Genomic DNA, 72,089 nt, shown 5'->3' with positions numbered 1-72,089 from the left:
GTTTAGTGTGTTCTTTCGTTTATTTTTGGACTTTAATCACGTCTGCTTGTTTCTTCGTTCCAATTTTCTGGATTAAAACGTCAGTTGGCAGACTGCTTAACGTCTCTGCTTGTCTCTCTAACACGTCCCTGTTTGCCCAAGCTGCGCAGCCTTTGAATTGAAGTCAGAAACGGAGGAGCGTTTGTAGCGTGTGCTTCTCCTGTCAAGCTAGTATAATTTCTGTCGTATAAACGAAGTCTACAAGTTTGATAGAGCTTGACTAAGCGGGTGAATTCTCAAATCGAACAGCAGGCCAGCCCTGTGTTTTGGACAAGACTTGCAAGTATAATTTGCTAGCGGCAAGTTACGGACAGTTCAAGGAGAGGTTTCATATGTCAACCCCAGAGAGGGCCTTTTATCACATTCGTGCCCAAGGTATGACTAATAATCAGCAACACCATTTGTTGATGCAGAGCCGCACGCCAAGCAGTTATTGTCCCTTTGGCGTTAGGCAATAAATGCCAACTGCAATTACTCACGGTTCCTAGGCACCCCTCGTACGGCTCTTTAGCATCCATGTGACTTGCACTGAAAACACAAAATTCATTCCATAACACGCATGAATTTCAAGTTTTTAGTAGGCGGCAGCTTACGCTATACTAGTGTGATGCAGAAAAAAATGCGTGATATTTGCGGCCATAGCTGACATCGCGGAGTTAGCATTTATGGTTCATCATCATCACCATAAGCCTGAACCAGCCTACTGCCGGGCAAAGGCCTCTCCCGTGTCTCTCCAACTAACTCTGTCACTTGCGCAGCTTATGCTTGAGAGACCTGATAATATTGTACCTTCTTACTCTATTCCCGTTTTATTGTGCTAATCCTTACGTTTCCAGAAAAATCAGGTGACTGCTAATGGCTGCGAAAACAATCACCAATGCAGCAATGCCTTGTCATGAAGTGTGACAATAAGGGAAAATCAAGACATGTTTACAAAAGCATGTTGTGATGACTGCTTCGCGTTATGCCTTTCTTCAAGTCATGCCACTACTATACAAAAATGAAACGAAGCAACCATTTGAAACATATGCTGCAGTATAGATGAGCGGTTGTCTCAAGGTCAGGAACTTTTTCTGAAGATAAGTGGTTGCAAGCAAGGGTGAATTCCTCGTCAGCATCATCGCTCTCTAATTACGAAACGTGATTCAGATATTGTGCTCTGCAGAGGTTTTGATTCTACTATACTGAAATTGCCTAGTGGTTTCACCGACCTTTTACGAGGCTACCTTTTCGTGGAAGTACTCAAGGGGGTGAGAAGCTCGGTAGTGTTGGCATGTAGGAGTTTCTCTCTTGCCCCTTGGTACTTGTGACAACTAATAGAATTTGCTTTCTCGCACTATCGCTATTTAACGACGTAAAGAGGACGGCCGAAAGATCTATTATGACAGATACGGAGGACTCCTCCTGTAAATGGTTTGCGTGTAATCACGCTTTTTTAATTTAACGATTAGCTAACTCTTGTTTTATGACGGCGGCAACCTTGTTTGATCCATGCTTTCATTTCTAGGGGTGGAGGGGGAAAGGAATAACAAGAGGCGAGAAAGAGATCACTGTCTTGTACTTGAAAACGGCTGGCGTGAAAAGCGAGCGGTAGGCGGTCGACACGCGCAGTGGCGGGAATTTAAGATGGATGACATCAGCGATGAACACTCTTCTACAATGAACCGATGAATGACAATAAACAGAATCATACTTTACAACGTTTGTCATTGCAGGTAAGCCCGATCAAGCGATTGTCAGCGAGCTGTGTTGCGGGCGCAGGAAACAAGCAAGAAAAGTTTCCTAGTGAGTGCATCTTCGGTTTTAACCGATAAAAGCGAGCCCTTTTTTGTTATTGTCCGTAGTCGCGAATTTATTTAATCACGGTCAACATTAAACGTGATTATATATTTCTAGTCGTGTGTACGTATGAAAAGCGGGAACAACAATTCGCCTTTTCCGCGCGCTGATTTGTAAGCAGTGGTTTGAAGGCATGTTATGAAAGTAAGGTGGATATGAGACTATTGCTTTCGTTCGACTTTTTTCTAATCATATCACCCGGCAGTCTTACCGACTAATTCGAATAACAGCGAGGGTTTTGGGCTATAGCGAAAACCAAAAATGGCTACGGTTAGCCTCTGGTTAAACCAGGTGTGACGCGAACGCTACAGCTGGCCGAGTGGAACTCGCTCAGTCGATTTGCAAAGTCAATCCTTCGCCGCTTCGTTCCGCTGGGCGGTGCTTCATCTTCGTCCCTGGACGTGGATTCAGTCTCCCCTCTCCCCCTCTTCACTGCCCCCACTCGGTTTCGCCGGCGCGCCGCGCCGCCGGCATCTTCGCATCACGTGACCAAGGGCGTGACCAACCACGCACCATGTGACCAACTACGTGACCAGCCACGGCGCCGCCACGGTGGCCACGGGCCACGAGATGGCCTCGCTGAAGGCTAGCGTAATGTAGCTATCGCTCGAAAACAACCACACTGTAGTTGGATTCGAATGAAATCACTTCACCACCACCCCTCTTTTCCGGAGATAACGAAGCACCATATATTACTATGCACGAATGCCGTAATGCGAGTTGACATTGTCCCACAATTACTATACGAATGTCACGCAGATATCATGCATTCTTACAAACGCAAGCATTTGACACAGATATATAATTTAGCATCATACAAATTGATTGAAATTTGTATGAAAAAGCATGCATGAGGTTATTGCATAATGCAGCTTTTTTCAGTAAGGTTGTCAGCGCCGGAACGCTTTTGGTTGAAGCGCAGAGGATTCAAGTTGTTTCCGTCCTGGGGAGCAACCTTCAGTGCTGCTTGAATTAGATTTGCTTGTGAACAACCAGGCGAAAGTTAATTTCTTCACCAGGAACTTTTGAGCATTAAGTGAATAGATCTGACAGAGAGCCGCTGCCATCTCCTACGTTAGAAAAACATACTCCTCCGGTTATTATTTTTTCCCTACCTCCTGGCAATTTCTTTATAACCAGAATCTCTCTCTGAGACCTGTAAATCTGTTGTCTTTGCTTTAGAATTTATCACTTCACCCTTCACCTCACTTATGTCAACTTGTTCGAGAAGTTCTTCATAACAATTTCTCTTGCAAGCTGTATACATTGTTCGTAATTTATTAATCGTTACTGAAGTGGTCACAAGACGAGATCCCAGTACGAAATTGACTCCATGGTCTCACAAGTTTTAAGAAAACCAGGGTCGCAGTTCTGATTGTTACAATGCTGAATTACATCCCCCCCCCCGCCCTTAAATAGGCGATGCGTATCCGAGGATTATTTGACACGTCTGGTCAAATTCAAATTAAAACATCTCATGCTATTTCTTAACACACACTCTACTCGCCGCGATACAGTTCATCGACCTTTAAAAAATTTTTCTCTCTTCAGAACGTAGTCGCTGTCACACGCAGGGTAATCGATATAGTAGGTGGGGATAGCACCGGTTGTAGTTGCAGGCGTTATATTTTGTTTAGGCTATGCGACACTAACCGGGAACCAGCCGACATGTTCAATGTAAGGCTAACAAATATCGCCTGCCCCTGAGCTCCACCATCAACATCGCATTGCATGTGTTGTAAACAAATTCTTCCTTCGAGCAAGATTTTGGTGTTTGTGAAAGAACTGTTTGAAGAGATATAAAATATCACTCAAGGGGGAGAGGGACTGAAAAAAAAATGCAGCTTAATTCATGCAATTTTCACACTATGGCAGTCTGTACAATGAAGGCACACGTCTCGAGCTAGTTGGTTGTTCACGAAGCAAAACAGCGCAAACTTCACAAAGGACACAGTAAGGGCCAGTGTAAAGTGTCTCTTCCTCACTTTCTGTGTCCTTTGTGAAGTTTTCGTTGTTTTGCTCAGTGAAGGCATCCACGTGCGTTAAGGTCTGGCCGTTTCTTGTTAGTTCCACCTCTGGGCACTAACATTGCAGAATAACCACTGTGTTACCTTTCCAACCCTCGGATTCTAGCCAGAAACAATCGCTTTTTAGCTGTCTCAGACAAAAATGGTCACAATGTGCTGGTTAACAAACGGGTCCGATGTTAAAACAACGTTTGTGCTGGCCATAAACAATAGTTTGGTTCCAACTGCCTTTTAATCAGTTCAGCGATTATATCGATCATAAGGAACGGATAAGCTGACACGAAGTTACATTACCAGGTTTGTACTTACTGTGCAAGGCTTAACATATGCAGCAGAAAGTACACAAAACGAAGCATTTTTCATCTTGCCAACATGTGATAGGTCTGGATGTTCTCAGACCTGTAGAAATATATAGTCAGCGGCTGCTGGCAGCACGTGTATATCACACATACGGAGCTGCTGGCGCAATGAAAGCTCGGCAGAAATCACAAAGGTGATCGCTGTCCGTCACCGAACATAGGCATGTGCAACAAATCCAGAGCGCCTGAGTTTTGCAATTGTTGACTTGCAGCCATTTATTCTCAGGTGAAACTAGCATGCGATCTCGAAACATTTGCAGCTGCAAGCTTACAATGAATGTTATTGAAAAATGTGTAATCATTCGATACGATAACTGCCTGCTGCGGTCAATAAGCTCGAGTTGCAGCAATGGCTTAGCGGTAGAACATCCGTTTCGCATGCAACAGACGCCTCAGATCCCAGTGACGCTGCAATTCACCACAGCCTTGGTGTGTGGCGTGAACCCGGCGCACAGATTCGACAACGCACCCTGCTACCAGGAGAGGATTTGCACACCCTGGTGTAGTACTTGTCCACCTCCTCCTATATCAATACTCCAGTTGACCCCCGCCTACACCCTCCAGCGGCTTCGGAGCAGCAGACCAAGGCGGTTGTCAGATTTATGATGCAACGGAGTGTGCTAAGATTCTTTCAATCCACACAAGTGACCTTCGGAAACTAGACCACAACGTTTGAAACTGTAACTTCACCGATCCGGCCTGCCTTGCATTGCTGTTCGAAGAACTGAGTTTTCAAATTTCATGATAGAGAGAGAGAGAGAGATAAAGAGTAACAGGGAAGGCAAGGATGTTAACCAGGAGGGTGTTCTGGTTAGCTACCCTGCACAGGGGAAGAGAGACGAGGAGAATGAAAACAGAAAGAGAGAAGGGGCGAGTGGCACAGTCACAACTGGTCTCTCAAGCCGGTCGCTCTCAGGAAGCAAAACAGTGCCATGTAGGCCTTAAGGGCAGTCGATTGCTGTGGCCACGCTCCCACGATCTTCTCCTCTGTTAAAGGGCGCGGCGATCCAGGGCACTACGCAGCGTGGGTCTTTCGGTCGCCAACGCAGGGCACTCACACAGGAGGTGTACCATTGTCTCTTCGCAGCCACATCTTTCGCAACAAGGGCTGTCGGCCATCCCCAATCCGGAACGTGTACTGCTATGTAAATGCAACACCGAGTCATAGACGGCAAAGCAATCTTACTTCCCGATGTGGTATATTATGGGGAAAGCCAAGGCGCAGTCCAGGGTCCAATGCCCTGAGGCAACGGTTGAGAAACTGGCCTGTGTTCCACGCAGAAAGTGTGAGCTCCACGCCAACCTGCGTCAACTATTGCTTTAGAAATATAAACTCCGAAGTCCGGCATTGTGGGCAGGTCAGGCAGCCATTTAAAAATGACGTCATGACCGTTCGATATGGCGCAGTGGCATTCCTCGCGAATCTCGTCAACCAGTTGTTCGTGCTACCCTCGACATAGAGCAGCTTGCAGGCATTGAAGTGCTACGTTGGAATAACTGAAACCTGACCATTAATCAGGAGGTTCCTGACTGATTTCGAAGGGCAGCTAGTTCCGCACCATTTGAGGCAGCGTGGTAGGTCTTCACCTTCATCAATATGTGCCTCGCCGGAACGACCACAGACCGCGCGGAACTGGTTTAATTGATTGAGCCATCTGTGTATGCATGGATGCGATGACTGTTGTTATAATGCAGATGTTCCAACATGAACTGTTTGATAGCAGCCAGTGATACGCCAGCTTTTTTCGTAATTCCGGGAATACAAAGGTGCACCCGAAGTTTATGTAGACTCTATATGGGCGAGCACGGTCTTGAGGGAGGGGTGAATTCCGATGGAAGATAGGCATGATGAGCATCAACGACCTTGATGAATGAAGTACGGGGCCTTAGCCGAATTACCCGAAGAGTTGCGAGATGATGACAGGGGACCTGAGTGAGATGCCGAATATGTGATCTCATGGTGTCAAGAGCAAAGTATGCAGTAAATGGACGTTCCCGGCCGAATGACAACAGCTGCAGCTGTACCGACACATTTAGGCAGTCCAAGGCATACACGGCGAGCTTGCGCTTGCGCAATTTTTCAGGAGGATTACTGCGGTTATGAGGACTGATACAGCATTTACATTCTTCGTCAGAAAAGACAAATACTATGCTATCGCGGTTTGCCGCACAGATAGGAACTAGGCGTAGGATTTTTTTTTCAGTAAATTATCGCTGGCAGCATAAACAAAATCTTCACAATAAACAGCAGGCGGCAGTGATCGTAACTTAGACCAACGAGACACAGATACAACATTTCTGAAGTCCGTTCTTCTGTCTTGAAAAATGTGCACGTTCTTAATGCTTATACAATGGGTGTTAAAAACCGCTTCCAAAGCGCGAATTGTAATTACTATCATTTTTATATCCACAGTTCCGGTTTTAGAGGACGCTGGTGCTAGACTGCTATGCGACTTCCAGCTTGACCGGCTGCGGCATACATGGTGATATTAGCTCTAAATAAATTGACGTGAAAATTTCCGCTGCCTACCGCTGCAGCGCGTGTTTCGTCTTTCCTACCAAAGTTGTGGAGTAAGAGTTCTCCCCCATGTTCTGAGTCGGCCGATGACTTTTGGCCCGTGCTGCTGCTCTATTAGCGGAGCCGGTAAATTCAAGTTTCATCCGCAGCATATATCAGCAAGGCTCAGAGGACACGTCCACGACTACCAGCCGGCACTACTACTCTGACGCGGACAATTGCAGAGTCATTGTTCGTTGCTAACAGCACTTGCGCTGCCCGTATAATTGACAAAAGTTCTCAGCCACTGACCCTATTCTCTACGATCGTTTAGGTTTCCTGTACAAACAGGCCACAGGCTCCAAACTGCCTGCTACTTCAGTTTTTCTGCCTGCGCCGACCAACATCCGCCACTGTCGACTCTACAACCCCCCGCGCGCCTCCTCCTGCTCCAGTGGCTGTCAAATTAGATACGTGCTGCTCGCTTTTTATCTCGTGCTTGTTTAGCAAATGCCTCTTGTTTTCACTACACACAAGGTTAAAGGCGTCAGTACGTGATTCTGGATTTATGGCGCAAGCGCCAGCTTTCCCCCGGGAAAGCACCGATGACGACGAATGCATAGCTTTGAGCTACAGTTGTTTCCTTGTTGTTTTCCTGTAGTAAAATGTAGTCAAACTTATTTAACGCATTGTCCACAGCCGCCTTACAAATCATGTTATGGCAATGAAAAACTTCAGTGCTGCTAAGATGTGGTTTCGTTGGGGGCGCTCGATCTGGACAGCTCATTTAGTCTTGAAAAGCGGAATTCGGGTTGCAAAGAAGAAGAAAGGGGTCACGGCTTTAGTCACCCTGCATATCGCTAAAGCATATTACAGCGTAGGGACAGCAAGAGAAGAGAGAGATAAAGAGGAAGTGGAAGGCAGGGATGTTATCCAGAAGGGTGTTCTAGTTGGCTACCCTGCACTGGGGAAGAGGAATGAGTCAGTCGCTCTCAGGTACAGGAACACTGCGTTTTCTGTTGGTACTGAACTGTCCATTCATGTGGAGGTCCTTGGCTGATCAGCTGCAGCTGAGTTGAGCCGCAAGAAGCGGATGTAGCACGCCCAGTAGCGTAGAGTATTTAATAATCTTGAATTTTGCAGCGGTAGCTGTTAGGAGTCCATCCCTGCCTTGCCCGCCGCAGTCGTGCCGTTGGCGTGACAGGTGGGTGCGTTAATGGCATCCACCCGGTGCATGGATGTAATTAACGCACCCACCAGTAATTCACGCACTCACCTTATATCACTGCTAACCTGGGTCGCATAAGCCTATGTGTGGCTCTGTTTGGAACAGCCGCCTGCCAGTGCAGGGGTGCATCACGTGATTACTGCACCAGCTATCGTTGAATCTCGCGTTACAGGAATTCCTACATAGGAATTCCTACATACGGCTTACAGGAATTCCTAATATAGACGCTTCATCTGTTCCGATGGATTCATTACTTCTGATACCCTCTCCCAGACAAGAGGTGCACTTCAGCGGTCAGTCCTCTTACCTTTACTTTTTAACATACTCATGCGAGGCACACCTATTCAGAGTGATAACAAAGTGTATGCGTATGCGGATGACATAGCCTTTTTTTGCGTCTGCTATAGATATTGTGATGACCCCCATAATGCGCAGGTCCACACGGGACGGAGAGGCAAAGAGACACCGTATGGCTCAGTTTAAACAAACAGGTATATTCAATAATTACACATGATTAAGATTATACATCAGAGGCTGGGGCGTCCGAGCTTACGTGCCGACGACTTCATGGGGGCGATGGAGTGGCTCCGGAGTTGGGCTCGAGCGGTTGCTGGCAGAAGCTGCACGCCGTCGGGCTTCGGCGCTGAAGGCCCTCTTGGCGAACGATGTCGCCCTGAGCGTGCTTGTAGATGATGACAGCAGAGCATATATTTACAGCATACATATACAGAGAGTTAAATTGGAAAAAGCATCAAGTTACATGCTAAGCATGGAGCCTCAGCTCAGACTGGACTGGACTGCATCCGTTTACATGTGCTTTTAAGCACTTGATTAACAAATGACTAAGGGCGGTCATTTCCAGTGGCCTGCCCAAAGCATCAATTCTCCAATCAAAAATCACATGCGAGATGGGGACAACTCCTTGGGTTGGGCTTAGCCTCGAACCCAGAGTCTGTTAACAATACAAACTAAATAAACAACAAAAACGCCACCACTCTCTCTCAAGTGAGAGTATACACAGGCTCTCTCTCTTCGGAGCTAATCCTTGCCTCAGGCATGCATACCGCCTCCCACCATCGGTCCGCGTCGCTCGTCAGCAACAGAGGAGGGGGCGAAAGGGCCCACGATGCTGCCGCGCTACCGACGGCGGGACACAGCTAATAAGCATGAATGGGTTCGTCTGTTGCTCCGGGAAACCAGACTAAGGGTCGCCCCTGTCTTCCCACATTCTTGGCGAGTCTTGCCTGTCCGCCATGACAGGTGTCCGTCACGGCCATCCTGGGAATGCGCTTTTGTTCACTAGCGCCTGTCTTTCCACATTCTTGGCGAGTACTGCCTGTCCGCCATGACAGGTGTCCGTCACGGCCCTTCTGGGAATGTGCTTTTGTTCACGAGGCACGGCGGGAAGCTGTGGGTGCCTTCCCGGCGATAGCCCACGTCGTAAGGGGAAGGAGGGGGCTAGGGCTTTCACTTGGGCGCACAAACATACCACCGCATCGTGGTCTCGCCCCCCCTCACGTGTTGAGTCCGAGGGAAAGAATGTTGTCTTCGCGGTAGGGCATAGCGTCTGCTGTGGTACGGCGCGCTCTGGCCCGCTGACAGCTCCCTTGTCCTGGAATGTGCCCGGGAGGGCCGCACCTGGAACGGCCATGCAAATTGGGGAGGATAAAGCCTGTTTCCCCGCGGCGGCAGCGGCGGGTCCGGTTGGGTCCGGTTGGGCTTAAACCCCTTCGTTCCGGTTGTCACTCTCAACGAGCATGGCTGGGTAATTGATGATGCCTGTCATCCGGGTCTCCGTCCACGCCGCGCCGTCGAACGTGGAACCTCGTAGCACACAAGGAATGTCACAATATTCATTCACAGTACCTGATATTGCAAGCGTACCTGAATGGCGTCGTAGTTTGTCTTTGTAGCTTACATTTACTTATTAACATGAACAAATCTTCAGTTCTCGTTTTCCCGCCTGCGTGCCATCTTTTTATCTGATTAGTATATCGTGGTGCCCAAATCCGACAAGTTGAGTCCTTTACACACGAAGTGTAAGATACGGCCCCCATTTAAACTGGTCACCTCATATCAAAAGAAATATCCTAAAAGGTGAGTGAGCTCTCAGTAGCCCGACGCGAATCGGCAACAAGAAATTCGATTTGCGCAGAGGCGCTCTTTATTTCTCTATATGAGCTACGTAAGACCAATTCAGGAGTTCGGTTGCGCTCTGTTTTCTGGTTGTCCAAGATACAAAATTCAACTTCTGGTGCTTTTGGAGAGAAATGTGTTCGGCTTTACCTGGGTTTGCCAAAATATATTGCAAATGCACTGCTCTTTTTGGAAGCCCGCTTATGCAACTTGATCTCTTTCTTCCAACTTCTCACAGTGCGCACCTTCTTACTGGCACTTAAACCTATGACTGGAGAGGTTGTTCCAATTTTCTGACACACCCAACTTTGTTCATAGATAAACACTGACCGCAGTACAAGCTCCCCATTTCGTGTTTTGAAGTGTCCATGTTGTCTAAAATTGCAGCCTCGATTATGTCCGTGCAGTGCGCTAACCATGTGCAGGCAGCTCCTGCGGTTAGGTTTGACCATACGCTGCCGCAAAATGCTAAGAAAGTGACTGCCAATGTGCTAAATGGTCCCCTGGAAGATTATCTCTTCAAGTATCAGAGCCACGCAGCTATTTTCAGATATGCCTGTCAAAATGGGGAAAAAACAGCAGTAGGTAGTTATCTAGACTGGAGTTACTCTCTTCGGGTCCCAGATTATACGCCAGTCATTGCTGCTAAATTTCTAGCTGTTACATCAAAAAGTTCCCCGCTATATTCCTAATAGCAATCATAATCTCGGAGTGTCCCTCAGTTTTGGCAACGCTTGAATGCTGGAGGACTAGTCTCTTCTACCAATTTTTAATGTGCTTTGTGCCCCTAAAGGGCAAGAAGTGCGTTTTAAGTGAATTACAGGGCATTGTGACACTAGTTCAATCACCATGGCCGATTTCCTAGAGAATTCAGCAATCAATGTGCCTGTCGCCAAGGTCCTTCCAAACCTTATTTTGCTGACTATGACCCGTTTTAAACGTTTGCAACTACATCACAACCTAGGCCATGAGCTCATAATTGTTACAGCGGACTACGAACATATAAAATTTTCATGGTGGGTACGTTTATGTGCTTCAAAGCAGAGTGAGGTTTTCATGACGCTCTTGCGCTGCACGATTTCTCCTCTAAATCTTCATTTATGCCGTTCTGGATTCACGCCGCCATATCTTTGTGCTTCATGCGGAGATGTTGAATCCTTTATCCATTACATTCTCTCCTGCCGGCAGTTTGCTCGCCAGAAAATAAAGTATTTGCGAACTCTTCTCGCTCGATTACGGCTGCCATTTACTATTCTCGCCCTCCTGTCATTCGGTCCAACCGCCAAAGGGCATGCCCTTAAGCTTGTGTGTGAGCTTCTTCGCTGTTATATTACTGAAAGCGGGAGATTTTTGAGTTAACACTTCTTTTACGTCACTTTTCTTTCAAACTTTAATCATTTATTTGTTTATTTATTTTCGAACCTTACCTCTTTGTTTCCTCGATTTTCGTTCCTATCTTCTCCGAATCTTTCAAAATTCATTGTTCGCTTTCCCAGATTCCTCAGTCTTTATTTATGAACCATGTGGGCTAACTTTGGGGCAATTTTTCACTACCTTGCATCTGTACCAAACTCTGCGAATGAAACGCTAGGTATGCTTTCTCCGATGAACCTAATCTTAAATTCTAAAGAGCTCTATCCACAAGAAATTGTTACGGCTAATGCAGTTCTTATGATGGCTTAACGTTTTGTGCACATGAGGCGACAACTGCTGCTGCCCTTCATGGTCGCGCTGTTCGATTCGCAGTTTAATACGCGCAACTACACATCTGGCTCATTGCAGGTGCTTTCTGCTATGTAAGCGACCGTCGAATTCAGGTCACTGCTGCCAAACCTACATTCGATAACCACTTTCATTAAAAAAAATGCGAATTCGCTCTGTTCAGTCTCTCTCATAAGACTCAAACACGAGCCTGCAGATTCGCTAGGCCTACTCGTCGCAAAGGAGCGCTGTTATCGACAAAATTACTTTATCTGAAAAGTGCATAGCGGTGATGAGTTTCGTTGCGCTGTCATGTGCAGTGCAATAGAGCACTATGTTTTCGTTTATTTTCCGTACGGATAAGGCAGAGAGAAGCCCAGCTACTCAGGTTGTCTCATCGGCATGAGGCATTCGCTCGCCATCCGATATGCCCATATCTGATCCGGGAACTTCCTGCCAACCTGCCTTGGCTATGGCTAGAAATCTTATCACACTACCGGGATACCCGGTCGTCGGTTGCGCTGGCGTTGTCGTCGGTCTAGTGTGACAATAGAAATCTAACTTCAGCGGCACAGACAGCTGTTTTGCCGACGGGTTCTGCCGAACAGCCCAACGATAGTCGATGCCTCCTGCGCCAACAAGCATTCTTTAAGATATGTCGCACACTTTCAAAATTTTAAACTCGACTCGATGCACCCACCTCGCTCAACACCACGTGGCTGTCCGCTGTCTGAAATTTATCTTCAGCGCAAACAAGGATAAAATGTGCCTAGATAGTTAAAAGAGACAGAATAGAAATCAATTAACGACTGGGAGTGAAAACCGCGGCTGCGCGAATAGATGATCTTCACAGGTCACTGCCCGAGACCACTAGTCTATCGTGTTTTTTTCCAACAGGGTATTTACTATACAAGGTTATGTATGTACAGAAGAGGCTATATGCAGACGATTTACAAAGCATTCAGCTATTGACTGCACTGCACCAGCTTGACAGAAGAAAGCACGACTAAACGAACAGCAGCGATAGACGCCACATCAACACGGAAACCAGTCCGGTAGAAAGTTTCTTTCATCATAAATGCGGCTATTGCCACCTCGCGTTTATGTTGTCCTTGCCTGAGTGACAAGGCACATACCCAGGACGGACCAGGGTTCAGCGAGGAAAGCGTGTTAAACTGCACCACACTCGCGCCCTATGCATTGCAGAGCGTCGGCTTCATCAACTTTCGTCTTCTCCGTCCGGCAGCACTGCCCGCCCATCGTCGTGTTCTGCCTAGACAAATCAGTACTTTCGCACTGCCTCGAACGAAGTAAATATTCTGTGTAGCTTACAACATTCCAAAATTTGACCCGACCCACCCCCGAAATCTAACCTTGGGCGATTTGAACCAAAATCGATGTCTAATCATAAGTGAGCGTGCCCGACATAAGGGCGACCTCTAAATCTGGCCAGGGCCATTGCCAAAATGCTATCCCTCGACCTTAAGGTACAATTTTTAAACACTGTCTTTTTTTTAACTTTAACCTTGAAATTTTTTTTCATATCGATTTTGTGGAGGAAAGTTTAAAAGGTCCTTCAATTCTGTCAGATTATCAAGAAATAATAAACTAAATCCTCTTTCCGAAAATACAGCCCCAAATATGCGTATAAGGCCGAAAGTGATCTCTCTCGATGGGAGAATATGAATCGGAAATAGCTTTTTAGTCATGCGAGTGTATGATCTGTCTGCCCAATCAACTAGAATTTTTGTTTTGTCATGAGTGCGAACCATCTTAAAGCCAAAAAAGAACTTTTCTTTGTTTTATAGGGTTTCAAGCCCAAAAGCTGCTCAGGCTGTGAGGCACATTGTATCATGAGGAAAATTGGGTCATTTTAGGCGCACATGTTTCAGTTGAAGGACCATATCAAAGCTTATAATCATTTCTCATATATCGTTTTCAGTTGCACGTCATAATGTGTGAAGAAAAAATAAGGAGAAGGCTGAGTAAGTTTAACTGAAAAATTTTCGTTTATAAAAGAATACGAGCATTCCCGCAACGTGCAACATCCAAAAATAATTTCTGAGAAAAGCAAAAATAAATTTCCCACTAATTCTACAGCCCTGCACGCAAAACTATGTGTGGCTAAAACCCACCAGGTTCACAACTGTGCCCCTCCTTACCTTTCACAAGTTCGTCTTATGCTCATTCTGTAGTTGGCCTTTATTTAGAGAATTTGCCAGCAGACTAATGTTCTCCCTTCTTCACACGTTGATGGTCTCTGATGGCTGATGGCACAAGCTACTGTGGTGCGGTGGCCAGTTTCCATTTCGGACTGTCTCAAGATACCTTGCCTGCCTCTGCTTCCATCAATGAAGGGAAGTGCAGCATGACAGAGACCGAGAAAGAGAACACGCAAGCTCATATGGGCATCTTTCAGAATTTGTTTCCAAATCAACCCTTTAAAACACTCGTTGGCATTTCGATTTTTTTCCTTCCAGGCACTTGGTTAAAAGGTTTACTTAACAGAGGTAACCATACACAGGCTTCAATTTATTCAGGATGTCATATGGAAGGTGTCTTAAGTGTTTGTACCGTGCTGTACACATGGCTTTTGCTAATTTCAACAAACACCAACCTTTTGGTCCAAGAGGACACAGGCCGTGTCAGGAGCGTCATCGGTTGTGATGCAGTGAAACACCCTTGCTAGTGTGGCTCCCCTCATTGCTTGCAAGTTTCTCACGTTTATTCGGATGGCGATAACATTGTAGTTCCGCAGTTAATTGATCCCGTCGTCCGTCAACTTGGCCTTCTCTCCTTGTCCAGAAACTGTGTTCCTCAATCTTTCAGGCCGCATCTAACGCGCTTGTGTACACGCCCATTAAGCTCGACGTATTCTCGCGGTTCTGCACGTGCGTGGCCTCCACAGCTGCAAGACTCCTGGCGTCATCGTCTTCAAAATGTCAATGTATTTCAAGGCGAGCATTGTTTCCGAGCGCCGCACTTACCTCACAGTCCCACGGCCTCCATACTGCTCGCACTGCCTGTACCATTGGCACGGCGCTGAGTATAATCTATCTTCCATTCTTGGAACTCAGTGCACGTGTTGCTAAACTTAGCTTCACATGCGCTGTGTTTTCGGGACTTTCACTCTACATCAATCATTCTTACAGTGTCAATAGAAAAAAAGAAGACACAGCCGCTCAAAGAGCAATGCCAGCATCTGTGCCATGTACTGCCACCCGATCCGCCACATTTGTTATTGCAGCAAACCTCGAAGACTTCAGCGGCGGTATTCATCACTTATTGTGGTGCAACATTTTCAGAAGCTTTAGAAAGCTTCAAAGATAACCTGCCTTAGGCATAATGTTAAAGAGGTGTCGTGTTCATAACTCTGCAGAACGTCACAGCACCTCTATGCGTTTCGCCTAGCTGGTGCATAGCGTTGACAAGGGAAACAGTGTTTTAACCTGTAGATCCTGCGTTTTCTGACAATAAAAATGACTCTTTTCAGGCATATTCATTACATGCGACGCTAAATGTAGAAGATAATCCTTGGTGGGAGCCCTCTTCAAGTTTAAGCGAAGTGTTCTTGTGTGCCTAGCACGCCACTACAGCAAAGTCAGCTGAAAATAAACATGCTGCTGCCTTGAATGCCAAGTCACAAAAATTCACTGCATTCGCCGAAACAACCACGCCCACATCATCTTCCGCCGGCTCATTCACTGCGTGAAAATTGCCCCACTACTCAAGTTTTATCCTTTTGTTCACTCTGAACATGGCCAAACTGCTAGCGGGCACTTATCTATGCGTTTCCAGTAATAAAGGCATTGAAAGCAATGAAGAATAACGTTCACAACACTTATACTTACAAGCAAATGGTACAGTTTTAGCGCGCCCCTCTTTTGGAAACATCCAGCAAATCTCTTGAAAATTTGTCAGAGATCATTGTCCCCCATACTTTTAAAGTGTTAAAAGCACAGGTAACGAACGACCCTTAACGTATTGCTTTAATTTAAAGCCTAAAATGTACCTCTCGAGTTCAAGCAGTACTAACACGTTCATAATCACAAAATAGAGTTCATAATTTTGAATTTTCATTTTGAATTTATTTATAGTTAACTACAAAATTCAATATACAGAAAGAGGCCCCAGAGTCAACGACGGTATCGGGAGCTTTTATTACTCGTAAATAAGCATATACTTTGACAACAAGCAAAAACGCATTATGTTTCTATATAAGGTAACCGGAAAAAAATGTAAAAATATTGCAGTGTTCTTAATAAACAGAGAAAGTTGGGTGCTTAGGACTGATAATAAATCTAAGGCTTAAAACATTATACAAACACAAATAGCAGACACAAGAAGACCACATACTCTAAAGGAACTCGAGAGCTAAACAAACTGAAGTGACCAGAACATTGTCTCGGAAATGTTAGTTTTTTGTTTCAGAACGCCTGACGGGGTTTAAAAAAAGAGCTATGGTTTGAATAAAAACGAAAGACATGTCTTTTTCTTCGTCAGAATCCTGATTGTCAGAAAATGGTCCAGGCAACAAGAACAGGATTTGAACTTTGCAAAAAAGAAGTTCATTCCCACAGCTTGCGACATTAAGGTCACCCATTCCTGAAAGACGCATTCTGAAAGGGCAAAACAATTGCGGCGCTTCACTTTGACATCACTCGATGCAGAGAGAAACGTCGAAGTTGCTTCTTGGCCATTACTCAAAATCATAAAACGTCATAGGTCACTCAAAGCCTCCGACGTCCTAGAAGGCAGCTCATTCCGCCGAAGAAACAACTCGGTAGTTTTGTATTCTTCGAAATTTTCTGGCCATACGCCTTCAAAACAACGTGCAAGTTGAAGTTTACATGGCCTTATGCAACTGCATCAAATCATATTCAAGCGCTTGTTCAACCATTCTATGAGCCAGTGGGATCGCCAATGAGTAAGCTAAAAATGAAACTGTGCTGACGGGCTAGTTTAGTGCGAGTGTGTGAACAAGGGACTACGTTATACGTTCAATAAAATAGCTGTAGGGAGCTATTAATACAACTCACTGACCGAAGTTCCTGCAAATGTTACAAAAGCTGTGCAGACTTCGCGCACACGGGACATTGCGAGATAAGTTGAAAACACAAGTGACCTTACCCGCGCTCTATGTGCAAGTCTGCGTCCGCACTTGGAAATGTTGTAATCCAGTATTTAGGAGAGCTGTTTTTCAGCGGTGCTTGCTTTGGAGTCTGTTATACTACATTTGTCAGCGCACAACCTCCTCCCCTAATTTGGATCTCGGGAAATGTATCACATCGAGAAAATCCTACAGGACCCCAGTGGTCACGCAGTGGAAGAGTGCTGGCCTTGATCTACATAAAAGAAGAGTCTCCCGCACATATTTTGGCATTACACAAACCTGGTCTCCCAACGAGTCGCACTACGCCGAGTTATGTACCCAGCAAGAAACACACGTTTCCAACGTTTCCTAATTGAAGCGCTGCTGTTTATATCCAGCGAGATGTACCATACATCGCGTTTCCTGTACACTAACTGTGTTCGAAATTTATTGACGTTTCAGGAGTCGAAGTTTGCTTGGCAAACGAAGTTCCTTCGTGACACCGGGCTGCGTGCACCCACGAGTCAACGTTCAGAATCAGAATCAGAATCAGTCTTTATTTGTTAATATTGTACATGCGTACATTATATCATACAGAATGAGGTCCCGAAGCCAAAGACTGTAATGGGACCTCCTAATAAAGTACATCATGTAAAACATTTAACAGCTCCGACAGATCAGATGAATATGAGAAATTGAATATATACATATGGGGTACTACATATAGGAGATACTTGTGGGAGAAATAAACACTATTAAAAAGCTATTACAAAAGACCACCGAAACATACTGAATTATAACGAAGGTTAAGAGGCAGTGCAATATACATGTAAGAAGAAAAGGAATCAAATTCATCAAAATGAGGGCTCTTAGCTAAGAATTGCTCGTTTAAAGTGTGCTTTAAAGTTGGAGATTGAATGAGCATTCTTTCATTTTAATGGTATAGTGTTCCAGACAGCAACTGCCTGTTTCCCGTAATTGGTGCGTACTAACGTCCTTTTCAAAGAGCCAGCGTGCTGGCTTCCCGACGTCCTGCCTCATATGTGGAGACTTCAACGCTCACCATCCCATGGCGTACACCAGGATACAGACGTTCATGTTAGGGGGCTTGTGAATTTGCTGTACCGCTTAATGCTGTCTGTTGCCAAAGAGAGAATGCCAATTGTCTTCCGATTGCTTTTTTCGTACTGTACCATAAAAATCACCATACGCTCTAAAGAACTATCGCCTTTGTGGTCAACGTCTCCTGAGAGAATGGGCAGTGATCAGTTCTCTTTTTATGGACTTTGCTGGCGTTAGGACACTGCGGGTTAGAGAAGGCCGAGTTAATAACAACGGTGGCTGCAGGCGAGAGCAAAAATCGCACTCTGCGATATCTTAGCCAACGCGAAAAGGAGTCACGACGTTTCCACTATGTCGCTAAACCAACCTGGATCCTTACCCAGTTCTACATCTAAGCCAGAAAAACCTCTACGTTGCGAAGCGGAGTAAGGGCAATCCAGCTTGAAAAACGACGTTTAAAAACCTAGAAGAAATCACTGGGTCTCTATTTGCACTAAACTAAGTGCATTCACGCCAATTTCATAAATTTGATCAACTTTGAACAGCTTCTTAGGAATGCATCGCAAGCCAACACTTTAAGTTCTGGCGTTACATTTAAACCGGTCTCACCTGTATTGCCGGATCAATTACCGATGCTCACACGGGAGGCAGATCACATTCCTCTGTCGCCCCTTGCGTGGACTTGACCCCGACTGCCATGGAGACTCCATTCACAATGATAGATTGCGAACAGCCCTTGTTGGATGGTGGAAACGATGCGCTTTGCGTGTTGATGGCGTGTCGACTCAAATGGTCCGCAATCATTCGGACGGAAGATTACGTGATGTGCTAAATTTCTTCAATATAGTCTGGAATACGACAAACAATCCATCAGCCTAGTGTATAGTGTGGGTGCAGTGCCTCATCTTGTGTGCCTCAACATTAATACAAATACTAATTCACAACCTGATGTCCTGGTGGGCGGAAACCAGACGTTTCTTGCCGCCTTGTATAATTGGATTCCGTTTCCGTCCGTTGCGTCTCACACCGCCCATGCAAAAGGGCACTGGGGAATTAAAGGGGCTGTGAAAGGGGGTCTCAACAAACGTGCAATGTGCCTAGGATGCTAAAACGACGCCGCTTCACAAATATCCTCCAGCAAGTATTTTTTATGCGCATTTTTTGGCAGCTAAGTTATCTGTAGTCAAATTTTGAATTTCCGCGTCTTTCCGCTTTTCCCTCTCCTCTCATCACTTTTTGCACGCTGAAATCTAGCCGCTTCTCCGCCGGACCCTCGCACTCTCCCTCTATGCCGGCTTTCGACACGTGCGAACCAATGCTAGCTGTCCGCTGCTGACGAAACAAGCGCTACATGACGTAACGAACGCGGATGATGATGCACTAAGGGCCGATGCTGACGTAACGAGCGCGGATTCTGGCTAAAGCACAGCACTGCAGGTCGCTGCTAGGCGTGGAAGCGGGAGCTTTTAAAATTGTATTATGAATTATCGGCTGGCTTTTTAGGCCTTGTACACGGCATAATCGCTCGTTGGCCTGTGCTCTACATAATGAGAGCATTTTCTCATCATCGTCATCAGCCTGACTACACGCACTGCAGCGCAAGGGCCTCTCCCATGTCTCTCCAATTAACCTTGACCTTTGCCAGCTGCGCCCGCCCTATGCCTGCGAACTTCCTAATCTCCTCCGCCCACCCAACCTTCTGCCGCCCCCTACTACGCTTGCCTTCTTTTGGTATCCACTCCGCTACCCTTAACGACCAGCGGTTATCTTGCCTTCTCAGTACACGCCCTGCCCAAGCTCATTTTTTCCTCTTGATTTCGACTAGGAATTCATTAACCCCGGTGTTTTCCCTCACCCACTCTGCCCGCTTCCGGGCTCTTAACGTTACACCTATCATTTTCGTTTCCATGGCTCGCTGTGTTGTCCTTAAATTAAGCTGAGCCCTTTTCGTTGGCATCCGCGTGTCTTCTCCGTAGGTGAGTACCGGTAAGATACAGCTGCTGTACAGTTTTCTCTACAGGGATATCGGTAACCTGCTATTCATGATCTGAGAGAACCTGTATGCGCTCCACCTTATACTTCTCCTAGTTATTTCCCTCTGATGATCCGGATCAGCTGTCTCTACCTGCCCTAATTCCAGCACCCAATTGCCAATTGTGAACTGCTGTTTCCTTACTAGACTGTTGGACATTACTTTGGTTTTCTGCATGTTATTTTTAGACCCACCGTACTGCTCTTTATGTCTAACTCATTGATAATGTTTTGCCGTTTATCTCCTCAGAGACTCAGGAAGGCAATGTCATCAGCGAGTCGCAGATTATTTAGGTATTCTTCATTAACTCTTATCAGGAAATGGACCCATTTCAGGCCTCGGAATACCTCCTGTAAACAGGCGGTGAATAGCATTGACGAGATCGTGTCCCCTTGCCCGACACCTTTCCTTATTGGAATTTTATTGCTGACTTTATGGAGGACTATAGTAGCTGTGCAGTTGCTATATATATCTTCCAGTATTTTGACATAAGGTTCATCTACGCCCTGATTACGCAATGCCTGTATGACTGTGAGGTTTCCGCTGGGTGAAATGCTTTCTCATATTCAACGAAGGCTCTATTTTGGGGTTGGTTATTTTCTGCGCATTTCCCTATCATCTGATTGATAGTGTGAATATGATTCGCTGTGGAATATCCTTTACGAAACCCTGCCTGATCATTTGGTTGATTAAAGTCTAAGTTTGCCCTGATTTTATTAGCGATTACCTGAGTACATACCTTGTAGGCAACAGATAGTAAGCTGATCTGTCTGTAATTTTTCAACTCTTTGGCGTCTCCCTTCTTGAGAATTAAGATTATATTTGCGTTCTTCCAAGCTTCTGGTACGGTCGAGGTCATAAGGCATTGCGTATACAGGGTGGCTCGTTTTTCTAGCAGAAACGCCTCTCCGTCTTTCAAAAGATCTGCTGTTGCCTGATCCTCACCAGCTGGTTTTCCCCTTTTCACTGCTTCTAAGGCTTTCTTTATTTCCTCTTTCGTTACTGGTGGGGTGACGCATTGCTTTGCGGTAAGGTCTCCATCATTAACGTTCTGATTGAATTGGCAACTCTATAGATTTGTGTAGAACTCTTTGGCAACGTTAACTATCTTATTCATATTGCTAATGACATTGCCCTCCTTGTATCTTGAGACATACATCTGGTTTTTACCTATCCCTAGTTTCCTCTTCACCTGTTTTAGGCTACCTCTGTTTTTTAGATCGTGCTCGTATCTCTCCATATCAAGCTTCCTTGCGTCGGCTACATTGCGCTTATGAACTTCTATAGCTCTGCTAGTTCTGTTCTGTCTGTAGGGTTAGACGCCCTCAAGCTTTGACGTTTCTTAATCAGATCTTTAGTCTCCTGAGATTGCTTGCTGGTATCCTGTCGAACCGTCCTGCCGCCTACTTCTACTGCGCACTTCGTAATGATAGCTGTCAGATTATCGTTCATTGCATCAACAATAGGATTGTCTTCCTCAGTTAAAGCTGAACATCTGTTCTGCAGGGATACCCGGAATTCCTCTGTTTTCCCTCTTACCGCTCGCTCGTTAATGGACTTCCTTTTTACTCACTTTTTCCGTTCCCTCTTCAAATCTCAGCTAATTCGAGACCTTACCATTCTGTGGTCGCTACATCGCACCTTTCAGAGGACCTCCACATCCACGATACCAGGATGGGCGCATAGTATGAAGTCAATTCCATTTTTAGCCTCGCTATTAGGATTCTTCCAGGTCCACTTCCTGCTCTCTCGTTTCCGGAAGAAGGTATCCATGTTGCGTAAATTATATCTATCTGCGAACTCTAATAACAGCTCTCCCCGGCTATTCCTAGAACCTATCCCATAGTCGCCTAACACCTGGTCGCCAGCCTGCTTCTTGCCCACTTTCGCATTGAAGTCGCCCATCACTGTGTTTTTATTTCGTTCATTGCCGATTCCATGTATTCGTAGAAGCTTTCAACAATCTGTTCGTTATGACTAGATGTAGGCTTGCAGGCCTGCACCATCTTCAGCTTGTACCTCTTATTAAGCCTAAATACGATAGCTGCCACCGTTTCGTTAATTCTATAGAGCTCCTCTGCGTTGCCAGCTATATCCTGATTAATGAGTAATCCCACACCTAGTTCTCGTCTATCCGCTAATCCGGGATAGCACAGTATGTGCCTGTCTATTAGTACTGCATACGCTTCACCTGTCCTCCTAACTTCACTAAGCCCTATGACATCTCATTCAATGTCCGCTACTTTCTCGAACAGCACTGCTGGGCTAGCCTCGCTAGATAATGTTCTAGCCTTAAACGTTGCCAGGTTCAGATTCCTATGCGGCCTGTCCGGAGCCAGAGATTCTTAGCACCCTCCGCTGCGTCACAGGTCTGACCGCCGCCTTCGTCAGTTGCTTCGCAGCCACTGGGGACAGAGGGCCGAGGGTTAACTGGCTTGTTCATAGAAGGTTGTGGCCAAGTACTGCACAAGAGTGGCCAAGTCCTGGAGCAGTACCAATCAACAGAACCAAATTCTGTTCTGGTGAGGGAGGGCGTTGTCAGTTCTGGTCACCGAGATCAGGCCGCACCCCAGGCCTGCTTATGCAATTCCATCGACACGCGGAATTTTTTTTTTACAAGCCCGGTGGAGAATTGCGCGGCACCGGTATTTGAACCCCGGTCTTCTAGAACGCGAGGCGGACGCTGTACCTCTACTCCATAGCTGCCAATCTGGATTTTTTAGGAAACCTCAAACACACTTTTCAGGGAGCCTTTAGGAATATCGGCTCTGTCGCACTCGTAGTCTTTCGCCACGGTATTCCCGCGTCTGCGAGCCTTGTCTTAATCGCGGCTCGGCGAAGTTAAGCTACATTTGGCTGTAGAGCGGCGCGCTTTCTTTGCCTTTCGCTTCCTCGGTTTTCATGCTTTTCTCTGTTCATCTTCGTCTCGCTTCACTCCGTTTCTTTCAGCGCTACTAGCATGCAGAGCTCATAAGGGGCGTACTACCTGAATGACAGTTTGTGATTTTGCAAGAACTAAATGCAGTTTATTCCACATATCCGGTACCAGAAAATCATACTTCAACAGGTTTTTGGGTGGGTTGTTTTTAGGTAGGTATATAGGGATGTAGTGGGGTTAGAGTACGATATGGCAGGGTGGGTTAAGGTAATATAGGGTAAGGTAAGTTTGGGTTGTTATGTAGGCTTGTTGGTAGGTCAAAGATGCGTAGATAGGTAGGTGAAAGATAGATACGTAGGTAGGCAGGCAGTAAAAGGTAGTTTAGGTCAGGCTAGAGTTGGGCGAAGAGGGGTACGTTTAGGTTAGGTAAGCTAAGGTTAGCTTGGTATGTAGGTTGATTGGTAAATTGGTTTGTAGGTGAAAAGTACGTAGGTAGGCAAGCGAAAAATAGGTAGGTAGGGAGGCAGGTAAATATGTTGGTAAATGCAACCTTTGTCCGAAAAATTTCGGGACTGATATATTTTCTTCTCTAGAAATGATTCCCCAAACAAATGTTGGCGCATATGTGTAGCGACATCTTTTCGGGCTAACCTGAGCTATTTATTTTAATGGCTCTATTTATGTTAATGGCACTGCATGTAGAAAAATGCGTTGTCGCTAGCCGGCTACGCATTCTACTGTGAGTGTATGTGGAGAAATATACGTCCACCTTGAACGGCGTGTGAACATAAAATTATGTTTGAAGCTTGGCAAGACAGCCACTGAGACGCATGAGCTCCTTCGTGACGTTTACGGCAACGAGACATTATCGCGCGCGCGAGTTTTCGAGTGGTACAAGAGGTTCGTTTCGGCGAAAACGTCGGCGGAAGATGACACAAGGCAGAGGCGCCCTTCAATCTCACGGAATGAAAAAAAACGAGGCTCGAATAAAGTAGCTCGTACAGCAAGACCGTACCATTACTGTCCGCATGCTATCAGATGCTCTCCACATTAGTAAGACATGCCACCAAATTTTGCGTGAGAACTTGAGGAAACGAAAGGTGAATGCCAGACTTGTGCCGCACTCCCTCACCCAGGACCAGAAAGACGCGGGGGCATCAGTTAGCGCTGATTTGCTCTCTGAGGCAAAGAAGAATGGTGCATTTGAGCCAGCATCAATGGTGAAGACGAAACAGGGTGCTTTCATTACGATCCTCAAACAAAGAGGCAGAGCTCCGAATGGTGGTCTGCAAGCTCTCCAGCGTCTAGAAAGGTGTGGCGATACAAGGCCAAAACAAAGACAATGCTGATAGTTTTTTTTCGATGCCAGAGGTGTCATACACCACGAGTTCGTCCGACAAGGGCAGTCGGTGAATCAGGAGTCTTTAATCTGCGCGCTCCAACATATGCGTGATGCACTGCGACGCCGTCGCCCTGACTTATGGGCATGTGGAAAATGGAGCCTTCTCTACCATAACGCAAGGCCGCACACTGCTAACAGCGTAACAAAATTTCTCGCCAAGCACAGCGCTAGTGTACTTCTCCATCCGCTATACTCGCCTAACCTATCCCCAAGAATTTTTTTCCTATTTCCTCGTGTGAAGAGAGGCCTAAAAGGTCGCTGGACGGGGCGCGTGGAAACCATTCAAGACGCCACGACAAAGGCGCTGACAGCCCTGCCAAAAGAAGCGTTCTCTTAACTGTTTTCAAGACCTCAAGAAGCGTTGGAAGCTGTGTATAGACTGCAAGAGACACTATTTCGAAGGAGTGGTACACAAATTATTTCAATGTTAAACGCATTTTTTAATAGACTCAGTCTCGGAAATTTACGGACGAAGGTTGTAAATGGGTAGGGTAGGTAGGCAGCATTGAAAGGAAATCAAAGCATTATAAAATACACCTCAGTGGTAGAACCTAAATTGGGTTCAATTATAAATTGTTTTTCAATGAATTGAAAAACAGAAATTTTATGCGGAGATAATTGAAAACCTTCACGTCTCTAATCCCTTGTAAGCTTAGACTATATTGCGAAAAATTTCAGGGCCCGCAGTTATCGAACTCCTCTCGCCTTTGTACCGTTCCAAAAAGGTCAAGATCGTTTAGGATATCTCGCGCGCAGCAAAAACTTCAAAATTTTGTCTGACAAATGGCCTGCTGTTTTTACCAGCTTAATGTGAAGCTGCTGAAGCGATAAGTTTGATACCATACGGTACAAAAGTTTGCTTTCCTAGAAATGTCACTGAGGTTTGTTGCCGATGAGCGAAGTCATATTTGGAGCGTGTATTTGATTTGAGAAAGTATTACTCTGGATTTATTTTTAAAAGTTACCAAGAGTTTAGCAGTCATCCTGCAGAAAAATATAGCAGTGCCATGAATAACTGCACATACTGCGAAAGAGAGTTTACTTTGCCCATGGACGTGATGTAAGGGACATGTGTTTGAAAGGTTTGTCAGCCCACTGCCGTGTTTGTCATTGCATACCGCTCCTCTAAAAATGTGTGTTCTCAAAAGTGCACAAAAACCGGTTAACAAGCGAAATCATTGAAGCTGAATGGATTTTCCTGTTGGAAGATAACTGTGCAAGTGGCCCTTCTCTCGCACTGTTGCCAAAGGAGCTCTCATGTCTGGCTGACACGCTTTGCTAGCGCATGCTTTGATGGCGCATATATGATAAGTCGGCATAAAAACCACCCTTCTTTATGCGAAATAAATCTTTGTCGGAAGTGAGCGCCGAGTGTGTTCGTCTTTCTCGGTCCTTGTCGTTTTTTCGCTACATTTTCTACTCTTGAAATAAACCAACAAGCCCAAGCGTCTACCCTTCATATTAAAAATTTAGGGCCCTTATTAAAAATACGCCCCTTTTTTTCTTATAAGGTGGTGGCGAAGTGGCAATGCCTTTTGCCTGCTTAGCCCAATTTCCTTGGATTTATATAGGCCACGCCGGAGAATTTCAATGGAGGGCTAGGAGAAATACACCCCTGTGTTGTGCGATGTTTATATGTGTAAAACAAACTTAAGGAGACAAAAATTCTTTCACAAACCTGCCCATGATTTTTCTCGCAAACAGTGAAATCCATACGGCGACGGAAGCGAGTTTGGCCCTAGGTGCATTTGCGGTTATTACCTCCATGAAGACAAATACTCCGGACACTGCGGCGTATTTCGAAGAATATAAGGGTAGCATAGACCCTAATGTGGCGGCTCAGGCAGGAATCGGAATCGCTCGGCAGTTGTTGGGCGAGTTTTCTATATTAAGCTGCTGAATTTCAAGAAACCGTCATTGAAGCTGTGAGGTTAAAGCTCTTGAAGTTAAACTGCCTAAGTTTAATATTCTTAAGTTTAAACTTCCAAGATTTCGCTGAAATATCGGCGTATCCTTCAATATAAAGCACGGTTGTGTTCCGAATGAATTGGCTTCAGTGCCATTTGAAATGCGGTATAGCGCTGATGGCGCGTCACCATTTCCTCGAACGCACATATTACTTCCGACTTCAATTTTCTTATACATGTACGCATTTTATCATGAAGAACCCAGTCATTAGAGCGACCATCAGTTAGTGCTATTTAATGATCATTAAAGCGGCCGGATGTGTAGCCCGCTTAATTTATTCCCGCTTAGTTCCTTAGTTTAATCCCGCTTAGCCCGCTTAGTTTTATTCAACTCGAGATGAAGTCACACGGTCAAGGATTTGCAGCGACGTTCAGACCTTCTCTGGAAGCTGTTTACATTTATGGCATCTCGTTCCCATTCACACATTTGCATGCCCTCCTCCGCGTGAACAGTATAATGTGCATCTCTCCGGCTCGGACGTCTTAAAGAGAAACACATTGTTTAGCAGCTTAAGCGCCCTTGGGGTACTTACTGGGCTCCCACATTTTCACATTTCCAGAACTATGAAACACTGGGGCGCTCTGATGAGCATTCATGGTTTGTTACTTTCCGTCGCCAACCAGCAGTTTCTCGAGGTCCATCAGGATAATATTGGCAATTTTGGTTTAAATAGGCATAATTATTGAAGATAGTAAAGAAAATTTCTGGTCAGACGTCATCTTTTTTCCAACGCACAGTTTACTAATGCGAGGCACGAAGGGGGCACGCTAGTTGGCCTGTGGACGGCATCCCTAAGCCGCTACTGCTTCTGGTGCAGGTCGCGCCCTGTTTTTTCGCTTTGGCTTTGTCGACATCGACACCGACCGGACGCCACTCTTGCCGCATCATCTCGCCGACGGAACTGCTACTGATCCATTCTTGAATCACCTGCAACGTGGAGTGACGTCACCAGCACCAACTGCAATAAAGAAACAACGAGACACGGGCCCCTTCAGTGGGCACAGCACATCACCAGTGGACACCGTGCCAAAGCCGCTACTGCTGCTTTGGCATGTTGGTTGTCAATATGAATTACCATGCTTCCATAGCGGCAATAGTTTTCTGTTAGTCCTCCCGTGCTCTCGTAGATGTTACCAGATATTTTTTTTACGGTTGGTCAGTGTTACTGCTCATAATGTCGGGTGATTTTTAAGAAAATTATGAACCCACGACCACCGAAGAGTGGTGCATGATCGTATACGTAATCAGGCCACGACTGATAGTGGTTTGAGTGACATTAAGACTGAGATCTGCGTACTCAATGCAAAGACAGACAAGCTAGCTTCACTCGATGTAATCCAAGAAATGAAATCTGGAGGCTAAAAATTTTGGGGGCACTGTGCGGTTACAAGACAAAAAAAAAAAACACTGGCAGAATACAAAAACCGACAAAGATAGTTCGGCAAACCATTTATTGATTAGGTATTTCAGGACAAGCTCGGAGTTAAGAGGAAGACGTCGCAAAGAATACTTCGCTTGGCCAGGGCTAAACTATGAAAACTACACAGCTCATCAAGCGATTCTATGAATACAAAGAAAAAGAGCGCGTGATGAAAAGCTGCTCCTAACTGAAGAGATCATCTTTCTCAGTCAGTAATTATTATACACCAAATACCGTAGAAGTAGAAAAGAGACTATTGGAAAGTACTGCTGCGGAAAGAGCCAATGGTGTGAAGGTTTCACTCAATTATGAAAAAATGAAAATAAAACAAAAACTTTCCATTAGGAGCCAAAGGCAAAGTGAGTGCTGGGAGATACCGCAGAGCGGGTTTAAAACTGCCCAGCATGGCCTCTCTGCAGCTAGTAGTACACCTGAAGACGCTTCTAACGAGCAGGCATAGCTAAGTATTCTTTTGCAGAATGCCTGCTGTGTTTTAAATAAAGTCATAGAGCTCAAACTGCTATTACTGTCTCATAGTCTGCATAAATACTATTACGGAAACGTGGTTGAATAGTTCAATTCCAAACGACTGTATTCCCCCCTCCCGCTGGGTATAAAAATGTTCAAATATATACAGGATAGGGACTCAAAGGGTGGGGCCGCAGCTTTGGTTGTCAAACCATCAGTTAGGGCCGAAAGAATGGACTTTGGCTTGTCAGAAGCAGTATGGTGCAAGATAACATCAGCTGGCGACGTGTTCATAGTAGGAGGTATTTACCGCAGTCCTGCTGCTGCCTTAGTTCCTATACGAATTGAACGTTTTTTTTGGTGTGCTAATTTGAATGATAGCATGAGACTCATAATGACTGGAGACTTCACTCCACCCCACAGAAATTTGAAAGTTTCTCGTCCGGCCACGCGGAAGCCTCGAGTGCTGAAAAGTTGCTAGAATTTACTTTCATAATTTAAGGCAGATTGTGGAAGAAAATACACTAGAAACTTCGTATTCACAGTCATTATTAGACCTTTTGTTACTATCTCACAAAACAGTTGATAGAACGGCCCCAGTGGAGCTGGGAATATTGGACCAGAAAATCGTATCCTTTGATATACCAATTGGCACACACAATCACCGCAACCATCTATTCTTAAATTGATAAAATACTACTCTAAGGCAGACGATACAGCAATAGTTGCGGTTTTAAAGCCATCATTCAGTGAGTTTGAGCTTCCGTCAGCTGACAAAGCTGTACAGGAGTTACGGCAGCGTTTTCAAGAATGTCGTGAAACATTGCGTAGATTCATGTATTCCTACTCCTATTAAAATACAAGAAAAAAAGTAAATGTATATAGCCCATCGGTAACTCGGGAAATTATCCACAAAAATCATCATGAAAAGATTACGCAAAAAGATGGTTTGGTTTGGTTTATATGGGTTCAACGTCCCAAAGCGACTCAGGCTATGAGAGACGCCGTAGTGAAGGGCTCCGGAAATTTCGACCACCTGGGGTTCTTTAACATGCACTGACATCGCACAGTACACGAGCCTCTAGAATTTCGCCTCCACCGAAATTCGACCGCCGCGGCCGGGATCGAACCCGCGTCTTTCGGGCCAGCAGCCGAGCGCCATAACCACTCAGCCACCGCGGCGGCTTTATTACGCAAAAAGAAACAAAACGCAGCAGAAATGTCCAAATTGCGTTTAAAACTGAAAATAGCTTTTAAAAATCCAACCAAAAGTTTTTACCGACACGCTTTATGGGTTTCCGAAGACTTTGCCACAGAAATTCTCCAGGTACTTTAGCAATAAAAAAGGAGAAATATACCGGATAAACACCAGGCATGAAATGATCAAGAAAAAGAGTTATTGCGGACTGTTTCAGTGTGTTATTCCAATCACTATTTACGAAGAAAACAACAGATCATGGAAACAGTGAACTCGCTGCTTTGGGCGCTTGTGCCATGGGCTTTCTAGAAATCGCTTAAGCGGGCATTAACCAGAAATTGCTTGACGCGAAACAAACAAGCGGACAAGAAGGGATCCCAAATTAAATTTGGCGGCGACATGCTGGAAGGGCCTCATTTTATCTAACAATAAACTTTGAAAAGTCGTTGCAAACCTGTTCACTACGTAAAGATAAGCGCAGCGCTATTTTGTTTCCTGTTCCTAAATCCGGCAATCAAGCTCAAGGCAGCAGCTATCAGCCAACGTCGCTCACTTTTGTGATTTTTAAGGTTTTAGAGCATGCAATAGCAAAATATATTCTTTTCCTTGAGGCGAATAACTACTTCTGTTCGTCTCAACATTGACTTCGCAATGGTTTTTCCACTGTTTCACAACAATTTGAAACGGTTCATGATTTGTACTTAGCTTTAGATACCCCGCAACAAATAGACGAAAGGTTCTGCATAGATCTATCTGCATAGATTTCGCTAAGTCATTCGATAAGGCCCCGCAGAGGAAATTGCTTTTGAGACTTCGGACACAGGTATTGATTCGGGTATTGTTATCTGGCTTGCAGCCTATTTGACTGCTTTTGTCCAATCCGTACGACTTGAGAACTGCATGTCGAATTCACAAGAAGTTTTGTCAGGGTTCCACAAGGGACAGTGCTGGGATCGTTGTTGCTTTTTATTTATATAAACGCTAATCCTTGTGTTGTTCAATTGCCTGTAGAAACAAATTTTTCGGCGACGATTGTTTAATTTACTCCATAGTGGCTGATACACGGGATCAAAGTAAAATAAACCGATGCATGCAAGTTTTACGCAACTGGTGCATTGGGTCGGGGATGGTAATTACTGAAAATCGACGTTTGCTCACGTCACAAAGAACTGCGCTTTCCTTTTACTCTAAAAATGGTCAAAACTTTTTTTTTACAAAAATCAATGTTCATTCATGATTGACTGTGCCCGACACGATGGCAACCTCCAGATTTTGTCCGAGTCATTTCCAGAAATTTGGCCAGGGTTACCCCCGAAATTTAAAGTTGGCCGATTCTTTCGAAACTCGATCTCTGCCATAATTGACGTGTCTGACACAATGGTGACTTCCATATCTCACCCGGTAGTTCTCAAAATTTTTTTCCGGGTCAGCGCCGAAAAAGTAGTTCACAGCATTGAGGTTTGCGCCATTTCATTGCTATAGTGCAGCTTGTGGCGTCACCATAACATCATCGCGCTTTCGCACGTCACACATCAGTTTGGTTAGGGTTAAACCCGAGCTAATGTTTTGCTTTTCGCCTCCATCGAAACATGGTCTCCACGGTCAGTTTCGAACCAGAGTACAACGCCTCAGTAGCCGAGCGCGCGAACCACTGAGCCAGTGTGGCGGTTCGCCATAGTATCGCGTTATGGGCGGTTCACATGCAAGCGACTGAGCGAACTGAGCTACCAGCGACTCGGCGCAGCGATGCTTTTCGCAAAGTTCCGTTTCACATGCGTCGCTCCAGAGCGTTTACTGCCGCTGCGAATCGCAGTGTTGCTGGCAAAGCATACGAGCTCGCGGTTGGTTCCGGCGGTTTGCAACCATCAACATGGACAATGTCATGCATTATTCTTCCAAGATTGCTCAAATTTTGTTAAGCAATAAAGAACTCTTGTTTGTTAAATATCAACTGCTTCTTATTTTTTTATTTATTTATTTAAATACCCTAAAGACCCAAGTGGGCATTGCATAGGGGGGGAGGGCATGAAAACAACACAATACAGATTATTGGCACACAGTAGTTAACAAATACAAAGAATAACTATATATACAAATTGCAAGTACACATCACTGCAGTTGCTGAAAGATACATAGGTTGAGCGTATAAGACTTAATGCTTCAACAATACTGAAAATATCACGGTGAATTTTGTAGGCCAAGGTGCGATGAAAGTTTTGTTTGAAAATGTGATGTGATAACTCAGTTTCAGAAACTATGTCAGCCGGTAACGAGTTCCACTCTGCCATAGATAATAGTAAGGGTGATGTTTGATATTTCAGTGTTCGTGCGAAGATGGGTTGCACTTTGTGGGAATGATCAGACCGAGATGAAACATGATGGGCAGGGGCGATGCGATCAGCTGTGAACGGGGAGCCATCGTAGTACAAGGAATGAAAAAACGATAAACGAGAGAACTTGCGTCGAGTGATAAGGTCGGGAATACTGATAGTTTGCTTCAATAAAGACACACTTTCATACGGTGAGTATGAAGAAAGGATGAACCTCACAGCTTTATTTTGCACAGACTCAAGACGGTTAATTAATGAAACACTACTTGGACTTCATATTAAAGATGCATATTCTAAAGCTGACCTTATGAGTGTAGTATACGCGCGAAGCTTTGTCTCGGGGTTGGCAAGATATAGACGACGTTTGATGAGTCCCAGTTTCTTAAATGCTTTGTTTGTGATGTGATTTATGTGGGTGTTCCAGCTTAAATCAGCACTGACATAAACACCTAGGTACTTAAAACAATCCGTTCTTTCAACTGTATTCTCATTAATTGTGTAGACATTAGAAGGTATATTAGTGCGCGTGGAAAAGGTCATCAACATTGTTTTTTTATATTAATTTCCATCTGCCATAGCTGGCACCATTCATTTAGGCGCACTAAGTCGGTCTGTAGAATAACTGGATCAAGGGGGGTGACTATCCTTCTATAGATTACGCAGTCGTCAGCGAACAGTCGCACGTTAGATGATATGTTAGATGCTATGTCATTAATGTAAATTAAAAATAGTAATGGCCCTAAAACGGATCCCTGTGGGACTCCCGATATGACTCGTGAACTGCTCGATGAATACTCTTTAATTTTGACGCTTTGGGAGCGATTACTTAGGAATTCTCCGATCCATTGGGTGATATCGCGGTGCAGTTGTAGGTTGTTAATTTTCTTCATTAGTCTTATGTGGGGAACGCGATCGAAAGCTTTTGAAAAATCTATAAATATGGCATCAGTATATATTAATTCGTGTACCGATTCATGAAGATCTGTTAAGAGCTCAAATAGCTGTGTTTGACAGGACTTTTTTTGCCTAAAGCCATGCTGGTTAGCAATAAGCAAGTTATTGGCGTTTAGGTGGGCCATTATGTTTGAGTAGAGGATATGTTCAAGCAACTTGCAACAAATCGATGTTAGTGATATGGGGCGATAATTTTCCGGTGACGTGCTATCACCGGATTTAAAAACTGGGCTGACGTTTGTGGTTTTCCAGTCATCGGGAATGCATCCTGTATCTAAAGACTGCTGAAATATTAAAGTTAGTAAGGCAGCCGACACGTGCGCGGTAAGTTTAAGAAGTTTGGTATTGATACCGTCTGGACCAGGGCTACAATTAAGTGGAAGTCGCTCAATAGCTCGGGCAACACCAGCTGCGCTAATAATGATTGGTTCTGATGGATGGCTGCCCTTAGGGTTTATCACTTGCCAGAATTTTGCAGGGTTGGTTCTTAACAAGTCGGGTAAAGTGTGGTTAAAAAATTTGTTTTTAGCCTTCTTTATGGCGATTTTGGTCGTAGCAGATACGTCTTTGTACTGTTGCCAGGCGCTGTCAGAGTTGACTTCCTTAGCTCTACGGTACACTTTTTTCTTTTTGTTTAGACACTTCTTAACATCTCTTGTGAACCAGGGGGAGTCAGTTCTTGTTTTGATGTGTAATTTTGGGATGCCAATCATATTTTTTTTTAATTCATGCGTGCGTGTCAGAAGCCTGTGTAGTAAAGAAACATTGCCTCTCTCGCATGAATACTCCTCTTGTCACGTGACTTTTCCGCCGTGCAGTCATTGGGCAGAGGGCGGAGCTATCACGCTGTCGCTGCGAAAATTTCCAACCTGTTCGAACCCCTTCGCTCTGGCCGACGAGTCGCCGCGACGGGTCGAAACACGTTATAACGTCGCGGCGACAGGATCGCTGCCGTTTGCGCTTGCATGTCAAACACGCTTTACGCGTTCACTCGCCCTCATAACATGTTCTTCTCACGGTGCAGTTGAAGTGCCCGCACCTGTAGAGAGAGCCAAATATGCGCCTTCCTTGGTCGAAAGGTAAGAGAATGTTTAGACCGTGAACAAGATGCTCGAGCCTGTGGGCAGGCCCGTGCACTTTCCTTTCGTTCCTTAATTCAATCATACCAACAACAAGACTGTATATAGTTCCTAGTTTCCAGTCTTGTCTTATTCGCAGACGGCACTCCGCTGGATTTAAGGAAAGACGCATAACTGCCTGATTGGCGTCAGCGTGGCAATACTGATGCATAATTAACTTCCAGCCCCAAAGCCGGTACAGCCGTTACTGCGGACAACCTGAGACACATCTCACTGAGCTCGTGTGTGGGAAAGGTGATGGAGAAGATGGTAGGGACCACCTCTCTCCATACATGAAGGCTAAGAGCCCGTTTGCAGGACGTCCTCCTCCCGCTTCACAGGGACATAATACGACCCACATTCATGAAACAAAATGGCAAGGCCACCCTCGCCTTCGAACTTAAGGGGGGTTTTGACAATGTTAAACATGGTAGCTAACTTTACCACCCACTGCGGGGCAAAAGTCTTCGCCTATGCAAGAGACTTTCTCTCTGCGTGTCAGGCACTCCTCCGGATCGAGGACGAGGAATATGGCCCATACACTATGGGTACGCGGGGTACACTACAGGTGGCGGTGTTATCGCCGCTCCTTTTCAACATCGCTATGATGCACCTCCCTAGCCAACTGGCTCAGGCGGAGGGCATAAAATACGCGCTCTACACAGACGCAATATTACAATCTGGACCACCGAGGGGAGCCTTTGGGAGATGGAGGACCGCCTTCAGCAGGCCGCCTTCATAGTCGATGCGTATGCTGCCGACTTGATCTCCAATGTGCTCCAGCAAAATCAGAGCTTTTATATACCAGGGCAAATCACAAGGATAAAGCGTCTCTACACACGTCACGGAAGTGGCAGAATTCCGGATCCTGGGTCTGTTCACCAATAACAGGCTTAGGCCGGACTCTACCATAGCGAATCTCAAGTGCGTAGGCGAACAGGTAGGGTGCATGGTCCATCACGTTTCCAACAAGCGGGGTGGTCTTTGGGACAGGGACGCGCAGAGGCTCGCTAATGCCTTCTTGACCAGTCGGATTCTTTACGCCGCGCCGTACCTTCGCACAACCAAACACGAAGACAAGCGCATTGACACCATTATCATGAAGACGACAAAGCGAGCACTGGACCTCCTGGTGGCTACCTCCAACGCCAAACTGAAGGCATTAGGGATGCTAAACTCTGATTAGGAGTTGCGGGAAACGCAACTCGACAGCCAATATACGCTGCTCTCGCAGACGGCTCCTGGGCGCCGCCTCCTAGACCGCTTACATATCAAACACATATGCATACGAGAGAGGACGCATAACATCCCGGAGCTGTGGCGCCATACGCTCTGGGTCGCTCCGCTCCCACGTAACATGGACATTACTTTACACAAAGGCAGTCGACAAGCGCGGGCTCGCACGCTTGAGAGGCATGCAGTACGGATCTCAACAGGGCGTCCACGACGTGGACATCACAGGGCCGTCGCTCGCGGGATTCTGCACGGCTTCCGCAGTCCACAGCGGAATGAATCTCGATGGGCTACCCTTTGGGGCCCCAAATTCAACGCGAGCACAAGTTGCCATAGCTCTCGCTGTCATGGATCCAAAATCGAGAACGGTTATCACAGACTCTCGCCAGCCCTGTGAACACTATCTTGCAGGGTAAATATCACCGGTGGCCTCCCAAATTCTAAGACGGCCTGCCGCCGATCCAACTCAGACATAGTCTGGGCTCCTGGCCACCTGGGTCTACGAGGCAAATGTTCGCTTTTGCGGCCGCCCGAGCGCTTACACACCGGGTTCCTGAACCTAGATCTCCTGCCTCAGAAGCTCATCAACCGTTTCTGCGGTACCGAGAAATTTAATCCATTACTGCGCAGCCACCGCCTCTACCCGGCCACTGCCAAGAGGCTGAGTTAGGCGGAGGAGCGAACTCAGCGGCGCGTGCAGACAGGAACTCTTTTTTGTCCTGCCGTTGCCTGCACTGTGGAGAGATTGCGATAATGTTCACATGGTGTGGAGATGTACTAAGGATAATGAACCTCCTCTTTCCGCTACTCCTATCCGAGAGGCATGGAAGACTGGCCTCGTCAACTGTTCCACAGTGGTCCCAAAGGACTCTGGTAAAGCGGGCGCGAGACGGGGCCTCGCCGTGCGGTGTCCCAGACTAAGGATACAGACATGTACCGGGGGTTTTCTGACTTCCAAACCCTCTTTCTAAGCATTAAGAAGTTTTTCAGCAGCACCACCTCAACGGCGCCATGTGAAACACCAACGCTGGCTGAAAGCTTTGTTTCCTGCTAGCGTTCGTGTTTCATTGAAAGCTGTAAGAGTTGAAGAACCAAACAAATGTGGTTCAACGGCGGAGTCGATGAAAAAATTCAGAGGGACCCAAAGTTGCTTACGCGCAGTGAAGGCGAAAGCATTAGTGTCGTCGTGATAGTTAGAGATGGACACAGGCTGCGCACAGTGAAATAAAAAAAAGGCCCGTCCGAACGGTGATTCCACAGACGCTGAATCCACAAAGGTCCGGGTTACGCCAAAGACTATGGTCGCTTGATGACGTCACCATAATTCTCTGCAGATGTAACGCACGTTTTCTTATTGCGAAAGGCGGTGGTGCTACCGTCAAAATGTGAATTATGACAATGGCAACACGTAGAAGATAAAACGAACAACTTTCGCCACTCCACTCAGTTATATCGAACGAGGAGGCGCCATGAGCTCACCTGCGCACTCGAAAAGCTCGCGCACCGATACCGGAGAGCGTCTCTCAACACCCACGACATGTCGGCTCGAAAAGACACACAAAAAAAGCCAAATAAAGGCAAAAGTCTAGATAACGACCCGTCATGTGCATGCCGAACTGCTAAAAAATCGTTCATTTATTGCGTGTGTGCGGTACATTGCGTGCGTGTGACGGCTGGAAAAGAGCCTACAGCAGGAGGATTAGCGCGGTGGTCGCAAGACAGGCGCAGCGTCCAAAGCGATACGCTCGGTCGAAGATGAGCCAATGGCAGGGATATGAGCAGTTTCAATAGCTTGCTTGCGCTTCCGTTCACTTGGCTTACGTCGCCTGTCAAGTAGGCCGGCTCTCCACCTTTTGTGCTGCTACCGTGTGCAGGTAGCGCTTAGGCAGCAGGCAGCGCAGAGCTGCGCTACCTTCGTCGCTGCGTGAGCCTAGAAATTGAAAATTTAGGTCTGAAAGTAAAAATTGGTATGGGGGAAGGAAATGACAGTAACTGTCTCACATATCTCAGTGGACACCCGAACCGCGCCGTAAGAGAAGGTTTCCGGAATAACTTCGATCACCTGGGGATCTTTAACGTGCACTGACATCGCACAGCCCACGGGCGAATTTTGCGTTTAGCCTCCATCAAAACGCGGCGCCGTGGTCATGTTCAAACCGGGTGACCTGGATCAGTAGCCGAGAGCCTTAACCACTGAGCCGCCATAGCAGGTGTTTAAATATCGCCATACCTTATCTAATGGCACGAAAAGTAAAGCCTAGAACGTCTCCTTCTTCTGCACATACCAGAGCCTGCGAATCTTCTTTGGTGGCTACCAAACGCACTGCGACTTGCCAGTGTCGGCACCCCGATCTATCTTAAAAGGTCACCGAAATGCGGTCCTGAAAGTGGCTATAACATACATGCATTATGTATGTAAATGCCCCTGTGTACACGTGCCACATAAAAGTCCTCAGAAATGAGCAGATAATTTACAATGAATTTTTGTTTAATTCCCGCTCTCGCACCTCGTATCAACCCGCGGTGCAAGAATTCGCGCGAAGCTCCGCACACGACATCATGCAATGCACGTGACGTCAGAGGTAATGCGCTCCCATTGGCTTGACAAAAACCGCATACGAAGAAAGCGGGGTGCACGGCAGGCAGGGTGACCCGGCGTGTCTTTCCACGCTTTCCTGTACTGTGTGGCAGAATAAGTAAACAACCGAACCTAATTGGCTGGTGACGCTTTCATGGGCTATAGTCGTATACAACTCAGGAACAGTGCGGCTTTTCCCCTTCAAAGGATCCCCTTCCAGCCAATGGCGTCGGCCGATTCTCATAACCCTGCATTGTCACACTAGCAGGGTCACGAGAATTGGCCGACGCCAGATGTTTGAAGAGTAGTTCTTTGCAGGTAAAAAGCTGCTTTTTCTTGAGTTCTATCCAACTTAGTGTGCGTGATGCCGGTCTCTCTAATCGAATTTTTCTCGTTCTGTCCGGTGTATGAGATGAGAGAGAAAACATGGAGGCCATTCTTGATCGGCGATGCTTCTGATGCTAGATCAAAAATGTCTGCGCCAAGATAATGCAGTCTCTATCAGTATTTGGCACTTTTTAAATTCTCCTTGGCTAACGTTTCAGTGCCCCTTAAAGCCCATTTCCACTTGCGAGTCACAATGGGCGTGCGAGAGGCTGTTGCTTGCGCGGCTTGACTGTACCGATGTTCATGCTTGCCAGGGCGATCCGCGCGCCGCATTCCCAAAATGGTCTCATTCGGAACCAGAGTTGTCGGTATTGACTTTTACCAGCCACAAAAAGCCGGAAGTGAAACGTGCTTCCGCTCACTTCCGAGGCGCCGCTGGTTGGTTAGCGGTTAGCGACTCACGGTCGCAAAGCTAGAAAATCGAGCAGCGTGCGATTAACCTGCGACTGTCGCTTTTCGACCAAGACGGTCGCGCAACCTCTACGACTCGCAAGCGTGAAAGGACCTTTACTCCGTGACGGGTAATAAAGTGCGTAGCCGATGATATGCAGTCCAAAGAAAGTGCGTGCCAAAGAAAGGTGATGTGACTAGAAGCGCATCTCACATGCGTGTAAGTTCCACGTGCCGCAGTTAGACAGCTCTGATAGCATCGAAAGCCATGCGTTTTATTGTTCACAGAGAAGGTGATCTCCACTGTGCCCGTCCAGCATTTGGCGTAAATTGGCAGATAACCCAAAAATACCAATAAGGGCTGTCGCCCGTACTCATTTTAAAGCTGACTACGACCTTTCGAGAACAGCCTCCTATATCACCACCAACTCTCTCGAACAACGTACAACACTTACGAGCGACTACAACCACTCCCGATAAATGGGGTCTCCTCTAGCATGGCAGACAAATTTACAAAGTCGAGTACTGCGGCCTTTCAACAAACAGGAAAAAAATCACAAAACATGGTTGCAATCTAGGAAACTTAGGTGCAATTAAAACAATTCTAACGAAATCAGCCAGAACTTTAAGCATAAGCGTTCTTTTTAAGTCATTGTAAATACAGTTTATAATTAATTTTATCCAGCGTAAAATTCAAACAGTACTACGATGGGAATTGCACATTTTCAAGCACAGTGCATCAGTTGTCACTGACCACATCCTGGGCAGAGCCTCGCCATTGTTGGGGCTTGCTTTCGACATCCCAGCCGTGTGCAACTTCATAAAAACACCGTAGCCTCACATGATATGCTTTAAGTGCCCTGCGCAACTTCAATTAACGTGCGCTAAAGGTGGCGGCAGTGGCTGTAAGTAGCGCTCGAACAGGCCAAAGCTGCATCCGCGTGCATAACACAGAGCATACAAGCCCCAACATGTGGGTAATCGTTCGCCAGAAGCTTATTCACAAAGTGCAATGGCCAGAGTCTTGGAGCCGTGCTGCGTGCCGGTACCGGGATCATCTATAAGAGTTAAGCTATTCAAAGTTCTGGTGCATTACATCCTGCAGTTTAAAGCGATTCGTGTTGGGGATCAAGGTAGCTGAAACATTGTATGAACTTCGAAGAAATAAAAAAACAATAACATCATATTGTCATAGTCCATGCTCCGCAACGGCTCGTTCGCGTTTCAACATGAGTATTTAACAGAAAACGCAAGGAAACAAACCAGCATGAAAGAAGATCAGTGCCCGGTAGAAGCGTATTCTGCAGTGTGTCTCGGGCTAAAGGCCAGTCGGTATCGGGGAACGCGACCGCCGCAGTGAGTTCCGTCTTGATGAAGGCTTGCCTGGGGATCGTGTCTTCGACCGTGACTTGCGCACTGGTGATTGTGGCATCGCCATCGAAGATTGCTGCCCAACTTGTCTCACGTCCTGGCTTGTCCCATCAGCCTCAGGGTTCACTCCCGCTGGAGGGCGCCGTCGCTTCCAGTCGGCCTCGTTAGGAAGCAGCTTGACAACGACTGCGAAGAGTGCCATCGCAACGGCTGCGACGGTCAGCTGCAGTTCAACGCGACGCCCGACAACAACAAGCGGACTCAACTGACCCAGAATGACTCCCAGGCGACTCCACGCAAGTCCACCACCTATTGCCATGCAATGCACCGCAACAGGATAGCAAAACATTGCTGGAGCGAAGAACATCATTACAGCGACATTTCCTGCCGCATGTGTCACTAACGTCAGAGAGTCACGCAGGTGTGCCACGTCTACCGTGAAGATGTTGGCCATAAGCGCAGATGACAAGCTGAATGCAATCGCCGAAACGACCAGGACAAACCTGAAGCCGACGTAAGGTACGCAAAATGCGGCAACGACGCCAGCGACGACTGAGAGAACCATGGACATGACGCTTGCGATGTCACTCAAGGGAACATCGTTGGAGACGACAGTGGTGACGGAGTAGGCCAGTACCGTCCATCCGCAAGCCAACAGCACAGTGCGAGTCCGGAACTGCTTGGAGCACAAGACGAGGACTCCTGTTTGTTGCTGAGCGCAGTCACCACTGGTCGCTAAGAGAAGACACACGAAAGATTCGTGGCAACTATCAGTGCATGCTCTGTTTAATTTTGCCGCGCGTAAGGCGGCGCGCTGCGCTTTCTTAACGTCGCCGTGTGCCAAAAGCCAGGCCATTGGTTCATCGACGGTGTAGTATAACAGCATCAGAAGGCTTGTTGGCACCATGAGCCCGAACTGCACCGTTGACCAACCACCCCCGGCGAGTGTGACAGCCGTGAAGGTAGAGGAAACTAGCAGCACTGAAAACATCCAGGCCCCTACATTGTACGCCGGGATTTTCTCGACCGGCGACACTTCGTACACAAGCGACAGCAGCGGAGGCATCAGAGCGCTAGTCGATATCGATACGATGGCGCGCACGGCCACGAAGGTTGGGAAGTTAATTGGCAGGTTGACGGCACCACCGGCTGCTAGAACCACTGGCACGGCGATGAAGATGACGGGCTTTCTACCAACGCGGTCCGCCAGCGCACCAAGCAGAGGTAGCGATACCATGGCGGAGGCCGAGTAGATCATCTTGGCGAGATCGATGAGCCATCGTCTCTCACACACGAGGTTCCATTCGCTGACGATGTTGTGGCCGTAAGTCCCGTGGTCGTACTCCCACGAAGTGCAAGGCACCACGCGAGCCATGCTCCCGCCATCCGGCGGATCACGCACAGTGCAGTGGCTGTGTTGTCCGTTCCCGTCCAGCGGTATGGCGATGTGCTTCCATTTGGCCACGCTAACGTTCGTGAAGTTCGGTGGTCGGCGGCACCAGTGGTCCATGGCGACCGCGGTCAGCCTGAAACTCTCGTTGTGGAGCAGAAAGGCTCCGCCTGCGATGGTGAGGCTGAACAGGGCGAGAAGCTGGAAGGCGCCAACACCGTAGGGCGGCTCCACGCGGTCTGAACCCCTTCGTGAACCCTCGGTCTTCGTCAGTCCAAGAGAAGACGTCGGAGGGCTAGCAAGAGCAGCTTCATTCTGATCGGCCATTCTTCTTCCTCATCATCTTACATCGTACGGCTGGAAGGGTGCGTGCTCAAACGCTATTAAAATAGATCTCGTATACGTTGGTGCGTACCACATGACGAATAAACTGCACAGCAATCAGCAAAGAACTGAGCCCCTGAGAGTGTCGTAAAAAAAAACGAGTGCGACATGCAAAGCATAAGGAACAACCAGTTGAATTGGCGTCCTCGAGGAATATTGGGACAAAATATATTGTTTCTTGTGATTTATTGTGCATTAATCTTTGGTGTTGCATGCAGGACAGAAATTGTTTCTTTTTGTGGGTCTTTTTCAACAATGTCAATATACAGGGCACTGCGCGTAATTTGAGCAAAGGCTTTTAAAAAAGCAGCGCGCCGAAGCTCGGTTACATCCTACAGCATATTGTTTGCTGTCAGGTGGCGCTGCATGATATATGATAATTGTAGGGGAAGCTTTTTGTTGTTCGAGGACAGGACAAGAGTTTTGCCGACTAAAACATATCGAGTCAGGTACCCTGAGATAGACACGCTGTGCGGTTCTTGTGGAGAGGAGGAAACGGCTGAACACTTTATACTTTTCTGTAAAGGGCTTCACCCTAGAGTGGAAAAGCAGCGGGGCTCATTTATTCAAATCATCGGGGCTTTAAGGACAGTGAAGCAAAAATATATTTTAGGAATTTAATAGATTTAAGATAGCCATGCGAAAGTTATCTTGCTGGAGGCGAAAATCAAGACATGAGTAAAATTTTATGAATCATGGCTTGAGCCACTGCCCAATTTATAGGGTTGAGCCTTAGACATCCATCCATCCATCCATCCATCCATCCATCCATCCATCCATCCATCGATCCATCCATCCATCCATCCATCCATCCATCCATCCATCCATCCATCCATCCATCCATCCATCCATCCATCCATCCATCCATCCATCCATCCATCCATCCATCCATCCATCCATCCATCCATCCATCCATCCATCCATCCATCCATCCATCCATCCATCCATCCATCCATCCATCCATCCATCCATCCATCCATCCATCCATCCATCCATCCATCCATCCATCCATCCATCCATCCATCCATCCATCCATCCATCCATCCATCCATCCATTCATTGATAGCGCAATCGGTACAGCGTTCATTGAGGCACCCTACGTTTTTGAAATTGTGCTTAGTTAGTAAGGTAAAATTATTTATCCAAAATTTGCAATCATTATAGGCCCAAGAGCGTTTCGTTAGTTTTTAAAGCTGGTTTAGAAATGGCAGATAGTTTTTACAGCGAAGCAGTATACCTCTACCGCCCAAGGAAATTTTCGTGGACTCGTAAGCAAAAAACTCTACGCTAAAGAAAAACACGCTCGAAAATGCACTGATTTTCAAGAAAGAAACCGTAATTTTAGTGAAGTCTAGTCAGTTAGTACATAGCACATTTAAATATTACTGCATCTCAAGCGCTGCGTAAATTTTCTAGTTAATTTCTATATGCAGTGGGAACAACCGTCCGACGGTTCCAGTAAACATTAGGTTTTCAGTTTCTTCGAAAGTGGTTAACATCATTCGAAGCCTTCGTGTAAGCTGCAAACTGCTGCAGGGTATTCATTTTCGCTCTCAGCGCAACACGAACGGGACACAAGACGAAGGACTAGCACAAACAGGCGCTAACCCTTCGTCTTGTGTCCCGTTCGTGTTGCGCTGAGAGCGAAAATGAACACTTACCAACTCGCCCAAATTTCCGCCTTGCTGCAGGGTATGTTGCTTGGCGAGTTGTAGTGATCGAACATCATGGAATCGCAGCGCTAGCAGACAAGGACACAGGGAGGACACAAACAGCGGAAGTGTCTGTTTGTGTCCTCCCTGTATCCTTGTCTGCTAGTGCTGCGATTCCATGATGTTCAAACTGCATAATGCACGATAACGGCGTCGGCATAACTGGCTTAAAATAATAAAAAGTGAAAAAAAATTGCAGGATGCTTAACCTTCGTCTTTAAAAGCGGGGCGCGACAGCGTGTTGCAGCGTTGCCAAGGAGTCCCCGTAACGCCATCGTCCCTTCGGCGCGACGCCTTGACCGTTAGACAATGTAAGGAGAAGAAATGACACCTGTCGCACGTATCTCGGCGGACACCCGAATCGCGCCGTTAGGAAAGGAAAATGAAATGAAAAATTTGTTTTAAGGAAAGGAAATGACTCCTGTCTCACATATATCCAAACAGCGCGGTAACGGAAGGAATATTTCCGACGCGCGGTGCCGACAATTGCAACTACGCGTTCCGGTAAACATTAGGTTTGGCAGCTGCTTCGAAATGGTTTGAAGTCATTCGAAGCCCTCGTGTGAAGTTCAAAACGCATAATGAATGATAACGGCGCCTGCAAAAAAAAATGCGAAGCACGTTCCTTCTCCCCGCGTCTGTTTCTCGGTAAATATTTCTGTTGCGTTTTCGTATCGTTGTCGTCAGCAAAAAAACACCAAGCTAAAATTGAATGCGAACAGCACATCTCCTTTAAAATCAGGCATACAGCATACAGCTCAAGTACATTCCACTTGTCTCCGGTTGCACGTGTGTGAATTCTCAAGTGAAGTCGCGATGGGCAATTGGGTGTCGTTTTACAGCTTCGCTGTCCATCCACCTTCACAGCGTGGATTGGAGCCATGTTTTTTTGCGGTAACGCATCTCGTAGCGCCCAATTTTTCCAGCATTCAAAGAAAGCCCGCGAAATATGAAAAAAAAAACGTGTTTGCACTTTTGCGCTACAGTGTAGCGCCGACAAACGAGCGCTTTGGTTGAACAAACAGTACGCACTCAGCGTCTCGAAGTGAGCAGCCGACGCCGCGGACATTATATTGTTGAAAGTATACATCAGCACATTCGTCCAGGGCATAGAGAGCGAGCGCCGTGATGAGCCAGTTCAGGCGGCGCTTTTAGTGCGAAAGCACTTTTCTCATGTTTAAACCCTGAGCAAGATCTTGCGATGTTTGTATGCTTGCAGTGTTTGTGGATTTCTGTCAAGTTATAAAGAAATAACATAAATCGAATAAATATCCGCGGCTGGAATTCGAACCCGCGGCCGCGAATGGCCCAGCTGGCGTCCAATGCTTCAGTGCCGCGTCTCAGCAGCAATGTTGTCAAGGCCAACGCGTCCTGCTCTAGTGCCGCGTTTCTGCCACAGCGATGTTCAGGCCAACGCATGCAGCGCACATTTCTCTGTCACTACCACCGCATAGCTGGAAGCGTGAATATTAGTTTGATAGAAGTATTAGCAGATAAAAAAGACAATGAGCAATGCACGCAGCTAGAGTGTGTTGCAGTATAACACGAAGCGTGTTCGACCACGGCGATAGCCTAGTGCTCTCGTGCAGTGGCCAGCGAAGCTGATAATGCTGTTGCATTAAAACTCTACTTGCCGGCCCGAAAACACGCCCGACAAATTTCACTGATGCTTTGGTCGCAGCGTCGACAGGAGCCATTTTTCTCCTTTCCGCCTGTTATTCTATACCGGAGGGAAGGGGAAGAAGGGAGAGGTGTCAATTTGATGCAGCGAAACATAAGTCACCCTGATTGTTGCAAAAGTATTCGCAATTTAGTCTATCCAGGTCTACGAATCACTGGGTCATTTTTAGTGCCATGCGCGCAGCTTGCACAATATTCTGCAAGAATTGTAGCTTATGTGGTTTACAGTGCTTGTCTTTAAGAGTGGGACATCAAAGTTGCATGTTTTTACATGCTAATCGTGCTCTTTTTACTCAGAATATGCTAGCTTTAGTAGGAGGAAAACAGCCCAAAACAACACAGACGACACGGAAAGGTAAGACGATAAACAGGTGCCGACTAACAATTTAAGTTATTGCTCCGATACCTCGGTAAATACGCAGGTACAGAAAGCATCAGAAACAAGAACAAAGTCAGATATCCAGGGATCAGAAGCAGGAATCAAGCAGGAAGAGAGCAGGATGTTTCCTCTATAATTACCAAGGTGTCAGAGCAGTAAACTTCAGTTGTTAGTCAGCGCCTGCATCTCGTCTTACCTTTCTGTGCCCCCGTGTGATTTTGCGCCGTTTCCCTACTAGATGAACACTCAGTTAGCTCAAAATCTGTTATCCAAGGTTTGGTAGACATTTTGGATCTAGTGATATCTATAGACATTGTGGCTCCATGTGTTAGTTACCATGAAGAACACTTTAAATGCACGTTTCAAAAGAGATTACAGGCACTGGATCAGCCTACATATGCTATTCGTGATATATTTGGTGATGCGTGCAATACAAAATTTGATCTGAGAATGCATTGTGGACAGCGTGGATACAATCCTCCAGCCAACTGTGAAGGGATGTCTTGCAGGAAACAACAGAGGGCGCGCACCTGCTCTCTGACTTTAACATCACACTGACCACTGAGCAGTTGGTATCAAAATGCCTTAGGCCAAATCTTGGCCATTATGTGCTACCTCTAGATACCTGCGCATGGCGAAAGCCGGTACTTTGCAGTCAGCATGCCGTTCCTATGGGAAGCCAGCGCTGGAGTTTTCGCCGACATGCAGCGCCGCCCTGGCGGATCAGGCGCGCATCTTCCAGGCACACAAACAGACGAAAATGGCGCCTGGCGTACGTGTTGCTGCGGCCGATGGGGCAGAAGAAAAGAAAAAAAAAACGCCGAGGCCGTAGATACTGCTGCGTTTTTAAGTGCCACAACCAAGAAGGTTTCGACAGCGCTATTTCATTTTACTGTTTCCCTTCAACACCGTATGAGCAAGAGCGACGGCAGCGTTGGACCCAGGCGGCCAGACGGGCAGGTATGCCCGGTTGTTTAAAATTTGATTTTATCGCTGAAATAACGGTGCGAATAATTTTCGAATGCATTTATTTGACACGCCGGACGGTAAACCGTGGCAGCCAACAGCAAAAACGAGAATCTGCAGCCAGCATTTTGTCGGGAACGAAAAAAGCAGCGTGACGCACCACCCCGCCTATGTGCCAACCATATTTCCATCTGCATACCGCCGTACACCTCCTTGCGATCCGTCAGTACCAATTGAGCGATACCAGAGGTAAGGTCGTTTTCTTTTTAATGAAAACTTAGCCAATACGCGAGAGCAGTTTATAATTAGTTAAAATGACAAGCCTCGACGCGATCGTAAATCTAATTTTTCGAGGTACGAGTGGAGTAAAACAAGGCTCATCCGAATTCTGATAGAGAAGTTTATTGCTGTAAGTGGTGGTTATGCAATTTATGTCGCATTGAGACCAGTGCTTCACCCGCCGCGGTGGCTCAGCGGCTGAGCGCCCGGCGCCGATCCCAAGGTCGCGGTTTCGATCCCTGCCCCGCCGGCCACACTTCGATGCAGGCAAATTACAAAAACGTGCTCGTTTTTGTTGACCATAGTTTGAGAGCCTCAACGCGTCAGTACCCGACACGTTGCGATCAGGTGCTTTTAAAGGTTATGTTTCTGCTTTACCTGTACAGGTGGGCAGCAAGAGCCAAGGAGGGCGCACAGTCACTGCAAACTAGTAGCCATGCAGAACACTTCAGCTACACCGATTCCAGAGTAGCAAAACCGGATGCAGAAGATAGGGTGAGTTAAGGACATTTTTTATTTGGGGGGCGGGGACACACTGCAATCACCTACGTGAGTCTCAATCAAGCAGTGCAGCTAAAAGAAAAAGTTTGCCTGAATAGGTTGCAACAATTGAAGCATTGTATGCACACTGTAAAAAACAGTTGCAGTATTAGCAGCAGACACTACAGCACTGCACTGCGCACAAGCAAATCCTTGCATGGTGGCCCTTGTGGTGCTGTTAGGAGTACCCATAAGTGAAATTACAACCCAGAAACAGCCCGAGAAATGAACACTCGACTACTGATCCGGAGTTCCCGGGTTCGAACCCGACCGCGGCGGCTGCGTTTTTATGGAGGAAAAACGCTAAGGCGCCCGTGTCCTGTGCGATGTCAGTGCACGTTAAAGATCCCCAGGTGGTCGAAATTACTCCGGAGCCCTCCACTACGGCACCTCATTCTTCCTTTCTTATTTCACTCCCTCCTTTATCCCTTCCCTTACGGCGCGGTTCAGGTGTCCAACGATATATGAGACAGATACTGCGCCATTCCCTTTCCACAAAACCAATTATTATTATTATTATTTTACATCTTCAGAGTGGTGACTTCATGCCCGATTACTGTAGTAGAAGATAATTATGGTTTATTACGCAAATGTCACAGTTCTGTTCAGAAAGTGTTGGCAGAAGGAATGAATTGTGAAAACTGGTTGCCATTGGTTTGTTTAGGGCAGGAAAAACAGTTCCCATGAAGACATCTGGCAGCAACCAACAGCCATGGAACCAGAAAGTAACAGTGTAAGCTTTATATCCACATATATGTGATATCATTGTGTTCACGTTTTACTGAAGTTGAGCCACACTACTATGATGCACCATTTGTGGTCTTCTGGATTGCAGGCTGTTACAGCTGGAAGCAGCAATGAGCAAGTTGAGACACCGCACAGCACTGCGAAAGCTACTGACCACAATGAAGCAACCGACACACAAAAATGACATTTTGTCACCTGTGCCATTTCTTGTACTATTGTTTGGTTTCGTGTTTATATAACACCTCCTGCATGGGCGAAAACTGTTGGCCTGCAGGATTTTTCAAATAAATAAACAAAATAAAAGAACACAGAGCATCAATAGCGCAAGCCATGACTGAACGGAGACGAGCACTATCAAGTCAATTTACTGCAGAAATGACGCACACATGAATACCATGGGAAACAAACCAAGAAAACATTTAAAAATGCATCTCGACAGATTCCAGCTATCAAATGAATGGTAAAACGGCAGACTGTCCTGTCTTGCACATTATTTACCCGTGTGCCATTTCTGCAATAAATTCAGTCCATTGTGCTTGACTGAGTTTTTTTTGTCTGCCCCGTATTTACATTGCTGAAGCAGTCGTGAAATGACTGCAGAAAATACCGCCTCTGAAAGCTGGGTCGCTGGTACATCCTTTACTGCTGCAATGCACTGCACACTCTACATAGTGGCAGCTTTTTGCACAATGAAAAACATAATTTGTACAACGAGAATAGAAACCTGGCCAGGTTCATCTTTAAGCACCGCGAAAGACAGAATGTAGTGGAAGAAACAAGAAACGACACGAGCGCTAACTAACAACTTGTGTTGTTAGATAGCGCTCGTGTCGTCTGTTGTTTCTTCCACTACGTCCTGTGTTTGGCGCTGCTTAAAGATTATTTATACAAGAAGTTGTTTCAGATAAAAGGAATAGTAGAACTGCTCTAAACGTGGAATGCTTTTGGCCAGAAATGTCTAGTCTCTTTCCACAACAATTGTGATGCTGTGTATGCTGGTGTACACAAAAAATAGCAATGGCTTGTGTTTGCGGCATACATTGCCACTTGCACTTGGCAGTAGTACGGATGAGTGCATACTAGCCTCGAACAGCCGTCGTGGTTGGCCACATAGCTACGAAAGCTTTCGCAGAGATCAGGATCGATGATGGTGCTGTCTCTCCTGGAATACGGGCACTTGATTTCCAATAGAACCAGATCTCCATTGCAATTTTTGAAGAGTCCATCTGGGCTCGCGCACAACCAGAGCTGGTTAGGATGTACGATGAGGCCCACCTACAAATTATAATGAATCATCAATTAATAGCGCAGCTTCCATTACGAAAACACCAACTTGTTTTCTCAGGTGTTGTAATTTTTTCCCACATGCATGTACGCAAAAAAAACTTATGTTGCTGTTGAATACAAGGACATGAATGTTGATACAGGTGTATGCCTAAACTCCATGTCATGCATGATCTATCGGCTTGACTAAAACATGACGCTTGTAGTGACTCACATAAGGTTAAAGAAATGTGTACTTCAATTGCTCACTCCTGTATGGTTGTTTGACTTTGAGTCCATAAGGGTTTAGGTATGAATGTCTGCTTTTGTAAAGAATTAGTGCTCCATTCCTTTAAAACACAGCTTCAGGTATTTTTCTTCGGAGAGGGGGGTGCGCAAATAACGAGATGCCAGGAAATTATTTCATCAGCAATGAAACTGCTAATTAAACCACACCCTATCACCTATAGGCTGGCTGTGGCCACTTAAGAATAAATGTGGTGACGTACCTGTGTCACCCTGGTGCGAACTTTTTTCTGGAAAGCTGCTCTTGCCTCAGGTTCCATTTCTGTTCCTGCAGGAAGCAAATAAAATGAATATTTAGGCTTTTCACAAGTTCATGAGCGTGAATAATATTCAATAATTTGTTTTGGCAAATTACCCCAGTGTGATTCTGAGCTGCTTAAAAGCTGTGGCTACTGAATTAATTCAATTAACGGCACCATGACGACGTGATGCATCTATTGTTCCAATCTGTAAATGACCAGAGGAACGTCACACTGAATGCATCATCTGCAAAAGAAAAACATCGAATCGGGCACTTACCGTACAAGATGGCTGGGACACGCTGCGTCTTTGCATTCCGCAGCTGCTGCACAATGGAATCAAATGCCCGCTCTTCCCTGTCACAATTCGATGCGCTACGGAACTGCTTATACGCACGGATCACTCCTCGTGCCACCTGCAGTTTCAAAAGAGGCAGTGGTTACAATTTTAATAAATTTGAAAGGAACAAGCATCCTCAAATATATGGCACAGGCGATTCACATTTGTACTTTCTTAATTCATGAAGTAGGAAGGAAAACAGCCGCACCTTATTGCGTAACCACAGGTTGGCACCTGAACAACAGCTGGCACGTAGGCATAAGCATGAAAGAGGCAGTGCGGAAGGACAGCAAGGGAAGTGCACATTCAAGACACAACGGCGGGTGCAGAACTAAAGACTACATGCAGAATATTTGCATGCAGAGTAATTAATACCAAGATATAGTATAGGAAAGTCACCAGGATCTAAATAGATAACAGTTATTGCAATGTAAAGACTGCATACAAATTGTCTGCATGTAGGCAGCATTCAAGGTCAGGTAAAGTAAGCTTGGATCCCAAGCTTTGCTGCTTAAAACCTCATGCAGTAGGAAAGTGAGAACAAAGACCAAAGTGTGTAGTTACAAACCGTGCACACTGGCCCTGCATTATTGTTTGCGCAGCCATCATTTCAGCTTCTGATGGGGAGCACATTATCCTTGGTGAAAAAACCTGCATCTCTAGGGCCGTCAGTGTCGCGCTTGGTGCTGCAGCACACAGACGCAACTTATACTCCCAGTTCAGCACTTCTTTAACCGACGCTAAGTCAGCGTTCAGTGCTGCCTGAGAAATAATGTCCTCCACTGCATCATGGGCATCGCGTTCAACATCATCTTGTAGTTGAATCTTGACTGTGGCATTCATTGGGCAGTTCAAATCTCGAAAGTGGTCCAGAATATGTGCCAGTGACTGTTTGAGGTGCTTGCCACCGGTATAGGCACTTCTATATTCTGCAAAACATAATAGTTTCTGTTAGACGCACATTTCCAGAGTTATTTGCTCAATATATTAAGACACACAATCTACAAGCACACAACGGTGACGCCGTTTCACAGAGTGCTCATTAAATGCATAATAGTGTGTAACATGCTCGCATAGCGCTTGCCGAAAAGACCATTCAAATTCAGTATGCCATTCACCAGTGCTTCATTCCACATGAAAACAGCCTTTCTAACTTGTCTCCAAATAGCTCCTCGATGGATTCCCTGTTTGAAGTGTCAGGTTTGGAAGTTCGCCGTCCCCATGCTTGAGGCAAATCAGTCGATGACGGCGTGTCTTCGTCACTGATGCACACAGCAACAGCGGCTACGTGCATGCACGAGCCGCCCACGCCGGCTTTACACGTACACGCCGCGCCGAATATCTGACGCTGGGACGACAGCTTGAAAAAGAGCAGATGGAATTTGTATTTAGTAAAATTATGATAAGCGTGGCTTCGAATGAACCTAAAATATTTAAGCAATGTTTACTTCTTAGGTGAAATGCCCTTACAGCGAAATGGTAACGAAAAAATCCCCGCCATGTAACCGAATTGAATACGAGGGCACGAAAGAGATGAACGAAGCAATCCAAACAAAACGCTGCACTTTCTTTTCTGTTCCATTCACGGTGCATGCTGAACTGGAAGTTTCCGCGTTTTTCCTCGATGCACGGCTTTTCCGACCACCCTGGCGTAACGCCAACTGAAACCTGAGGAAAGCCGGCGCGGCGCCCCAGAAGCTAAGATTAGGAAGCCTGCATGTGGCGAGACCTTCAGGGCAGCGCTACGCGTGTGCTCCGAGCTGCCATAGCTACCATACCATAGCTACCATCGCCTTTTATGCGATTCTTAGATGGAGAATAAGAAATACAAGCTTACCTTAATGTTGACGTTATATTCGTCTTGCTGCACTTGTGAGTGGCACTTCGCTGTCACCACCGAAGCCACATCATTCCCAGGGCAGTACTCTTCAACGCCGTAATCGTAGTTGGCGGCACACAGCTTTTTCCCCTTTTCCAGAACACCTCGACGAAAATAGTCCTCGATTCCGGCTATCTTTTTGAACCCGTAGCGCAACACCACTGCTGCCATGACTGCATAAATAGATCCTGAAGAAAAGAATAACGGTGCCCGACCACGCAACAAAGGCAGTCGCAACGGAAAGACGAGTGGTGTTACCGGAAGTTGACTCTCCTCGCCCATATGCGGCGCTGGGAGTCATTTTTTGGCGCGCCACCTATCCAGCGCTGGCTCCCGATAGGGCTCATGAATAATTCAGTCTATATTAAAGTGTAATAATATGTTTATTCTGTAAGCTGTAATGTAGCAAACTTTCGCAACCTTTTGGCAGTTGGGGTTGAATTTCGTGCAAAATATAAGGTAATCGCATTAAAGCAAAAATAGGCGCTGTATGTTCAGAAAGATTATTCTCGAAGCACACGATGATGCGGATGAATTTTTATGGTGCAAAGACAGCTGTCGTCAAGAAACGCCACGCACAAATTCCCGTACAACGTCGATGGCAGGACCTGCAACTCATTTAATGAACACTACCTTAGCTCTCACAGCTAGGCCATTATATCTTGTCTATACACTGTTCAGCAGGAAGTGGGCTTTTGTGAATTGATCTTTTTAGAGGAACAGCCTGGACATGCCACGGAAAGAAAGTGTCCTTACATAGCTGACACTGGGTCATACGTGGTGTGCATTTCAAAGCGAGCCAGGATAAGGGAAAAGAAAAAGTTACCATCACACACTACGAGGGACCACTGCAAACGTTTCTTCGAAGAATGTTGCCCATTCCCATCAGATGGCTCCTGGATAAATTTACACTCGTGCTTGTCCTCTAATTCATGCCGCTCTTTTTGGATGTCTGAGACTCCTTCAATTTTTTTTTTTTGCAAATATACTGGGCAATGAAGCTCCGCCCACATTTAGGACCGGTGCACAGAATCCCACCTCGAAAAAAACGTAGTCCGTTGTTAAACCTTCTCTCGTCACCTAAACAGGAACTTAACAAAAAATAAAAAGTCAGAAGCTCAAGGATTTTGATACATGGCTTTTTTAATCAAGTCGAACATTAAAGAGAGATATCGTTTACATTTTTGATTGGCTAGAGGAGTAATACAGTGCGCCGCGAACCGTGGCCCAGGGTTAAGAACTGTTGTTTTTTGTATCCTACTATAATGCAATTTCAAACTTGCTCCTTTTGCTCTGAGTTTTGACGCCAAAAGTGAATACTGGCAGGATATAAAGGAAGGTGGATACAGTTTTCACGAACTGATACATACACGTGAATGAATTATGAAACGTAAGTTGTAAGGAGGTTCTGGATTGCTTTAACTAAGCTAGGCAGTGCAGTTTAATTGCAGATACATCATTATACCAGTGCTTTTTGCAACCATGCACTTTGGACCGCTATATACCACAGGTTTGGTTTGGCTTACGGGGGTTAACGGCCTCAAGCGACTCAGGCTAGGAGGGACACCATAGTTGAGGGGTCCGGGCAACTCCTGGAGGCGCAGACTCCATTGAGCGAGGCGCCCAGGGGGTCCTTCAAATTCGCAACCAGCACAGCGCGTGGTGATCGCTAACAATAGTCAATAAGTTTATTTTCCAGGTTCAACTGGAGGGTTTCCTGGCTAAAAGCTAAGGGGCGGAATTTCAACGTAGCCCAGAAGACGGCAAGGCACTCCTCAGTTGTCAAATAGTTAGCCACGGAATAGGTAAGGTAACGGCTAGCGTATGCGATGACGTTCTCCAGCCAGTCGCTTTTTTGAACAAGGACGGCGCCTATAGGCCCACGCTGCTTGCGTCGTTATGAACTTCAGTATCAGCGTTTCATCAAACTTTGCGAGGATCGGTGGGCACTGTAAACCACGCTGAGGATCTTTGAAGGCTTCTGCTTGCGGCGCTTCAAATATAAATGGCACGTCTGCCGTCGTCAGTTGGGTCTGGGGCTCGGCGATGCGCGAAAACTTTTTCACAAATCGTCGGTAATATGCGCACAGTCCGAGGAATCTTCGCACTGCTTTCTTAACGACCGGCGGTGTAAACTGTGCAATAGCAGCTGTTTTCTGCGGGTCAGGGCGCACTCCCTCCTTGCTAACGATGTGGTCCAGAAACTGCAGCTCTCCATAGGCAAAGTGACACTAATAAATGGAAATACTTGGCGTTGCAGAGCCGGTACAGTGTGTGGTCGATGCGGGGGAGGGGGTAGACGTCCTTTTTTGTTGTTTAAGCGGCGGTAATAATCGCAGAAACGAAGTGCGCCATCTTTCTCACTAGAAAAATCGATGCCGCCCATGGGCTGTTTGAAGGCTGGATGACGTCGCGAAGCATTTCTTCCCACTTGATCCCGGATGGCTAGTCATTTTCGCGGCGACCCACGGCAGGGGCTCTGGCGGAGGGGTCGAGCGTGCTGGTCGGTTAAAATGCTATACTTGGCATTTGGCGTCTGTCGGACCATCGGCGATGACAAAAAACACTCGCTGTAGCTTCGAAGACGATTACGTTTCTGGTCTTGTCTCTTCCGGGACAGGGCCTGCTTGATGTCGAAGTGGGCGAGTTCTCTTCATCAGGCGAATCTTCTGCAGATAGGTTGGTGAGGGCGAAGGACTCTCGTACGTCGGATATTTCGTCGACGAAAGAAATCGTCGTTCCGCTGTTAATGTGCCGGTATTCTTCGCTGAAATTAGTCAGCAGTATTTCAGCCCAGAAATTGCGGAAATGTGCAATGCCTCTTGTGATGCTGATTCCTCAATCTACAAGCAACTGCATGTTCCCCTCGATGATGACTTCAGCGTTAATGGCTTTTGTGGCGCCTACGGTCAAGACAACCCTTGAAAGGGGTGGGACGCTCACTTCTTCCTCCATGGCACTCGGGGCAACATGATTTTCTAGTGTTATCATCGAAGAGATGGCCCCGTCCGTCGAAAGCGCGATCAGCTTGGATAGCAGGCTGATGATATCGGGATGCTCAATACGGAAATTTATGCCCAAGATCACTGCGCGGGAAAATTGCCGTAGCACAACGAAGGTCGCAGGATGGGTACATCCTTTGACAGTCACTCGCGCTGTGCATTGTCCTGATGGTGTAATGAGGTGGTGCCCTGCGGTGTGAATTTGTGAGCCGCCCCACGTGGCCGTGACCTTCCTCAGCTTGCAGTGAATGTTCCATTCATCACCGAGTAATCGGCTCCTGTGTCGACTAGAGCGGTAACTTTCCGGCCGTCGATAACTATTTCAAATCGGACATCCTGGCTCTTGCGTTTTACGTCATGCTGGGCATCGGGTCACGGCTTCGTCGGGTATGGGAATCGTGGGTAGAACGTGTTTTCGAAGCTTTTCTCGATAGCGGCGTCGTTTAGAAGGCGGTTCGCGTCGTGGCCGAGGTTGTCATTGCATGCGGCGTCGGCGTTTCGCGGGCGGCGTCTTCATGCGGCATGGTCGTTTGAGGATCTTCGGTGTTTCGGTCGGGAGCAACCTCACCTCCAGACGTTCCTATCTTTAGCTTCCCCTACGAGTACTGGGAGACGTTCCTCGTAGCACGGCTGCGTAGCTGCGGCGTGGCGACGCAAATCGCGAGGCTGACGGTGATGGTGAGCGCGAAGACCAAAACGCCGGTACGCGCAGTGACGAAAAATATGCGCGGCCTCACCGCAATGGAATCACAACGGCCGGTTGTCGGAAGTACTCAAGGCATCGCATCTCCTGGGACTGTTGCGTCGTTCATAGGCTGGGCGGAAGCGTGTTCTGGAATAAGTGGCTCATCTCCGAGAGGACGTGGGTGGTGTCGTTGTGGATGCGGAGTGCGTACAGCAGCGACCTAGGTCATTGCCTGTGGTTCTGTGGCTGCCGGGGTGCCAAGTGCCTGTTGCATTTCTTCCCGCACCCCATCATGAGAGTCGCTGCTTTCGGCTGTTCGGAGGATGGCAGTACTCGTCATAGCTACTCGCGGATGATATCGTGTATAACTTCTCGCAAGTTGTCGCTGATTGTGGTTGTGTCCGGACGGATTGCACAGACAGAGGAAGGGCGATTGTAGTGCCGAGGCAAGGCGTCGAGGGTCTTCTAGACCGTGCAGGCTTCTACCATGAATTCCTCGAATGATTTAGGCGGCTGGCGTACGAGGCTGGCAAAGAGTTGATCTTTTAGCAGCGCATTAAAAACTGGACTTTCTTTTCCTCGGTCACGTCGGCATCAGCGCGGCGGAAGGGGTGCTTCTTCTCTTAGACGGACGCGGACGGGCTCGTTCGGAAGCTGGATTCGGGACTCGAGGAGTCGTTCGTCTCTTTCTTTCCTCACGACACTGGTGGATACCTTCAAAAGTATCTTCATGAATAGCTCCCAAGGCGTTAGGGAGGACTCGTGGTTTTTCGTACCACTTACGTGGCCGCCGCGGTGGCTCATTGGTTATGGCACTCGGCTGCTGACCTGAAAGAGGCGGGTTCGATCCCGGCCACGGCGTTCGATCTCGGATGGAGGCAAAATTCTACAGACCCGTGTACTGTGCGATGTCAGTGCACGTTAAAGAACCCCAGATAGTCGAAATTTCCGGAGCCCTTCACTGCGGTGTCCCTCATAGCCTGAGTCGCTTCGAGACGTTAAGCTCCCAGAAAACAAAAAAAAACACGTATGCGCTGAGCCCTCCAGTGGGAAAAATACGTGTCCAACTTTTGCCACATCATCCCACTTATTGAATCATGCCAAGCGCTCAAATTGGTCCAACCGTTCTTCGGAGTCTTCGCCTAGGGATCCACTTAAAGTTGGCGGAACCCGCGGCTGTTGCAGTATGATAGCTGTCGACATCTTTGGCGAGGTTATGGTGCTCGTAGCAACGTCTTTTCTTTGTCGGGTGCGGTCCGGCATGGTCACGAACTGAGGCTTCTCTCCCTGAAGACGTCTGCTGGCTCGTCCTCCGGTGCGAAGCGCAAGGCCTGGTGTCATGAATTGAAGGGTGCGTCCGGAACATGGAAGGCACCCCGCACCTCCACCAGATGTCACGTAGTGGTGACGGCAGTCGAAGGAGCGATGAATACGGACGAAAATTATTTTAAAAGAAAACTGTTTATTGGGCCGACTAGCACCCACAATGGACTGAATCACTCGGCAGCGGCGGAGCAACAAGCGTGTTCGGCGGTCGTCGAACAGAATGCCCGCCGCTGTCGGCCGTGCTCAACTTAAAGATGATAGCGAACTTTCGAGATAAAGCGTGCAAAGTTACTAGAACATTCTGGAACAATGTAGAATCAGCTCTGCCTGGATGTAATCAATCGAGATAAATCTCGTCGCATCTTGCGTCGCAAACAAAGCGGTAATGAGCAAACAAACACTGCAAAGATTTGTGGCAATATCAATTCAATTTCTTTGAGACACGCAATGCACAGCAGCAGTTTTGGTGCAGCAGTTTTAGCAAGCAGAAAATAACAGAACCTAATACGAAGACATAACACCTTTAAGGATAGTATGCAGACTTATATCAACTATATCTTTTATATGCCAATCTAAAGCGCATTGCTATAAGCGAGCCCAGCTGTGGCGGCAAGAATTAAAGCAGAACAATTTAAAACATAACTTCTCCTCATGGGAATCTCACTTTCTGCTAACCCCGACATCATTCAAACGACAACTGCTGCGCCACCCAGGCGGCATGCACTGGCAATAATGTACTTGCCATTAATTGAGATGCATAGGTATTATTAAAAATACAGTTGAGAGCAAAAAGGCAGTTCTGAAAATATTGTCCATAAAACAAGCATGGCGATATCAGAAGTACCAGCAAGCCATGTTATGGGCAGTGCCACTGGAGCATTGTGGTAGTCTGCGTTCTCAATACATTTGAAGAGATCATGAGAATGCAGAGTGAATCCATGCAATAAAGGGCGACTAGTTTCAAACAAAACAATAAGGCAGCGGAAGTTCATTCCAACAAAAACAATGCTGTGCATTACTATATGCCTTATTCATAAAGAGTGTATCAACTCAAGGCCACATTGCCCGACTGCCCGGAGGGCCGTAACAATCAGCTCTGGCCTCACTTTTTTGCTCATTTATATTATAAATTTCTATAAAACGAGAAGCTGTCCCCTTGCTACTGTCATCCTAGGGAAGATCTACGAATGTGCCAACATACCCGCGGCAGCACTTGACGGCAGCGAAGATTTCCACATTTGTTCGCAGAAAGCCGCTGAGACCCCACAGAAGCCAAAGGATTATCATCTGTTCAGCACGCTACCACTGGAAGCATCATCAGATCTTCATATCCGATCGTCGCCTACCGATCTTGGAATCGATACCGGAAGACAAGCGACGTGAGCGCAAGCTGGCTACAAAAGGACGGACGCTACGGATGCGCCAACATTAACGCACAGCAGTGGACGCCAGCGAAGACACGTCGTAACGATTTCCACATTTGTTCGCAGGTTGTTGACACTTTTACCCTTTTCTCTTAAAACCACAAATATAATGTTTTGTCCACTGCTTCAACCGTTAAGCGTTTATAAGATCTTTCTTTGCGATTTCGAATGAGGATGAAAAGAGGTGTTTGACATGTCATGGTTCGTTGAATGATGATAAAATGTACATAACATGCATTACTTGAGATTACTCGTACCATCTAGACAAATGCTCTGGGGTGAAGGTAACCCCCTTCCGTACTAAGGGTGACTTTGGAAGTCTCGTTGGAGCTGTACAACATGGGAACTTGGGCAAAAAAAGTCTAGCAACGCCCCCACACGAATAGAAGACTCAAACATTCAGAAGATGTTGAAGGAGCTAGATGAAAAAGTTACCCTTATCCGGGCACTGCTGGCTAAATTTGACAATTTGACGCAGCTGCTGAAAACTGTCAACGACACTGAAGCCTCAATATAGTTGCAGTCTGACAAACACAACATGATAAAATTTTGAATAAGTTAGAGAAGCAAGACACTCGCATTGCAGCCTTAGACAGTACGGTCAATGATATTGACCCTGGTGCATCACCGATCACGAACTCAAGATAAAGGTAAATGAACTAGAACAAGATAGTCGCAGACAAAACATGGAAGTTCGCGGACTCAGAGTAGAGGAACACGACGTCCTCCTAAAAAAAATGAATGACCTGCCTTCAAAACTTCAACTACTACCGCTCGAAAACAGCAGCCTTGATGCACATCATAGGTTATCAGCACGAAAGGAAAATAAATCTGTCGTTCTTGCTCTGTTTGCATCTCTTCGAGTGGATGCGGTAGCGCTCGTCCCTTGAGGATGAAGCACCAGACGTGAAAATCGTGGACAAACTGACCCCTATCAATTAGCGCCTTCTTTGGCTAAAAAACGGAGAAGGCAAACGAAAGAACTATCAATAAGTGTCAGCCGCCGCGGCGGCTGACCGGTTATGGCGCTCGGCTGCCGGCCCGAAAGACGCAGGTTAGACCCGGCCGCGGCGGTCGAATTTCGATGGAGGCGAAATTCTAGAGGCCCGTGTGCTGTGCGATGTCAGTGCACGTAAAAGAACCCCTGGTGGTCGAAATTTCCGGAGCCCTTCACTACGGCGTCCCTCATAGCCTGAGTCGCTTTGGGACGTTAAATCCCCCATAAACCATAAACCAATAAGCGTCGAAAAAAAAATGATCCATATTTGTCCGAAAAACCAAGGAAGCGAAAACGGTCCGCATCCGCGATGAAAGTGACCTTGATAAAATGACGTGACGTGCAGTTGCGGTCGTTAAATCGCATTGCAAATGACCGTTATGGTGGGTAACAGTCTTCATCATGATGCCAACTCTCTATGAACTATCAAGCTTCCGAAATAAAAGCTCGAATTTCTTACTTTTTATCATTCGATTGTATGTAGCTTAAGAAACAAAGAAGTAGATACTTTTTTGACGTCACTAAAGCATAAATTTGATGTACTGGCATTTACTGAAACGTGGTATACTGATTTGAGCGATATTGTCAGCTTTCCTGGTTATTGGTGTGAAGCACTGTTTACAAAAAATAAAAAGGGAGGCGGTGTGGCTTTGTACAGAAAATGCAACACTCCTTACGAGCTACTCCTGCATTGCACAAGTTTATACCCTTCTTATGAACCACTTTTACTTGCTACGAATACATTTATTTTTAGCGCAATTTATCAGCCGCCTTCTGCGACTCATTAACAGTTTCTTTAATTTGCTCAATGCTATGCTAGAGGGCTTTTCGTTTCAAAAGTAAACCTGTGGTAATAATGGGTGATTTCAATATTAGCATTCTTGAACAGTCACATTCTGTCAATGAATTTGTTGACACGATATCTGCCAATGGTTTCTGTAACATAATTACAGCACCCACTCGCGCCATAGGATCCAGCGAAACACATTGATTTTTGCCTAACAAATAGCGATATTCCCGGTACGACTGCAGGTGTAGTTCTGAACGACATTAGTGATCGCCTGTCAAATTTTTGTTTTATAGAAAGGTCATGTAAACAAATCATGGAAGAAACTGATGCACCAAAGAACTTCTGCGTTATAAGCAAAAAAATATAATATTTTCGCAAGCTCGTTTGTTCAGTCGACTGGAGTAAACTCCTATGCGTGGAAGATACTAATATTTTGTACTACACTTTCGTAGACCAAATGATAGAGTTGTATGAACGTGCTTTCCAACTTATAACAATGGCAAAATCCAGAAACAGAAGGAAGCCTTCGATCACAGAGATCCGCTTAGAAGAATCAAGGCACAAAATAGACTCTTCATCCAGTTTGTAATGTCAAAAGATTTGACACTTTTAAAAGACTACAAGGTGATTAGAAATAAATTAGCTGCAGAAATAAAAACTTCTAGAATTCACTACTACGCTCAAAAATTCTCTGATATTTCTTTTGATCCTCAGAAAACCTGAAGTATTGTAAAAGTTGTTCAGCAGAAATCCAGAAAAAAATATACCAATTCAAATGATGGTTCAAGGAACCATTATTAGTGGTAAAGCTTCTTGCAAATAATAATAATAATATTAATTGGTCTTTGGGGGAAAGGAAATGGCGCAGTATCTGTCTCATATATCGTTGGACACCTGAACCGTGCCGTAAGGGAAAGGATAAAGGAGGGAGTGAAAGAAGAAAGGAAAAGAGAGATGCCGTAGTGGAGGGCTCCGGAATAATTTCGACCACCTGGGGTCTTTAATGTGCACTGGCATCGCACAGCACACGGGCGCCTTAGCGTTTTGCCTCCATAAACACGCAGCCGCCGCGATCGGGTTCGAACCCGGGAACTCCGGATCAGTAGCCGAGCTCCCTAACCACTGAGCCACCACGGCGGGTAAGTGTGAGTGTGAGGTGGCGCCAGCGGCAAGCAGCTTGATGCAGGTTGTTACCCAGGGAGAGGTTTTTGACGTAGACACTTAGCAGATAGATTGGGAAAAAGTTGAGAAAAGGGTCCCTTTACAATCAGCAACAGGTTTGTAGAAAATACTATTGAGTTTATTTCCACTGCTTGGGAAAGCAACAAAAACGCTTTTTGTGCATCTTTAAGTGACCTTTACAACTCCAGAAAGCTGGGGAGAGAGTAGAATCAGTCCGATATACAAAGGCAAAGGTGAAAAAGACCGCATTAAATCCTATAGGCCTCTAATATGATATCGGTATTGTATCGAACTGGAATGTAAGGCATGAAGGATCATGGTCAACTGCAAAGTATTTGGGAGAACTGCAGCATCGATTCAGACAAAGACTTATACTAGACAACTTGTTCGCTGTCACCCAATGCATCAAAATTGCTGCAAGAACCACTCTAGATGGCATCTTTAGACATCAAACGGACTTACGACAATGTAAACCATGCCTTGTTATTGCAAATTTTTGGAAAAGATTGTGGGTTATAGAACAATGTTTATTAATAGAAGTTTGAAAGGAAAACAACATATCTGCAGTGAATTCGCAAAAATTGAAGGTGCTGAAAGAGTTGAGATTAATAAGAGACTTCGGCAGGAATATTCCTCATCGCCACTTCTATTTAATTTCTACATCAAGAACAACTGGAGACAAGTCGCATACAGTGGTTGTTATTTGCCGATGGCATCATTCTTTTCGCAGACGGTGCGACATTCCGTCAAGACTTGGAATAGAGGCGGCGGAATACGCAAGCGGCGGAACTGGCACGTGGCGGAATACGCCGCACAGCTCGCTGACACAAATTGGATTGATCGTTGTAACCAGGCGGCTCGGCAAATGTCAGGCAAACACACATGGTGTTTGTTCCCAGCTCTTATTGATCAAACACAAACGCGGGCCGAGACGAAGAAACATGCGACTCGTGCCATCCATGCTTTTCAAGGGGACATCACCCAATTGGCCGACACACTACAATAGAAATACTTATGCATGAAAAAGGACCACATTTTAGTACCCACTACATATTAATGACTAGAAAATTCTCAGTTAGATGCACCCTTCAGATGTAGGTTCTACAAACGCTCTTTCAAAAATGAAAAGAGCAACGGCCCCCTGGACGGACGGCATTACAGTTAAACTCTTAGCCAACTTGGCCGAGGCTGCTCATAATTCTCTCCTTGAATACATAAGCACTATTTGGCGTAGGTACGCTACTATCCCCATGGAATGAAAAACAGCACTGGTCACATTCATCACTAAAACAGGAAAACAGATCAACACGGAAAACCTCAGACCCATATCCCTCACCTCATGTGCCGGTAAGCTCATGGAAACGATGGTGACGGATCGGCTATCTACGTATCTAGAAACGAAACAGACTTTCACGGACACAATGCATGGTTTGCCACCACACAAATCCGCGCAAGATATTCTATTACAAATCAACAAAGAAATTTTTGTGGGCCCGACATATACTTAAGACCACACGATAGTACTGGCCCTCAACCTTAAGGGGGTCTTTAATAATGTCAAACACGATGTCATACTTGCCAACTTAGAACGGTTAGGCTGCGGACGGAATACCTACAGATACATCCAGCAATTCTTAACTGATAGTCATGCGTACTTGAATATTAATGTTACGGAACATGGACCCTACACATTTGGAACGAGAGCCACTACACAGGGAGCAGTACTCTCACTTCTTTCCAACATGGCCATGATGCACCTTCTGCCGAGACTTACAGCTATTCGCAACATTAGACACGCCCTCTATACGGATGACATCATCATATGGGCCACCGCTGAAGCAGGTGGCATTCATGACATCCAGAACAGCCTCCTAAGGGCTGCAAACATAATTGAGGATAATGCTGCACACTGTGGACTAGAATGCCTCCCCCCCCAAAAAAGAAAATCCGAATACGTCCACATATGCTCATACTCCAAAGGACGGATTCATATATACAGCTTAATTTGAAAAACGGTCCTATACCGGAGAGATGAAAGATTACTGTCTTAGGGCTATACATCCACCAAAACGCCACCGCACCGCCACCATTCAAAAACTCCATACAGTAGGGAAATAAATAGGTCGCATGATCAGATGAGTCTCCAGCAAACAGGGAGGCTTGAGAACACGCCATTACCCTACGGCTTGCACATGCTTTTGTCATCAGTCGCATTCTCTACTCGACACCATACTTAGACTTACCATACTTTCACTCGCCTTTGGTATGACGAGCATATATAAAGAGCTTAAATTAGCCCAACTCACTAGTCAAACACAGTGATAGGCACAAACCGAATCAGGTCGACGACTTTAACCCACGTCCAAATCCAACGCACCAACCCAGAACAAGAACGATACCGAATCCCGGAATTATGGCGTCAGGCCCTCCACATCACACCCCTGCCACGAAATGTAACTTCGGCGGACCATCAGGGCCGTCGCGCAGCCCGGGTGGAGACCATAAATCGCTATTGCCAATCCAAATGTAGAGTCTTCTCTGTAGAAGCTACTGGGCCACATCACGAGAGCTTGTACACAGCGGACATAATATATAATAACCACATCATTGAAGGGCTCACGTTCCGCGTCCCAGACATCACACACGCTGAATAAATAGCTATAGCATTAGTTTTAGGGAACTCAAAATCTATATACATTATGACGGACTCATATGAGGCATGCCGAAATATAATACAGGGTTTTGTGCCCTATTTGGCCACGGACATCTATCAAAGATGCATCCGGGAAACTGATCCTCCGCCTAAACGTGAGGTGTGGGCACCAGCTCACCAGGGGGTCACAGCTAACGAAGCTGCAGACGCAGCAGCCCGCGCGCTTACGAACCGGGACGTTACCAGACCGCACACTGGTCAACCACCTGGTGAGGTGCCCACACCCATGGCTTTTAAAGAAACGCTTACGAAATACCGTCTAAACCATCAACGCTCCCCGCCCCTGTGGAAGGGTCTTGGCAAATCAGAAGAACGAATTCTACTCCGCATTTTCACTGACACTTATCTAAATCTTGCGATAATAATTTTTTTTTTATCTCAGCATAGACTGTACCTGTCCGCTCTGCCATGCTGAGCAGGCTGTTGCCTATTACATGGTATGGGCTTGTCCCTCCAGCCCCAACGCTACCCCAACTACCAACATAACAAAGGAGGCGTAGGAAGCTGCCCTGCTCAACTTCGTTCACCTTACGGCCCAACGTGGCCTGGTCAGCCGGCCTCGAGCTGCAGCTGCAGCTAGTGGTCTGCCGGACTAGGCAACCACCCTCGCCTATTCTCAACTCACCTCCTTTTTTGTAAATAAGGTTTTCTGACTGCCTGAAAAGAGGCGGAGACTCTAGGGCTGAGGTCTTGTGCTGAAAAATCGGAAGTAATTGTTTCTAATGATGAGGCTGGTGTGATCACGCTACAAGACTTACCTACAATCTTTACCACAGCAACACACCATACTCACTGGCTAAAGAAAATGCTGGATAAGCCTAATTTCGAGCTCTATACGATAGCTAAATTTAAGGTTAAAAGGGAAAACCTTTTTGACAATTCTAAAGGGAATGGGTCACTTTTTGAGGCCCCGGCTCGGTGCTTGAGGACATGTTGCCGGTAGAAATTTGACACTACACATGGTGTTCGCTGTTGCTGCATGCAAGACAGGAAAAAAATAGAACATCTTCTTATCCACTATGAGACCCTGCAACCATCAGAGCATGATACCGCCACAGGAATCAATGAAGAACTAGGGCTTCGAAGCAGCCTGAGCAAGTTATTTTCAAAAAGTTGAAACAACTAAAAATGTCTAGAGGATTTATGGAGAAGGTGAAGAAGGTAGTTTAGAAATAGGAAGAAAATTGGCAGTTAATCTGAAGCTAATGAGTACGCTAGGAATTATTGGCCAGGTCACACTTGCCCCCGCCCCAGTAGAAAGAGGCAGCTAACAATTTTTTATCTCCATATTGCAGGGGACTCGGACAGGAGGTGGTGTGAGGGATTGATAATGGAAAGGGTGAAGGATGTAGGTGGTTCAAAGGAAGCTGTTACCAGGGAATGTGGTGAATGAAAATCTGCAAAAGTCGAAGTAAATTGTCCGAGAATGTTTCAGGGCCTAACCTTGTAATGGTAATGACTGAACAGAATGGCGTGCTTGGCAGACATGGAGCAGGAGTAGTTCAGCGATTCGCGCAGAGAGCAGAAGACATAAAAGAAATGTCACTGTGAGTGCAGATTGTTTTGTAAATGGTACCATAACTGCAAGGATGGAACAAAGAACTTTAGGAGGATGGGGTAGCCATGTAGCAGGAAATACGGAAGTTAGGCTTTGACCAGCACTTTGGAATGGTAGAAATATACAGGGCATTTGAAGAAGCATTCACTGGGAGAGCTTGTAGATGAGATTGCATTCGTTTCATGGTAAGGCCTGGACGACAGATAGGCTGATAACTTACGGGCCATATGGTAGCTTTTTTGGGGACCCACGAGCAATCCGGGCCTTGGATCAGGCAGCAGCAGAGAAGTTAGTGCAATTAGAAATGCCGAAACCAACAAAACAATTAGTGGGAAGGCGTAACTAATTAATGATAGGATCAACCATATAAACATGCCAGGGTGCGGAATGAAATCCAAATTATTAGAAATTTAACTCCTAAAGGAAGAAGAAATGGGTGCATAGAGTCAGAGACACACCTTCGGTACATAGAAGACCCGTTTATTAGAGGCTTTTGTTCTGTAAACATTGCGGCTGGACAACATTGGGAAATAAAAGTAGAAGGGTTGGCATGCTCATCCATTATGGGAGGAATTATCAGGGAATAATATCAACATTTAAAGAGCGTGTTTGAGTGTCAGGCACAATTGCTGGAAAAAGGGCATGGCTAGTTGTAGCACCCTGTTTAGGAACATGACTTACACCCTGCCTCACGGGCACATGTACTGACACTCTCAGCGCGTGACATTCGCCGAAAGTGTCATTCGCGCAGTGTCACACGATGAAATTTAGCGACACTCGCTGCACGACGCATTTTCCCTGTAGTGAGTTTGGCGAACTCAATACACTTGGTCCGGCAAGGCGAGTGTGTAGTCTCTACAGCAGCACTCCTATGTGAATATTTGTTTTCAGAACAACAATATCCTAAAATGTCCATCTTGATTTCTTGATCGTGTTTTTTTTTTTCAGTGAGAACTTGTTTCAAGTTATCCGAAACAGAAAAACTGCGCGTACTTGAGCAACTATTCTCGTTCTCGGTGCTGGCGCGCTCAAATTTTGGGCATGAAGTGGCAGGTGGAGAGAATGTTGCACGGCGGCTAACAGCTACAAAATGGCCTTCAATCTCGGCTGTTCTAAATCTGTCATGCAGTCTGGCAACATTGGGTCTGAAGTCTGGCCACCACTTAAGTTACGCCAGCCTGATCCATGCCGGTAAGCTCGACCTCTGGAACGTAGTGGGCCGTGAAATTGTCCAGCAACAGGCACACTTTCCTTTTCTGACGGCGCATGTCGCTGTCAAATTCTTGGAGCCATGTAGCGAAAATGGCCCACGATATCCAAGCGTTTGAGTTGGCAACGTTCTTCAGAGGAAGCTTTCTTGTGCCTTTAAAGCATCCCAGCCTCGCCCTCTTGCCGATGACAGGTGGGTCTCGTTTGTCGGTGCCGTCCATGTTGACGCAAAGCAAAATGGTCAGCCTCTGCTTGCTGTGTGTACCACCGTGGCACCCATGCCCCTTCAGAGTGAGCGCTTTTTTGGGCAGCATCTTGTAGAACAGGCCGCTCTCATCGGCGTTGTAGTCGTCGCTGGGAGCATATTTTACAAGAATCTCGGGCACTCAATCAATCAATCAATAAAAGCAAGCTTCATTTCCTAATTCAAGGAAAATGTGTACAAATATTTGGACCGATAGTCTACATGGCTAGTGTCCGGTCCAATACAGAACAAGACATTGAGGCAACCGCATAAATATGTAAAGCAAAAAATGAAAACAGCGAAATAAGAGAACAAAAGCATCCAGTGTCCGATCGGATGTAAAACAGGGCATTTGGGCAAAGGTATAAGAGAGCTGCACACCAGCATTTAAACAAACTATACGCAGCGAATTCAGACAAAATGCAAACACAGAAACACAAAAGCGAAATCACATCATCGCCCGTGTGCTGTGCGATGTCAGTGCACGTTAAAGATCCCCAGGTGGTCGAAATTAATCCGGAGCCCTCCACTACGGCACCTATTTCTTCCTTTCTTCTTTCACTCCCTCCCTTATCCCTTCCCATACGGCGCGGTTCAGGTGTCCAACGATATATGAGACAGATACTGCGCCATTTCCTTTCCCCAAAAAAACCAATTATTATCATCGCTTGATTATGCAAGAAATATAACTTCGAAGACAGTATAAAATTTCCGGCAAGCTTTATTTCCAGTGGCAATGAATTCAAGACTTTCGTACCAATGAACTCAATTAATCTCTCACCGTATGTGTTGTGATGGATCGGAAGAATAAAATTACCGTTGGCAGCATGTCTTGTGTTGCGAACAGGCAAAGTGAATAAGTTCATCGGTAGTGGAGAGTGAGTTGTTAATATGAAATTTACTAGAAGGGAGATTTCGTATTCGTGCAGAGCGGAAAATTTTAGTACTCGAATTTCTTCAAACAGGTTGTTGCTTGGATGATGCAGTGAAGAAAATGTTATGATACTTAGTGCTCGCTTGTGTAAGCGCAATAGAGGTGTGAGATAAGTTTAGTATGTGTGCCCGCATGATTCGCTGCAATAACTCATGTGACAATGAACGAATGAAAAGTGCAAGCTGCGTAATATGTTGCGAGGAAAGGATTGTGTAGGCTAAATAAGGACGTAGCAGCCAAACGCAGCTTTATTACAAACGCTGTTCACTTCATTCTTCCAGTTAAGGTTGTTGTCAAAGATAACACCAAGATATGGAAATGAAGGAACTGATTTGATTACACAACTGTTCAAAGAAATCCAAATTTGATTAAAATCAATGTTTCTTCTTCTTGCATGGAAGACGACATATTTAGTTCTCGCAACGTTTATCGTTATTCTATTGTTACTGAACCAGTCGGAAACGGCCATTAAATCTTGCTTCATGTCATCTTGCATCGCAGAAACCGAATTACCTGTGATTATGAGGGCCGTGTCGTCTGCATACATGAGAATCTGCGAAAGTGAGACTCAGCATGGAAGATCATTTGTATAAAAAGAAAACAGTAGAGGCCCCAGGACAGATCCTTGGGGTACTACGCATTTTATTTAGCTATATGTCGAGTCCAGGTTGTTAATTACCACTTTCTGTTGTCGACCTGATAGGTAACTCGTGAAAAATTGCAGTGTGTCATTAACAATCCCATAGGCGGCTAGTTTGTTCATTGATATTGGATGTGATACAGTGTCGAACGCCTTCTTCAGGTCTAAAAGCATACCCTTTGCGATTTCATTTTTATTAAGAGCTGAATTTATCAACTGGGAAAGCGTTAGAACGGCTGTAGAGGTCGACTTGTTCGGATGAAACCATGCTGTTGATGAGAGATTATAATATACTGACTAAGGAATATTTTTAGTTGGATGGCAATTAGTTTCTCAAAAACAGTATTTACAAAGCTTAGTACCGATATTGTACTGTAACCTCTTGGGTCGTTTTCGTCTCCAGATTTGTAAATAGGAGCAACTTTAGCGATTTTTAGAATTTTTGGATAGCAACTCGCCTCTATCGCATGGTTAAATATTTGTTATAGTGGGCTGGGCAGAATGTAGATGTTATGCTTTAAAACTGCAGTCTGAATACTGTCGTACCCAACCGCTTTATTAACTGGCAGTGTGCTTACTACAGATGTAATTTCCTCGACAGTGTTTGCATTTAGGTTAAAATCGGGGAGGACAACTCTAGGTAGGTTAATAGAGGCGGACTGAATAGAGAACAGATTTGCAAGGGATTCACTAATATTGGTGAAGTAGCTGTTAAAGTCATTGATAACCTGTACGGAAAGGTCGTTAGGGGTAACGCGTATCTTCGGTCTAAGTCCCTTAACAATTTTCCAAACTTGTTTCGAGTCAAGGCCTGGTTTCGTGACTATAATGCTGATAAAAATTTTTTCGCTCTCCTCATCATCGCAACAGACTTATTCTTATAAAGGATTAATTGTTTTCTACGAGATTGTTATTGCGCTACTCAAGGTTTACAGAGACAAGAACGACACATACAGACAGGGCGCAAACTATCAACTAATTTTATTGCGTGGGAAATTCGTTTTAGATGTATTGTTAAGATTAAAAGACACAAAAACAAGCAGCCTCATGGACGTGAGTAGTCTAATCTTCTTGTGCTGACAGGCATGCGTGGAGGATGCAGTCTTTTCACTTCCTTAAAAAGTTAATCTCTCGCTTCGTCAGCGCTACCGAAGGGTCGCTTACGCAAGTGCCTTACTTCTCAGACGTCATGCAAAATGCTTCATGTAGCTCCCTTTGCATTTTATCTTGGGATCGCAGGATGACAGCAGTGCTACCAATCAATGACTTGCAGTTTTTGCACTTGGAGCAATGCGCCGCCAGATTACCCGACGCGGAATCCATGCCGCATAACCTGCGATGCTGCCGGAGCCGTTCATTCAGGCATCGTCCCGTCTGGCCGACATATCCCCTGCCACATGATAACGGTATCTTGTACACGACTCCGGAGTTACATGCCACAAACTTGGTCGCGCGCTTGACCCCACAGGTGCTCTCACTATTCCTTGGCTGCACCTAAGCTCTTCCTAAGCTTTAATTGACCGTGATAATAATTGTTTGTTTTATTTTTCTTCCATTTGTGATAGAAGGAGTCTTTTTTTCTTTAGAACCGCAAGTATATTGTCAGTTATCCATGGGCACACAGCTTCTTCGTAGTTCCGACGTCTGCATTCGCGCGTGGATTTCATTTCGGCATTCGATACGGAACGGATAAAATTTTCGAGCTCTATGTTCACATCACTGTCGTACCATTCACAAAATCAATGCTCTGCAAGAAGTTTCGAACACATGCGTAATTTACTCGCGTTCTTATTAATTTGCGCTTTTCGAAAGCCAGTCGCCGACTAAATCCATGTTCACGGAGCTCGCTTCACCGTTGAACACTTTCTTGATGATGCCGTACCGTTCTTTGACGCGCGACAGCCAGCCGGGACTTGCCCTGAACACGTCCTCATCCATCAAGCACGCGAACGAGCGAGCTTGTTGGAGCAGATCTCCGCTCACGCGGATATGTTATTCGCTCGCAAATCTATAAACCGTGCGTAGAGGGCCTCTTCCACCTTGCCATGGGGAGCAGTCTTCAGCGCTTTTTCTTCAGCGCGGAGGATGACATCTTTCCCTTCCAATATGGTCGAAAGAGCACTGGCTGGGATGTCATGTACTGCAGCCACATCACATTTCTTTAGTTACCTCATTCCAGCACGAATTATGTCCGCTTTCTCTTCCGGGGCACGCGTTTTTCTTTTCTTGCGGGGCTCCATGTCCGACACGCTAGTCACTAGAGTTAGCGGCGCGCTTGCTCGCACACACCGCGTCCGCGTCCACGAGTAGCAAGGCTAGACTGGCTGTAGGTGCTGTAGGCCGCCGCCCAAGAAGCTTAGCTTGGCAAACACGACGCAACATTCGCAAAGAGAAATGGAAAGAGAAAGAGCGAAAACACGGAGTAATATCCGCAGAAAAACAGCAGCAGCGCCATCTATGACATGCGAACGAGACTTTTTTACCCCTGGTGCCATCTGGTCAAAACAACTCAAAATGATCTCGTTTTCACGGCCGCGCGCTCGCTCTCCTCCAGACCTGCTGTGTCGTTTTGCGCCGCGCAGATTGGTAAAAGCGGGAGAACGCGCTCCGCGGTGTGGCCGTTGGCTTGCATCAATCAATTTTGGGGCGTTCTCTACAAAATAGACCGAAAATTGAAACTTTTTCATAGTAGATCGCTTTTCGACAAAACGTTCGTTAAATTGGGACAGATGACGAAATCGGTTTCGTTATTTCGAGTCAGTCGAAGCGTTGGACCCTAAGGGCGTCTTAAGGGGAATTTGGATCTCTTCGTTAAATCGGGTTCCATTAAATCGAGTTTTGACTGTATACTAATCTGCTCGCATAGAGCCCTGTCTTTGGCAGCATGCCATTTATTAGGAGTAAAAGCGCCCATTTCTTTGTGGCAGTGACAGTGTTGCTGGCTGCACCACTCCGCCATTTCGCTTCTGTTCCAGTCACAATCTTGAGCCTACTGTTTCTGGCATTTATTTTGTGCAGTACGGTGAGTGCGCCTTAAATTAAATTCTTCCTCACCCCACAAGTATTTTAAGAAGGGCCTCTCCGTCATTATCAGGTATCTCCTCCTGTGGAGACATATTATTTCATATAGGACCACTCACCGTCTTGATCCCTGAAAGTACGTTTTGCTTTGTACAACAACAGAACTTGTTTGCACAAAGGATTACTTGCAAATCCCTTGCGAGATCAGGAAAATCATAGATCATCTGAGCACATTACGAGGCCAGCTTGAGCAAATTTTACACCTTGTTCAACCTCAAATTTTCGTTTTGCTTCTGACTCTTTTGGCCAACCGTACCGATAGGCGAAAGGAACCTGGAGAGAAGTGGGCAGCAGGAACATGAACAAAAAGGAACCTAACACTGGCAAGATCATTGCAGGCACCCACTCCTAGAAGCGCGCTACGAAGTAAAGTAAAATACTTTTCAGAATTCAAAAATACAGGAAGGGGGCGGCAGAAATGAACAACAAAAACAACAATAGGGCAGGCTTACAAACACGACAAAACTAAACACGAAACACGACAGCCTGCCCT

The 72,089-nt window shown here is 46.2% G+C and overlaps 2 protein-coding genes across 7 annotated transcripts; both read right to left on the bottom strand.

The window, feature by feature from the left end:
• Positions 1 to 27,061: 27,061 nt before the first annotated feature.
• On the bottom strand, positions 27,062 to 52,043 carry LOC144097395 (uncharacterized). Of its 6 annotated transcripts, none has more exons than XM_077630125.1 (4): positions 51,770 to 52,043; positions 49,873 to 50,008; positions 49,557 to 49,621; positions 27,062 to 27,218 (listed from the first exon to the last, which is right to left on the bottom strand). In XM_077630125.1, the coding sequence occupies exons 1-4, from the start codon at positions 51,980 to 51,982 to the stop codon at positions 27,165 to 27,167; spliced, it is 468 nt and encodes a 155-aa protein (XP_077486251.1). In that variant the 5' UTR covers positions 51,983 to 52,043; the 3' UTR covers positions 27,062 to 27,164. The 6 variants fall into 6 exon arrangements, 5 of the variants coding, with proteins under 5 accessions (XP_077486251.1, XP_077486253.1, XP_077486250.1 ...); XM_077630127.1 differs by lacking the exon at positions 27,062 to 27,218 and adding an exon at positions 47,745 to 47,882; XM_077630124.1 differs by lacking the exon at positions 27,062 to 27,218 and adding an exon at positions 48,647 to 49,059.
• Positions 39,655 to 41,424, bottom strand: LOC144096839 (beta-alanine transporter-like). Its single transcript, XM_077629696.1, has one exon. It carries the CDS (start codon positions 41,422 to 41,424, stop codon positions 39,655 to 39,657), a length of 1,770 nt encoding a protein of 589 aa, XP_077485822.1.
• Positions 52,044 to 72,089: the final 20,046 nt, after the last annotated feature.

This window comes from Amblyomma americanum, chromosome 7 (genome assembly GCF_052857255.1).
Source record: "Amblyomma americanum isolate KBUSLIRL-KWMA chromosome 7, ASM5285725v1, whole genome shotgun sequence".
Classification (NCBI taxonomy): domain Eukaryota; kingdom Metazoa; phylum Arthropoda; class Arachnida; order Ixodida; family Ixodidae; genus Amblyomma; species Amblyomma americanum.
The sequence above is the reverse complement of the archived record's forward strand: the minus strand, read 5'-3'. Positions and strand labels throughout refer to the sequence as shown.

Bases quoted from the DNA above. Each gene is read 5' to 3' on its own strand.
- LOC144096839 (XM_077629696.1), bottom strand. From the start codon at position 41,424: ATGGCCGATCAGAATGAAGCTGCTCTTGCTAGCCCTCCGACGTCTTCT.
- LOC144097395 (XM_077630124.1), bottom strand. From the start codon at position 51,982: ATGGCAGCAGTGGTGTTGCGCTACGGGTTCAAAAAGATAGCCGGAATC. The intron at 49,622-49,872 runs GTAAGTGCCCGA...TGCTTCCTGCAG, and splicing joins TGTCCCAGCCATCTTGTACG to GAACAGAAATGGAACCTGAG. The intron at 49,060-49,556 runs GTACGTCACCAC...TATAATTTGTAG, and splicing joins TTCGCACCAGGGTGACACAG to GTGGGCCTCATCGTACATCC.